Source organism: Erigeron canadensis, chromosome 7, assembly GCF_010389155.1.
Source record: "Erigeron canadensis isolate Cc75 chromosome 7, C_canadensis_v1, whole genome shotgun sequence".
In the NCBI taxonomy this organism is placed as follows: domain Eukaryota; kingdom Viridiplantae; phylum Streptophyta; class Magnoliopsida; order Asterales; family Asteraceae; genus Erigeron; species Erigeron canadensis.
Window position 1 is genome coordinate 410,721 of NC_057767.1, and position 71,818 is coordinate 482,538.

At 34.4% G+C, this 71,818-nt stretch overlaps 7 protein-coding genes, 1 long non-coding RNA gene and 1 pseudogene across 15 annotated transcripts in view; 3 read left to right on the plus strand and 6 right to left on the minus strand.

The window, feature by feature from the left end:
• The first annotated feature begins 1,283 nt into the window (after window positions 1–1,283).
• Window positions 1,284–7,010, plus strand: LOC122607335 (centromere protein C). Its single transcript, XM_043780289.1, has 12 exons — window positions 1,284–1,503; window positions 2,458–2,633; window positions 2,715–2,803; window positions 2,894–2,990; window positions 3,102–3,373; window positions 3,622–4,304; window positions 4,387–4,494; window positions 4,591–4,687; window positions 4,871–4,953; window positions 5,598–5,685; window positions 5,775–5,882; window positions 6,485–7,010. Exons 1-12 carry the CDS (start codon window positions 1,360–1,362, stop codon window positions 6,598–6,600), a joined length of 2,061 nt encoding a protein of 686 aa, XP_043636224.1. The 5' UTR covers window positions 1,284–1,359; the 3' UTR covers window positions 6,601–7,010.
• A 6,028-nt stretch (window positions 7,011–13,038) lies between these two features.
• LOC122608663 lies at window positions 13,039–14,432 on the plus strand. Its single transcript, XM_043781752.1, has 2 exons — window positions 13,039–14,055; window positions 14,175–14,432. Exons 1-2 carry the CDS (start codon window positions 13,690–13,692, stop codon window positions 14,274–14,276), a joined length of 468 nt encoding a protein of 155 aa, XP_043637687.1. The 5' UTR covers window positions 13,039–13,689; the 3' UTR covers window positions 14,277–14,432.
• Window positions 14,433–15,323: 891 nt separating this feature from the next.
• On the plus strand, window positions 15,324–16,156 carry LOC122606602 (annotated as a pseudogene).
• Window positions 16,157–17,503: 1,347 nt separating this feature from the next.
• LOC122608709 lies at window positions 17,504–18,003 on the minus strand. 2 transcript variants are annotated; one of them, XR_006325295.1, is made up of 2 exons: window positions 17,912–18,003; window positions 17,504–17,555 (listed from the first exon to the last, which is right to left on the minus strand). It is a non-coding gene; the product is annotated as an uncharacterized LOC122608709 (long non-coding RNA). The 2 variants fall into 2 exon arrangements; XR_006325296.1 differs by having other exon boundaries at window positions 17,666–18,003.
• A 2,100-nt stretch (window positions 18,004–20,103) lies between these two features.
• Window positions 20,104–24,939, minus strand: LOC122608498 (protein DETOXIFICATION 27-like). The gene is made up of 8 exons (XM_043781602.1): window positions 24,628–24,939; window positions 23,763–24,304; window positions 22,728–22,814; window positions 21,132–21,188; window positions 20,724–20,962; window positions 20,490–20,608; window positions 20,284–20,373; window positions 20,104–20,183 (listed from the first exon to the last, which is right to left on the minus strand). Exons 1-8 carry the CDS (start codon window positions 24,937–24,939, stop codon window positions 20,136–20,138), a joined length of 1,494 nt encoding a protein of 497 aa, XP_043637537.1. The 3' UTR covers window positions 20,104–20,135.
• Window positions 24,940–37,708: 12,769 nt separating this feature from the next.
• On the minus strand, window positions 37,709–39,940 carry LOC122607072. Its single transcript, XM_043779990.1, has one exon. The coding sequence runs from the start codon at window positions 39,938–39,940 to the stop codon at window positions 37,709–37,711; it is 2,232 nt and encodes a 743-aa protein (XP_043635925.1).
• A 5,958-nt stretch (window positions 39,941–45,898) lies between these two features.
• Window positions 45,899–54,418, minus strand: LOC122608665 (protein MLN51 homolog). 3 transcript variants are annotated; one of them, XM_043781757.1, is made up of 11 exons: window positions 53,841–54,418; window positions 52,799–52,901; window positions 52,297–52,493; window positions 51,156–51,763; window positions 50,421–50,529; window positions 48,985–49,128; window positions 48,813–48,865; window positions 47,851–47,896; window positions 47,162–47,370; window positions 46,515–46,610; window positions 45,899–46,158 (listed from the first exon to the last, which is right to left on the minus strand). In XM_043781757.1, the coding sequence occupies exons 1-9, from the start codon at window positions 54,218–54,220 to the stop codon at window positions 47,343–47,345; spliced, it is 1,668 nt and encodes a 555-aa protein (XP_043637692.1). In that variant the 5' UTR covers window positions 54,221–54,418; the 3' UTR covers window positions 45,899–46,158; window positions 46,515–46,610; window positions 47,162–47,342. The 3 variants fall into 3 exon arrangements, with proteins under 3 accessions (XP_043637692.1, XP_043637690.1, XP_043637691.1); XM_043781755.1 differs by having other exon boundaries at window positions 48,813–48,868; XM_043781756.1 differs by lacking the exon at window positions 46,515–46,610 and having other exon boundaries at window positions 48,813–48,868.
• A 5,522-nt stretch (window positions 54,419–59,940) lies between these two features.
• On the minus strand, window positions 59,941–64,371 carry LOC122607769 (nuclear pore complex protein NUP50A-like). Its single transcript, XM_043780806.1, has 2 exons — window positions 64,242–64,371; window positions 59,941–61,527 (listed from the first exon to the last, which is right to left on the minus strand). The coding sequence occupies exon 2, from the start codon at window positions 61,466–61,468 to the stop codon at window positions 60,278–60,280; it is 1,191 nt and encodes a 396-aa protein (XP_043636741.1). The 5' UTR covers window positions 61,469–61,527; window positions 64,242–64,371; the 3' UTR covers window positions 59,941–60,277.
• A 2,046-nt stretch (window positions 64,372–66,417) lies between these two features.
• The window catches only part of LOC122608688 (coatomer subunit beta'-2-like), a 12,349-nt gene continuing 6,948 nt past the window's right edge, over window positions 66,418–71,818 (minus strand). Inside the window, exons 18-26 of one of the 5 annotated variants that reach the window (XR_006325289.1) lie at window positions 71,817–71,818; window positions 71,603–71,674; window positions 71,231–71,427; window positions 70,104–70,197; window positions 69,555–69,661; window positions 68,765–68,894; window positions 68,086–68,277; window positions 66,978–67,041; window positions 66,418–66,685 (exon numbers count right to left, since the gene is read on the minus strand). The exon at window positions 71,817–71,818 is cut by the window's right edge and continues 113 nt beyond it. Coding sequence is in view for 2 of the 5 variants with exons in the window: in XM_043781778.1 (XP_043637713.1) it covers window positions 67,016–67,041; window positions 68,127–68,277; window positions 68,765–68,894; window positions 69,555–69,661; window positions 70,104–70,197; window positions 71,231–71,427; window positions 71,603–71,674; window positions 71,817–71,818 (779 nt within the window). In the remaining 3 variants the exon portion in view is untranslated. The other 4 variants (XR_006325287.1, XM_043781778.1, XR_006325288.1 and 1 more) reach the window with 4 other exon arrangements.

A 71,818-nucleotide genomic window follows, 5' to 3' on the forward strand; every position in this document is an offset into this window, starting at 1 on the left:
AGAGCTAGTAGGTGGGTAAATTCCTACTAGTCAAATTGTTTGTAAGAGTTAGTAGGTGGGTAAATTCCTACTAGCCAAATTGTCCATGGCCATGTTGAAAAAGATTTGTGATGAATGTTATGCTTGTGTTTAATATGAATGTAATGGCTTTATGCGGTGCTTAGTGCACATTGTTACGATGACGTAATTATGATTATATGTGTATGTATTCACTAAGCGTTGCTTATATTTTAGTTGTTTAGCTTTTTACAGGGGTCGGTAGTAGCAAGGGCAAGGACGCTAACGAGTGAAGTTAAAGTTGAAAGTTTTAGCCGTCTAGAAGGTTGGCATTTTGGGTATTTTAGGTAAATAATCCCTTTTGTACGTCTTGGCTCTTGATACAAGTCCTTTTTGGTAAGTTATCCTTTGGTAAATTTTCTGGAAATGATGGTAGTGGTGAAATGTAAGTTTTTGAATGAAGGGGTGAACAATCTGATAATTATCCAAGTTGGGTAATTGACCCACTTGTTGGATAATGAAATTGTAAATTTTGTATAGATGGTAAATCTTCTTTAAATGGTGTTTTTATATGTCTTAAATGACTTGGCTTAGTTTCTGAAAGTTTAGTAATGAATTGATGTTTTGGATGAAACCATTGAGTCAAGTTGCAGGAAAATTTCAAGTGATTATGCAAGCTTTTGGTTAGAGATTTCCCACTGCGCGACAGATGGGGGAGAGTTCAGAACCACTACACCGTAGTGGGGGCTTTTAAACGATCTGGACAGAAAAATCTCCACTGCGCCGCAGTGGATATCCACTATTAAAAAAAAAAATTCTCGGTTTTTGATTAAAAATGTTTGGGTTCTTACATATACCATATTAATAAAATAACTACAATCCTTTCTTTTTCAACTCCCTATCTTTAAAATACCTAAAAATTACCCTTAATTTTTAACACATTCCTAGCTCACATACTAAATCTACCTAATATATCCTTAAAATATTTTACACCTATATTTATCCAAACTATCATCTTCTTTATTAATTAATTTAAATATTTTCACCTAATATCTCTATAATATTCTTAATAAAGTTATTTACAAAAGATATATACCTTAACCATAAAATAACTACAATACCATTTACGTCAATTACTTTTAAATTAATAACTAGATTGTTACCACCACGTCCACTTAGCATCACGCTCTCCTCTTTCCCCAAATTCAAATATAAAAAGTATACACATCCTAACCCGCCTGCTCTACTATTTCCCCAAATTCAAATATAAAATTTTCTCTCTCTGTATTTATATCTATATCTATCTACTTCAATAATTAACAATTAATTAGGGTTTCCAATTTATCACAAAAAAATGCAGAAATGACTGCAACGCAACCTTCAAATCAGTCAGATCCATTTCAGGACGACACTATTTTTAACTTATTTCCCCGCACTTTTCGCAATTCCAAAGACGCCGTTAAATCTAACGATCTCAATTCCATTCACCAGTTTATGACTTCACTCGTAATTTCTTTTTATCTTTAGCTTATTTTTTGCTTTTTTTTTCCCGCAAAATAACTTCTTCCTATATATATATATATTGTATGTATATGTATAGTTATAATTTGTATGTATAGCTTTCCTTTTTGTGCTATTTTCTGAAATTTTAGGCTCAAATGATTCATATGCAAACTGTGTATACACACATGATATATAGATTGAATAATAATAATAATAACAATAATCTGTATCTTTGCTTTTTGTGTTTTTTTACTGAATATTTAGGCTCAAGTTGTGTGTATATATAATTATAATAATTTGTATATCTGTATGTATATTTTTGTATTAGCAGTTTAGCTTTGCCTTTTGAGTTTTGATTGGATATATTAGGTTTAGTTTATGAATTTTAGAGATATATACAATTTTGACATGTGCTTTGCTTTGATTGTTAGGCTCTACCGATATTACGTTTTCAAGGAGTTAAGTACACTTATCACAATGATCTGAAGATTTTAATAGATTGCCTCAGAGATGTTATATACGAATTATATACGTGCATTTTTTCCGTTTATGGTTTAAATGTGCTTTAAGTGAGAAGCAAGGCTTAGGACAGTTGATGATAGTTTAGCTAACATATTTTCATAATGTTTGCAAAAAAAGGTCTTAATTCGGGCATTTATATGTCAAATGAATGCACTTTGATAACCACTTGACTATTAATCTTCCTGGGAAGAAAAGTAACTGCGCACACATTTACTTAACGGGTAAGAGGGTGCAACTTAAAGAAATTGTTAGATGTGCTTATGTGACTAACAACAATGATTTCTGACCGGGCTGAGGGATATAACAATCTGTATGTTGTAAGGTACAATTATGTTAATAATGGTAAACTAGTAAAATTGAAGTTGATTTTGAGTGTCTGAGGTTGTGCGAATTACCAAGTGATTTAACTTTGTCATGGTTTCTTCTCTGTTAAAGTCATTACAAAATCCCGATAAGCATTTGGAGGAAGCAAGGTTAGTTGTCAATAGTGGTCCAGAGCTCCTGAACACCAAGGATAGCGAAGCTGGTACAAAGGAGAATGAAAACCTTCGAAATAATAGACCAGCTCTTGCCAGGAAACGTGCTAAGTTCTCTTTGAAGCCTGATACAAGGTAAATGTTTTCTTTGTTGAGTCTCACAAATAAATTGAGTCTAGACATGGAATTTAGCTTAATGTGCTATACTGTTGACAGCCAGCCTTCTGCAATCCCGGAACCAAGTTTTCAATTGCATCTCTATAAGGATCCAGATGAATTTTTTGCTGAAGTTGACAAACAAGAAAGTATATTATTTTTCATTGATCTTTGTGATTTAAACTTCAACTATGTTAGTTAATGCTATATTACTAATCTATCTTAAATTCAATTTTCAGACGCTCTAAAAGAGTTGAAGAGGCTGGGAGTCATTAAAGACCTAAATGAGGCCAAAGTCTCTACTACTGTTAGGCAACTTCGTCCGGGAATTTCAAAGTATTACTCATATGCCCACTTTAGCTATCTTCTATCAAATTCCGACGTTTAGAATTTTTACCACATTGATCAGTAGTTCCTTATGATGTAACCGTACTTTTCAACCTTCAGGAGAAAACCTACTTACAAGCATCATGTATACTCTAGTCAGTCTCAAGATGAGACATTGCAAGATAATGTTGGTGTCTCCAGTCAGTCTCAAATGGATGCATCATGTGCTCGGGGGACATTGCAAGATAATGTTGGATTCTCCACCCAGTCTCAAATGGATACATCATGTACCCAAGAGTCATTGCAAGATCACATTGAGAGTCCACCTGCTCACTATTCACAACGTGAATCTTTCGCTCCCAATTGCCAATCCAAGGAAAAGGAATCAACTGGTAAGATTTCTTTTTTGAAATCAAGTATTTAAATAGGTACCTTCAAGATCACATATGTACATCATATATTGGAAGATAATGAGAAGTTATAGAAACTAACCCATATTAAATCCATTTTTGATCTGCTATTCTTTCCACGCACAAGCTTGTAAGGAGGTGGCCTTGTTTTGTGTAGTTTATAAGCAGTGGAACTTCCTAGATGTTTTTTTTTATCTTGTTTACTTTGTTTTTTTTTTGTGTGTGAACAGCATCAATACGTATGTCCAAGGACAAAGTCAACAAACTCTTCAAAGATTTATTATCTGGTAATATCGATGGCAACAAGGCATTGCCGTCTTTAATAGGGATCAAACCTCGTGTTCGAGAAAAATTGCATCTTCCTGACATATCTGACAATCCTCGAATCGATCTTTATTCAGACATAAACCAGCTAATAGACAAGAGTATGTTACCTGATACATGTCATTTGTCAGATAGTTTACAAGGGAAATCACTTGGGAAACAGAACAACCCCTTGCTTCCCCTAGCTTCAACCACACCATCTAAGAGCCCATTCTCGGCAATTTCCTCGTTTGGAAAGCATTTATCAAAGTCAGTTGAAGCAATTGATCCATTCTCTTCCCAAGATATGGAAATACTTCCCACCAAAGCTTCTGAAATCATCGGTGGGCGGTCAAATGATTCCAGCAGGCACAAAGACTCAGACATTTCTGGCACTTTAGACTCATTAGTGAAAAACAAAGTTGCAGTAACTCCTGCTCCTGACATCTTGCAGAAGGTTTCACCTGAAACTTTGAATCATTTTCTAGAGCCTGAAAATCTCCCAGAACCGTTGATCAGCATGGATTTGGATGCAAGGGACAAGGATGCCAATGAAGCTGGTTCTTATGTAGATATTAATGGACAAACAACCCAAAGCGTACAAGAAAATGTAAGCTTTCTCACATGATTATATTATATTTTTGTTGTTAACAAGGCTTGCTTTAAATGTCATGGATTATAACAATATGCAGGCCGAAGATATGGTGCAAAAAACCGGATCTCCTAGAGAACCCAATTTTGACATTGAAGATGCTACTGATAATGTTCAATCCCACCGTTTACAAGATATGGACGAGAATGTAAGTTCTATAATTGGGGACATTACAATAATTTTATCGTTGATCGGCAGAATTTTGGCAGTTTGGCACTACTTTTCTTACCTGATTCCATAACAGGTTGAAGGCATGGCGGAGAAGTTGGGTTCATTCACTTCAGCAGAAGTAATCGACATCTCTATAACAGAGGGGTTGAAAAGCGATAGTTTGCAGTCAGGTTTGTATTTGTTCAACTGGATGCTTGTCATGTGTTTTATTACATTAAGCTGTTTAAAGAGGAGTACCATAATGTCTTAAGAAATTTCTGCAATGTTGTCTTTATTACTTGTGATATAACAATTCAAATTTGGATAGTCTCGCTCTGGTGGCTGATGTCTGCATCTTTGATTTCGTTTTTCAGCTCAAACAGATGCTAATGCCACGCAGGATCTTGATGCAAGCAGACCTGCTCAAAATACTGATATTGTTCCTGAGCAAAATCAGGTTCTCAGTTTTTCTTTTTTAAAACTGTTTATATATTTCTATTTTACAAGAAAATCTTACCAGCTATAAAAAATTTAACCAACCTGTTTCACATTATAACGGATTCATGGTGCATAGTTGCAAAATAGTCACCTTTTCTTGTTGATTGAATGGGACATGAACAATGCGCGACACAATGACTAGAAAAAGGAAAATTAAAACTCGTGATGTATGTAGCGTTACGGATCAGGGAGCAACGATACCCATTACTAAACTAGCAAGTGAATTTATTAATGCTGGATTGGCGTTTAAATAGCACAAGGCTTATAGATTTAAGTTGCTAGCATGGCCAAAAGTTCTATATGCGCAGGGCTGGTAGTTCTGATTTTCTTTCCAAGGGGCTACTCTCCCTTGATCTTGACTTGGGTGCCCTTGAACTTCCATACGATTTGGCCATCTGGCTATAATCAGTGTGCACATGTTATCATCTTTCTTATTCTATGCAACTTTAGAACAGATTAAAAAGTAGAAGTATGACACTTTCTTTCTCTTTCTTTCCAACTCAAGATTGTGCATAGTAAAACATTCACCCTTCCATTTAATCCTTTTTTTTTTCTTTTCTTTCATCCCCTTCCTGAACTTGGACTGACCTCAAAAAAATACAGGAACATCGGAAGACATCAGCACACAACAGAAAGAAGACAACAAAGGCACGTCAAACTAATTTTAAAAAGCAGCGCCAAAGCCTAGCAGGTGTTTATCTGTCTGTTTGTTGTATTGTTATTATCTTCATGTTTTTAAAAAACCAAATATCATGGAATGTCTGTTAATTTTCTATGCAGGTGCTGGTTCTTCTTGGGCAGCTGGTGTTCGTCGAAGCAGCAGGATTAAAAGGAAACCGTTGGAAACTTGGAAGGGAGAAAGATTTGTGTACGGTCGAATCCATAACAGTAAGTGCTTCTTTACTTGAAAACTTTTGTTGGGTGCACTAAGAATTGCTCATTTCATTGCCAGAGTAAGAGATGTTTTGAATTTAGACATTAAATTTGTTAGAACTTTTACAAGGTGAAACATATTATATTTAGTAATTGAACAAGTCAATGATTTATCAATAGGAGGCAAAATGGGCAGGGTCGGACGGGCTTCGTTATTGGACAAAATGGGTGCTTCTTGTAGGCCATGGGTGTCCTTGAAATGGGTTGGGCTGGGTTGTTTTTCAAGAAAAAGTTTCATAGAAAAGTTGAAAAGCGGAAAATTTTCTCAGAAAACTTGAAAACCAGGAAAAACTCATTTTTATATGTAACTTTTTTTTTTTTTAACAATATTTCAGAAATGGAATACTGCTTGCTTATATTTTCCAAGCCTGAATCTCAAAGAACTGAATGTATTTTTAAAAAGTTTCAGTGGTTTTTAGCAATATATATACACATTTCATTTTCGTGAAAATAGAAATTAGCGAAGTTTTTCTGTAGTTAAACACATCCGTCGGGGATTGAAAAAATGGCTTAATCTTAATTCTTTAAGTAAAATAAAAATCTGCGTAATTTTGCAGGTCTGCCAACAATCATTGGTATCAAATATCTCTCTCCAGGAAAATCAACCTTTAAGGTTGAATCTTTTGTTTCGGAGAAGTACAGAGACCTTGTTGAGTGGGCTGCTTTGCATTAACATTCTCTTGTAAGCTGCGTTTCTGTTTTGCCCTGTCTCACAGCTAAGCATAAACATTTTCAAAGTCTGCGCACATTCTAATATGGGCGTATGATATATCTTCACCCTTCTCGAGTGAAAACAAAACCCATGGATATAGGGCTGCATGTTTTATGCTTTAGTGTATAATCATTGAATGGTTAATGTAAGCATATGTTGAGTTTGTACGGCACCAAGACTCTAGGGTATATTCTTCAGTTGTAATTGTTTTAATTATGTTGAAGATTCATCAAATCTGCAAACGTATAATTTGCAACCGATCTAGACATTATTAGTGTATGCATATCATTTATGATACGATGACGACCACATGACCAAGACAATGTTAGCCATCTTTGTTAATGAACCACTTTGATGTCACTTCAATATTACTCCTGTGTATTTTGTTTCTCAGTAGATAGAATCTTGGTATAGAGATTTTGAGGATATGCTAAACGAAAAGTTGTTTAATCAATGTGTGGGCATTGCCGGCTAACATTGTATCCCAATATGCCAGTCATGTTTAGCCGTTTAGGTCGTGTGAGTGATCTTAAAAATGTTCAAGATTTCTTTTTAGTAGATAATATGTCTTAAGCAGTACAAAAGTAGCCTTGATACGGTAGTAACTGAAAATTTGACGGAACAAAGATCCTGGCTGTCGGTTATTGGTTCAATATGGGGTTGGTGCCATTTTAGAACCACTTTGGTCCCATTGGGGGGGAAATGAACAGGAATTTAACTTTGTTTAACCATTTTATAACGGTTTTTTTTTTTTTTTTATTTTTTTTTTTTTAAACTTGTACCACATCCTTTTTAACATGGATATATAACTTTAGGGGTAAAGTTGTTAATCTTAGCCATTGAATTAAAATCAAAGGTCAAGATAATTTAAACTTTATCCCTAAAGTTATTTACAACTTTAGGGAATCCTCATCTTTTTAACGTCTATATGACAATTGGTCCAAACATTAGACACTGTATAATATATTTCCAAATTTAAACTTTACAGTTAGCACAGTTGCTACATTTCTCCTTTTTTTTTTTCAACTCTTTCTTGAATAAGCTATCGTAACTTTCAGAAAATTAAGTGTTCGATATATCAACCTAAAAATTAAAAGAATCATTATCACATTATCTGTAGACTTCAGTGATGCACAAATAGAACCAGGTTGTAACAATCGTGGTTCCTGACCTTTTGACCATATGTACAATTTAACTAACTATCGAGTTGGCCAATATAGTTCAAGTGCAATTTGGAGTTCATGTAAGTGTAATGTGTCCAAATAGATCAATTTATCGTTTAAGATATATGTGCTAGTCGATATCGTTGGTGCAAATCGAACCTAAACCTTGAGATGATATTTATATCTAATTGGCTTTACGGTACTAGATGACATTAAATCTAGTTAGCAACATGAAATGGATCCTTATCATCATCCTTACACCAAATTATGGTTTCAAGTTAGAATTGTGTTAGAATCATCATTCTTATCATCATCTTCATTACATATCAAAGATTTGGGTTGTCAAAAGTGCAAGAACATCTTCTTTTGAGTAATTTTTGGGTTTGGCAATTTGTGGAAGTTTTGGTAAGTGAATTCTAACTCAAATTCATCATTTTATTCTTTTAATCATGTTTCCTTGTCCAATCTAAGCATTGTTGGTCAAATTTAGGTTCAAAATGGATTTGGGTCAAAATTAGGGTTTTGAAATGGGTCAAAATGGATTTGAGCAAGGATTTGATGCTATGGATTGAGATTATGATATGGGTTATGTTCAATGATGTTAAAATATGGTGATTTATGCATAAAAATGTGTTTTGGAGCTTCCTTAGTCGATTTTGGAGTCAAAAATCTGCCAGTAGGAGCACGGCCGCACAGACAGACGCTCAGTGCTTGTGGCTGCAGTTTTCCCATAATACAGATGCTCACACGGCCGACCGTGCGAGCGGCCGCAGTATTTCTGTTCCTTCCCCAACTTTTTCGTTTGGTTATCGGTCGACTTTTAATGATCCAAAACTTGTTTGTTGGTCTTATATTAACATACTAAGGTTAACAAAATTGGTTAAACACATTTCTAAACACTTTGATTTTCAAGTGGAATTTTGGTGCTAAGTCATTGAACCGTGTCTAACCAAAACTCTTCATTTGTCATTTAAACGTTCTCGAATGACTTATAAAACATCTTTAGGGGAAATTGTGGTATAGTATAACTAGTATTGACCATGTCTTGTATTGTGACATATATTGTTAGGTTGTGGACTTTGGACGACCATTGGGCATTCGTAGCTTGATATTAACTTGCTATTGCCGATCAAGGTGAGTTCGTAGCTCCCTACTCGTTTGAGATTCGGGCTGAAAAGTGTACAACCTTTGTGTGTTAACTTGTTGTTTGTGCAATTATGTGTTGCCTTGATTGATGACATAGTTCAATTGAGCATACGTTTGATTTCCTTGATGATGACATGACTTGATTGTGCATATGTTGAGTGTCTTAAGTGATGACATTGTTTGATTGATGAAATTGTTAACGTGTAAATATGTGGTTGTTATATGATTATTGTATGTGCGTGTTTGGTTGACTTTTAGGTTAGTTGTGTATATATGGAAGACGATAATACCTTCGAAAGGTTGGAGATGTGGTGGGAAGGCTGCGGGTGACCCTATATATAAGCATCAAAGGCCTTTCAAAAGTAGTATCGTACGAAGTATATACACATAGTGTTTGTTTCTGGGTGGACATTGATGGTCATGGTGCAATTGAGTACAATGAAGTACATTACGCGCAATTGAGTACAATGAGGTACATTACGTGTAATTGAGTGCAATTGAGGGACATTGATATACATGTTGGGCATTATAGAACTTGTTAGATACTTCTTGATATCATTATTACTTGTTCTTGTTTACTATGCGTATTCTATATACCTTGTGTAGTTCATTATGTGAGTACATATGTGAGGGTCATTGATGGACATTGATTGATTATGTATTATTTGAGTATGATTGATTTATTTATGATTAGGGTAGTTGTACATACATGGAAGACGATGATACATTTAATAAGTTGGAGATGTGGTGGGAAGGCTGCGGGTGACCCTGTATACAAACATCTAAGATTCCTTAAATGTAAAGTTGTATGAAATGTATGTGCATTGTGCATGGTTGAGTTGATGGACATGATGGACATGATGACAATAAACGGGTACTTATGTACTTGATGACATTAAACAGGTACTTACGTACTTGATGACATTAAACGGGTACTTATGTACTTGATGACAATATCGATGACAATAGAGGGACAATGTGTGCATGTGCAATAAACGGGTGCTATACGTACTTGATGACAATTGGATGACATGAGAACAATTGAGGGACATTGATGGACATGTCTGGCCTTTTAGAACTTGATGGATATTTGTTGATGTCGACATTCTGTGTTCTTGTGCATTATGTGTGTTCTAGTTATGGTATGATTGTGCAATGGATACATGTGGGTCCAGGTTGCGCTATGAGCCAACCTATATTGAGTACTTGCGCCTTTTAAGGACTTACTGTAAGTGTGTTCCTTGTTCATTCGCTTAGTTCATATTTGTGAATGGCTTTGGCATTAGATCCTCGTCATTTGCCCCTACGAACTCACCAATCTAGTGTTGATCTTGTTTAGTACACTTTTCAGGTAACCTTGCGAATCCAAAACGTCATGGTTGATGGATGCTTGCGCTAGAGTTTGGGCTTAGTCTTACATGGATCAAGGATTCATTTGCCCCTATTTGCATTATGCTTTATGTACTTGTTGTTGATGATGGATTCACTAAATCCCTTTATTTTCATATAGTTCATGTTCTACGATAATCCCATGTATACACTATATCTTTTCGGTAGTATTTCGAGCCTAGCTCGAGGTGTTACACAGGTTATATTTCATCTTCAATGGGTCAAAAAATAAAAGAAAAATACTACAACAAAAATAGGTCGGAGATCACCCGGATGGCCGGATTTGTTTGTAATACATAGAACCCTTATAAATCATTTGTTCAAAAATAAGCTAAAAAAATGAGTTTAGGGTATAGAGGTAAAACAAACACAAGGAAAGCTGAAATAGAACTTGGAAGTTGGAAATATTAATTCAAGACAACACCTGAGATTAGGTATCTCAGAAATAGGAGTGATCATCAAAACAAAGCCGAAGCAAGGAAGTTGAGAATCATGTAGGCCGATAATCAAACTGACCTATAGACTAGAACTAGCTTCTTCATTTTTTTTTGGGTACAAGGGGATCACCCCGGAAAATTAGTTGAGCAAAGACAAGGTCTTATTATAAAAAAGACATAAATTACGTTGTTACAAGTTTGAAAATTAATAAATCTAGAGAAATTGAGAAGGATTAGTTTGGTTCTGAGCGGGATAAAACCAAAACGAATATATCGGCTACTAGTTTTGATTATTTAATAGAACAATTAACCAAAAACAATTGTCGTTTAAATTGGCTAATCAAATAACAATCTTCATTGAGGTGATAAAATTTGCCGTACTAGGTTCCTTGTCAATTTCCCTACTTCTCATCAAATTATTCCATATGCCATTTATGACAATGTTAATGACTACGTGGGGCATGGATTGAATGTTAATGACTGCGTAAGTGGGACAGAGATTGGATGGGTTGGGTGAGGGTTCAAACAGATAACTTTTTTAGGGGCTGGGTAGGTTAAGATTACCAGCAAATACAATTGTATTATTTTATTTTTTAGTTTGAAAAAGAGAAAAAAAAAACAAAATGTGCCGAATATAGCTTATCAATGATACCCGAGTAGATCCATTCCGAGTTTCCGGTCCGGTTTTCGTTGGGCCTTAGGAAAAACCCCACCTCACTTTGTTAGACCAAAATCGGCAGGTTCAAAAGAAACGTTATTATAGTAGCTCTAGACACTGGAATTTCATTCCCTCTAAAGTGTACATTTCAGGTGCATGGAAGCATGTTTCAAAGGCTGTTTTGGGTTTAGCAAGTCAGGGATTGGAGTTTTCTAGGTTGGTAAAGGCTCAGGTTAGGTGTAGGTCTTCGGTCAAGTACTGGTTGGAACTGCTAGAGCGGTGACATTCCATTGGTAGAGGTGTTCCCGGATTTGTTTAATCTAGAGGTTCATAAAGGATGTTTTATAGCTCATCAAGTAATCAGAGGGTCTATGGGGTGGTCCTGGTCTTTGGGCCTTTTGCTATGGAAGTGGTTACCCGTGGGTGGTAATGAAGGTAGACAAATGCAATGGTTTGTGTCCACTATTCGTTTGCCTTGTTTTTCCAATGTGGGAACTGGGAATGGTCTCTTGACGAGTCAAAGGAATTTTAAGTTGCTGGCATTAAACATTAGTTGGCTAATCACATGACCTGATTTTGTGTTTAAATGGAATTATTGGGTGCCCCGAAAGGTTTGTATTCTAGCATTGCAAGCTGCTCTCGACTGAGTACCTGTAAGCACATCCCTAGTGAGAAGGAACATTGCCATCACATCGGTGTTTTGTCCAATCTGTCTGTCTGTACAGAAGTCAGAGATTTTCTCGAGTGTAGTTTTGCCCATTTAATTTGGTAGACCATTTTTCAGTGGTTTAATGTCCAGCCAAGTTCGCGTTTAGCTTCAGGGACCTACTAGATGTTCATATGTTTAGCTTCAGGGACCTACTAGACGTTCATATCGTTTGGCTTTTGACTAAGATCATCACGTGAATACTTTTCTGCAAGAACGGTCTCACAAGATTCTCTATGGCACATAACAAGTGTTAATATATAAAATAGATTAATAAATAGTCTCATGGGTACCAGAAGATAGGATTAAAAGGATTTATACGTTTAATGTATTCAACACACCAAAAACTTTAAAGTAAGGTGAATAATATCAAGCAAAATGCATTCTAGTAGAACCTGACCTGACCTATTTCATTACACAACATCTTACCTATTTTAGACCCGATTTCAAGAGGCCAAGAAACTTACTTTCCCACCTTCAACAAAATTGTCCCAACATCATGCTAGTCAGACATCATATATAATCATAGCATAATGTTCCTCAATTAAGATGTGTAATCATAGGAGACGCTAAAAACTCATACATGTGACGGCAAGCAGCGTGAAAGCATACTTGAGCAAACAAGCAAAAGAACTGGCCATTTTACTCGAAATCTTGCATTTATTTAGAGCCCAAAATCACCTTTCTTGTTTAGGCAGATCAAATGATGATGTGTGAAGTATTGAAAGAGGAATTATACTTTTGCAATTTGATCTACAAGTCCCGACCCGACCAACACAAAAACACTACAAGTTCTAACCCATTCCCAACAAGCTCATTTGCCTAAATTGTTTCAGCATTGCGCTTGTCCTATATACAATATAGCACACTATTCCTGAATTAAGAATTGAAGCACAATTAGGGCTGGGTGTGGGCGTGGTGGGACTGGTACCGTCATGTACCAATCTTGAAATTCACCAAAACATGATATATACGAATCTCGGTCCCATATGAACCGCTAGGGACGGGTACAAGCCCCTAAATTAAAAACAATAGCTACTCATCGGGGGGTCAATTGGGTTTAACTTTAATCATTTTTCAGTTCCGGATTGATATTTGCCCAATCCATAATTAGCCATTTTTCGGTTGAATATATTCTGTCATTCTTATTATCATCATCATCAATAAACAGTTGTATTTGTCTAGTCAAAAACAAATCAAAGGAAAGTTGATTATTATTTTTCTGCCCTAAAAATTATGTATATCTACATTACGATATAAATATTGTAGAATAGTGTTGAAATGTAAGAAAAGAAAAAAATGGGACCGTGCGAGTGACTAAAGGGTGAAATTGAGTTTTGGGTAGTCGGTTGTTACGTCTTATCTATATATAAAAAGGAAAGAAAGGGCAGAAAAATTCATTGAGAAGAAAGGGGTGGTATTGGTATTATTGAGAACAACAAGAAGAAAGCTGCTGCTGATGATAATAATAATAACAATAATAATAATAAGAAGAAGAAGAACAAGAAGAAGAAAGGTGGAGGAGACATCAAAACAGAGGCGCGCGAGGATATGTTTGATTCCGCCCTGTTTATGAGGAAACTTGATGAATTCATTGAGAGGAGTAAGAAGAAGACAGATGATCCTCCTCCTGGTGATGAGCGTCATGTTAAGGCGATGCAATTATTGAAAGAGATGCATAAGAAGGCCAAGATTGACTGGAAATTATTAGCTCAAGAACAAGAAAAACAAGGGGGTGGTGGTATTAATGTTGACAAGAATACTACTACTAATATTAACAACAAAGATGATGCTGCACTAGTAGTAGGTGAGAAGCCGCTGCTGCTGAATCATCTGCTGGCTAGTCGCCGGGCTTCAGCACTATGTCCTAATGTGCCTTTGAGCAAGAAGCAGAAGAACAAGGCTTCCCTCGAGGAGTTTCATAGACAGTTTGGCCCTCACCGTACCACCTTAACAACTGCCCGGAATATGTTTTTGCAGGATGTTGCCTGGTCAAAGGACTTTCTTCGTCGACCATGATGCACTTCCCAAATGAGTTTCGTAGACAGTTTGGCCCTCACCGTACCACCTTAACAACTGCCCGGAATATGTTTTTGCAGGATGTTGCCTGGTCAAAGGACTTTCTTCGTCGACCATGATGCACTTCCCAAATTACTACTTATATGCTTCTACTTATTTACAACCACCTAGCTTGCTCTATTGTTAGTTGCTGCTACTATTCCATTATGTCTGTTTTGATTCTCTCAACTTGAACTACCTACTCTGATGATGTTTGTTAATTCCTACTACTTTTGTGCGTGTTTATCAATGTTATTGTTACTTTATTACTGTGTATTATTATTATTGTTATTCTTTTGTTTGTTTGTATGCATCTCGAGTATATATTTTTGCTAAACAAAAACTCTTCATACATGGATAGATAATTTTGTTGGAAGTTGGCTTAATTATACCCCCTTCTCTTCAAATAACATATGATGTATGCGTGTGAGATTGAGAGATGTATGGACAACAAAAGCAATCTATACATGTTGAAAGACGGAGATAGCTGGAGCTTTTCTTTGTGTTTTTTTTGCAGGTACGACCCAATTTAAGGCAGATAGTGAAGTAGGATCTTATATAGGTCACTGCCTCCTAAACTGTTATCGACACCCTAATTATGTAGTACTGTAGTGAAATTCTATTGTTTTCTGATATGATTTTCCATGTTGGTATCACAACTTCATGTCTCATTCTTTTTTCTTCTTCTTCTTTTTTTTTTCCTTCTTTTCTTCTGATGCTGAATTATTACTGTCCTTGTATACGTTCCGTGAATATTGCTCTGGTGAATTCTCTGCTTTAAGCTACCTAAATGGTGACGTGTCCCATTCTTTGTTGCTGCGGTAATTTAAGTGGGATTGGATGGGGGAAGAGAGTGCCGGTGTAGATTTAATTTGCCTGTTCCGTGAATACCTTTTTGTGCTGTATGCTCATCTGCTACAGGATGTTGATAACGCCCCTAACTCATTAGGGGAAACCTCATCCCAAAATATTTATATACATAACTACCTGTTACTTTTCTTGCCTTTTTGTTAATTACCAACTTCTTCTGTGAATCTTTCTACTTACCATGCTCGAATTTGAATATCCTTTCTTATATCTTGATGATTCTTGATTGTAATATGCAGATCTTTATTTGAGCTCTCAAGATGCCTGCCGCAGCGGCTAGGGTTCGTATTCCAGCCAACAATCGGGTGCACAGTCGTGCTGCTTTGCAAACCCATGGTATTCCTTGCCACATATGACCCTTACGCTCCAATCAAAGAAGATATTATAAGAAAATGCAGAACCTAGGGGAGAAAATGCTTATGGGTTGCTTGCACTTGCTCGTACTGACGGTTCCAATGCTGATGAGGCTTGTGGGTCCTGCAAGAAATGTGGTCGTGTGGGTCATCTGATATTCCGATGTAGAGCATCAAGGAAGATAAAGACACGGATCCAGAAGCTATTCAGGCCGCTATTTAATGCCAGGTCTAGAGAAGCTAAAAGGTAATGGAAAGAGGACCAATGAGAGTTCAGATAGCGAGTGACCAAGAGGAGAGCGAGAGTTCAGACTCTGATTATGATTCAGAGATCCAGCGCCATTGCCCAGAAATATGGGAAGAGGTTGAGTAGTAAGTTAGAGTCATTGAGAAAGAAGAAAGATATGACGATTCTGATGAAGATGAGCCGGATTAGGAAAAGAGAACAAGGGGCAGGTCAAGGAAGATAAGTGTTAAGAGGAGTACAACCGACAGTGACAAAGAAAATAAATGGCCAGCAAAAGGAGGAAAGGAAGAAAAAAAAAAGGAGGAGAAAGGATGGCGAGTCATCGGATGAGAACCGGGAACGCGCGTTCACATTGCGGGAAGAGTATGAAGGAGAAGGAGTCGTCATAGACATCCAGATGATTCAGATAGCTCTGAAGACTCGGTGAGAAGGCACAAGAGGAAGAGTAAGAGCAACAGATAATCTGATTCAGATGCTAGCGATGATTTGCGGGTTTGCTAGGACCAAAGAAGATCTGAGAGGAGGAACACGAAATCGTCATTATGCTCGAAGGGAGTGCTCTTGTTAGACAAGGTATCTCACTTGTTTATCTTTTTTGAAACTTGTGTTCTCATGCTACAGAATTACTTGTTTACATTCCTTCAATGCATACATGCATTTTCGTTTAAGTTAGTTATTTCTTACCATCCATGTATTATATCTTGCTATGTTTTCACATTATTCTGCAGAGTTTGTGGTTATGCTTTAGTGTTTAATCATTAAATGGTTACTGTAAGCATATGCTGAGTTTGTACGGCACCAAGACTCCAGGGTATGTTCTTCGGTTGTAATTGTTTTAATTATGTTGAAGATCATCAAATCTGATTACGTATAACTTGCAACGGATCTAGTCATCTAGACATTATTAGTGTATGCATATCATTTATGATACGATGACGACCACATGACCAAGACAAAGTTAGCCATCTTTGTTAATGAACCACTTTGATGTCTACTTGAATATTGTTTCTGTGTATTTTGTTTCTAGGCAAATAAAATCTTGGTACAAAGATCTAAGGATATGCTAAACGAAAAGTAGAATCAATGTGTGGGCATCACCGACTAACATTGTATCCCAATATGCTAGATTGCCAGTCATGTTTACATCGTGTGAGTGATCAGAAACATGTTCAAGATTGATCTTTATATATCAATATTCTTTTTAGTAGATGTTTTAGGCGGTACAAAACTAGCCTTGATCCCACAATAACTGAAAATTTGAAGACGGAACAAAGATTGACTGCCGCTTATTGGTTTGATCTAGGGCACCATTTTGGTTCCATACAGGGAAATAAACAAGGATTAAACTTTGGTTAACCATTTTAGAACCTTTTTTTGGTTTAAACTTTTAACCAATAACTTGTACCACATCGGCACATCCTTTTTAACATCTAGATTACTTGTACATTTGACGATTTGTCCAAACATATACTTCTAGATTTAAATATGCCAGGGGAGCACATAAAGACCCCTTGGTTCTGGGATACGGATCACAATCACAGGTGGAAAGAAACCCAAGATTGATTGCCCATACATGACATGTCATGGAGACAACAAACACGATATATTCAACCCACAAGAAAAACCAACACTGATTCTATGTTCAAGATAGATCAATAAGAGATAAGAGATACTCAAGACATGCCATTATCCCCAAATGTCGAAAAGATAATAGGGTGGATATGGCTAATAGGTTGGAAGCAACTAAAACTGCAAAATGAGATACTAAAACAGAACAAATAATGTTTTCAACTAAACTTCACACTTTAGTACAGTTGCTACATTCCCCGTTCTTTTTTTAATTTCCAGAAGCTGTCCTTAACTTTCGGAGAATAAGTGTTCGAGATATCAACCTGAAAATTAAAAAGAATCATTATCACATTATTTTTAGGCCTCAGTGATGAACGGGCAGAATCAGGTTGTATTTCATCTTTAATGGATCAAAAACGAAAAGAAAAATAACCTTAACAAAAAATGGGTTGGAAATCACCCGGATTTGTTTGTAGTACATAGAGAACCCTCATAAACCATTTCTTCAAAAATAAGAGTATAAGACTGGTTGGGATAAGTTTAATAAACACTCTAGTAAGATTTGGCACATTAATTGCTCCGTAAAAACACTTAGCTATACAAGCAGAAATGATAAATTAGTGCTTGTCAAACTGCTTCAACCCATAACTGTTTTAGTTGGTTACTTAACCAGCCCAACCTGCTTCTTTTTTTACTTCTCGTCCTGAAATATCTGTAGGTTTGGTACACAGTCAATAAGGTGCATGAGCAGACATTCCAGAATCCAGACACGTACCTGAAAGAGTAGATAGTATGGTTATTGAAACGAATTTGTCATTAATCTATCAACCATATATCATAAGAAATACTGTATAAAGGGATTCAATAATTCGCCAAATAATATAGATTGGGGATTTAATTTTTCATGACTACATATGTATATATGTTCAATATCTACATTTCAACAAGCCTTGTGCATGACATGACGAGAAGTCCAGTTTCAAATTCAACAGATTTTGATTCCAAAATTTGTTGTCCTTGTAAAATTTGTCAAAATTCAATGTGGTTTCGTGATCCTATGCAAGTTAGTGCACATATAATAGGTAATGGGTTTATGAGAGACTATGTTTGTTGGTATATGTATGGAGAAAAAATTGTTGGTGAAAGTTCTAGTGTTTCTTTATTTAATCGGGCTAATAGTGATGAAAACAATGATTTGTACGATAATGACAATGGTGAAAATATAGATAATATTTTTCATGATGTGGAGGGTGATATTGATGAACATGATCATGATGGATTCCAACAACTGTTAGCCGATTCAAAAACAAAATTGTATAGTGGTTGTAAATATTCCAAGCTTTCTGCTGTGACGGAATTGTTAAACTTAAAAGCAAATTATGGATGGAGTGATACAGGTTTTACAAAGCTTTTGGAGTTCATGCATGACTTACTCCCTGAAGACAAGAAGTTGCCTGAAACAACATACCATTGCAAAAAGTTGATTTGTCCGATGGGGTTGAAAAAAAAAAGAATACATGCATGTCCAAATGATTGTATGTTGTATAGAAACGAAAACAAAGATTTGCACAAATGCATAGAATGTGGTGCATCACGGTATAAGCGAAACAAAGAAACCAATCTTAACGACGATGTCACAAAGAATGGCCCCCTGCTATGTATTTTGTATTGCATAGCGGCAGGCATGTTGAGCAACATATATGTATTTTGTATTTGGTTTGGTATTGTAAAGATGAATTGGAAACAGCAGGTTTGTGAAAATGAATAGCTAGCTGAATTGTAAACAGCAGCAGGTTTTGCAGTGGGATCAGGTTTTTTTTTTTTTAAATAAAATTGAAAAGAGACCATTTTATTAAAAATAAACAGGTATATCAAAAATAGAATAGAGACCATTTATGTTGATGGTGGGAAACAAATTATACAAGCGGGAAAGAAGAATAGAGACCATTCTGTTTCAAAGACACTGGTGGTTGTTAACCAGTCTCTATGGCAGAGATCAGTAGCCATAGAGACCAGTTGTTTAAACGGTCTCTGAAATCCATTTAACAGGTCTCTATCTGTGAAATATCTGTTAACAACTTGGTATTCAAACAAAGACTCTTCCTTATCAGGTTCAATCCCGTCTTCATCGAATCTCGGCTCGCCTTCCAGCAAAGACTCCTGATCGACCGGTTCTTTAAACCAGCGTGAGTAATGGCTAAACGGATGCTCCTCTTCGTCATCACTTTCGTCCCAGACGATGGTGCTTGACTCGGTTTCCGCCTGGCACATCTGATTTTTCAACTCCAGATCTCGTAGTCCTGTCGGAGTCGTTTGATCTCTTGTTGTATTTCAAGATCTCGGACTCGTTTCCGGAGTCGTTTGATCTCAAAGATATCCCGTGGGTCACGGTCCACCATCTCGTTGCCTCGGTCGGCGAATCTACGATTTCGGTAGAAATGATCTCCATGGGCACGTGAATAAAAAACACTCTCTTCGTTGCCTTGGTCGGCGAATTTGCGAAAAGAAATGTACGTAGAGCCATTTGAATCAACCTGAGCTCTGATGCCAACTGATGCAGTTTCGCACGCGAACAAATGGCTCGAGAACTTAAGATTTATCAAAGACCGAAACCATATAGGTTTCTTGATAAAACGTCAATATTCTTATAACTCAATACTAATCAGCTGAGTTTTACAATAATCAAGACCCTTATAAATATAAATCTAGACTCACTAAAATAGGTAACAAAATAAACAAATATAAGGAAACAAAATAAAATATCAATAAAAATAAAGATAATTCTAGAATATAAAATCAAACAAATAATCTTTATGATTTATTCTGAATCGGGCTCTATACGCCATCAAATTCATTGGTTCGAAATTTTTGGTTAACCAAATTGAGATAAGGAACTTGTCTCTTCAATGAACAACTGCCCATTTCTTTACATGTGTACTTGCTCTTTGTGCCTAACAAAGATTAGTAACAAAAAAAAAAGTAATTAAAATCATTTCAGCAGAGTTAAAAATCCTAAAATCATTGTAAGTACCAAGTTTTTGATTAGCTAACCTCTTTTTCCCAATCGCGACGGCTTGTAATGATAGCCAGGATGACCGTTTGAAATGCAGTTCCTCCGAAAATCATGCCAGCCCATATACCCTGTAAAGATTAACCGATGGAATAGTGAGATATGTTCTTTAGATTGAATGAATAGATGAAAACTTTACAACAAGAGAAAACTTGGAATAACATGGTATTGAATAAATGATGTGTACCATGACTCCAAGATTGAAAAGCCATCTCATTGCGAATCCAATTGGGAGTCCTATCAAATAGTAGCAACCTAAGTTGATGTATGCAACATAAGATTGCCATCCGGATCCAACCGCGACACCTATCATAGATCAAAGTAACAAATTAGTTAAATCCACGTACTCTTTCTTGTAACTTTATGATCTGTGTGTGTTGATTTATAGTTTAAGGCCATATTTATATAATCCTAGTTTTACCTGAAAGAACGGGTTGAACACTATTCAAGAGGATGGTAAAGGCCAAGAGAAGCGAAAGCTTGCTTACAGCCTTCAAAACAGGTTCACTAGACGTGAAAATTAACGCTAGCTCATTGTGGAATAACATGATCAAGAGGCAGAAGAAGAGGCCTATCACCGTTGATGTGGTAACTGAAACTATCATCGCAAATTTAGCCCCTTTTCCATTCCCAGCTCCTAACTCATTTGCAACTCTAACTCTATATCGCATAAATCATACCAGCATCATATGTTAGTAAGATTCATATTTTCAACAATGATATGCAATTTCTATGCACTCTTGATCCAGAATAAAATGTGTTGCTATTTGATGATTTTCTGTAATATACTTAGAGATAATGAAGAGGGTATGTTAAATAGTGTGCATACCCGGTTCCAGCGAAGAATCCAAGAGGGATCATCATTTCGAAGCCATTGATTGACATGCTACACAAAAAAATTGAAAATAATTATCAAGTGGTTAAAATTACTCACTACTTGTGTCGTTATGACTTTTGTTTTACGGCAAATTTCAGTTGGTTAATTTTTCCCAAATTAGTAATTAAATGTTAATGCCCGAAATAGTTCTCATTTTCAAGATTACTAGAACAAAAACTCATTATCTATTACAATTCATATGAAAAAATAAATAAAATAGCACTATTTTGTTACTTATGTCTTTATATAAGATACTAGATTATACCAGTACGTTGGGATTCACTGAGAAAGTAAATAAAATTATCTGATAATTATATTATTATTCATACTTTATCATAATATAAAAAATAGTCAATTTACAACTGATTCAAATAATAAAATTATAACTTATAAATATATAATATATACTTATCAAATAAGTTAAAGCATGACTAATAAAACGTAAATATTTATAAATCATAAAAGTCTTTTTCTATGATATATATATATATATATATATAGGGTAACACTCCGGTGAGAATACTTTTAAAATAAGAACGGTGTAAACACTTAAAAACATCATTTTGATGCATTAAAAGTCCATAAAACTAACATAATGTATAACTAATTATCATTATTTAAGTGTTTAACAACACATTGATCCTTCAAAATCGAAAAAATCACGTTTTTTGTTTTGTGCATCCATCTTGAATGCATATTATCAAAATGATGCATCCAACAAAAAAACATGATTTTTTTCGATTTTGACGGATCCATGTGTTGTTAAACACTTAAATAATGATTATTTTTTTATTTTTTTTAAGAACGACACTATAATAATTATTATTAAATTAATAAAAATACGCGGTCTAAAGCATATATAAACATCTTTGCGCTCATATATTACCAAAATACGGAATCTTAGTTATATAAAGATAATTTGCAAATATAGATTTAAATATCAAAAATATATGTGTGAAATGGATAAAGTAAATATCTTTAACATTGATAATATAATCGGTTAGTAAAATATTAGATGTAATTATCAATATAATCTAGTTTTATATTATACTCCCTTTGTCCCATTTTAATTGTCCTATTTTGACTGGTCAAGTCTTTTTTTTCTGACTTCGACCGTAAATATCTTTGTTTATGTTATATATTAGTTGATAAAAGTTATATCAATGAAAAGTACGTTTAAAACTCAATCAATTCATATATATTATATCAAGTGTAATTATATAACACAAACAAAAATATTTACGTTTAAAGTTGAATTAAAAGACTCAAAAAGTCAAAATTTGACAATTAATATGAGACGGAGGAAATATTAAAGTATACTATATTCCACGTATGTAATGTGTGACACGCAATTCTAACCATTATGATTATATTTAGTGATATATGGTTAAAAAACTGAAAAAACTGATAGTGTATACATCATTTTTTTATATAAAGTGTGCGGATTTGTACTTCCTTACCAACTAAAGCTAATCTAGTATCTTTGAAAATACCTAAATAAATCGAAAAAGAAATATAAAAAATGAAGAAAAAAACATAGTGGATTACCATATGGACAGAGCATCTACTGCAATTTTTGCGTTCTTCAAGTTTCCTGTCATCACTATCAATATTCTGTAGTACCAGTTCTCCAAAGTGCATTTTCATTCATATCCCAAAAGAAACACAGCCATATAAATTAAAATTAAAAAATATATATATAGAAGAAAAGTAAAGATAGAAAAGACATTAGCTTTTCAAATCTAAAAACTTAACAAAAGGCAAAAAAAAAAAAAAAGGCCAATCCAAAGACAAACAAATGTCACCTTTAGAATACTTACTTTATATAGTGAAAAAGTTTTTTTTTTTTTTTCCAACATTTAGTCGGTATGTGACATCAGGGAAACCTCACCGTATAATGATGAAGCCTTGCACGTACCCTAGACAACGAGATGTTGACCATAGGCCGTTACAAGTATTCAGAGGAAAAAAACCCCAAGACTTGTCATCCGTAAGGATCGAACTCAAGACCTTGGGTAAAACCTGGGATGCCTCTGACCAATTGGACTAGTCATCATTGACTTTTCTTTTTTTTTTTTCTTAATTTTTTTATTAATACAAGCTGAAACAAAAAGAAAAAAAAAAAAGACATTAAAGAATTTGGAATAAACCCCCATAAAAAAACACAGTCATATAAATTGAAATCTTAAAAGTATACACATGATAATAGGAAGAAAAGTAAAGATAGGAAAGACATTACAGTTTCACATCTAAACAACAAAAAGCAATCCAAAGAGTAACATATGTCACCTTTAGAATACTTACTTTATAAAGCGAAAAAGCTTTCTTTTATTAATATAAACTTATAAATTAACTAAACTCATTATTAAATACAAGCTGAAATACAAACCACAAGAATATGCCATATTAAAGGTTTTGGACGTTCCAAATATCAAAATAATTAAGTTAATTACTTACTATATGTTTTGGACATACGTTCAAAATAAGTGAGATATTAGTAGATGTTAATTTCCTTATTAAAACCGAAATTAAGAAATTAAAAACTTTAGATAAGTTAGTAATGCGAAGGAATATGTATATTACCATAACATGACACCAGAAGCAGCCGAGAGTTTGACAAACGCCCAAATTCCAGTAAAGGCTTCCATCGAGAACCTGGTCCAAGAATCGGGGCAACCACCGAAAACAGTGTAAGCAAACAACCCGAACACGATTAACCACCACGAAATATTCAACGTGACAACGATCCCAACTAGTCCTAGTTGAAACCGCGACACCACAAGCCAACTCATAATCGAATGAACAATCAATGCGCCAAGGGTCACCCAAGCAATAACGTATCCTTTTAGTTGACTTTGAAGAAACCTTTGTAACGGGAATTGAAAACATAGGCTAAAATGAAGTGGTATTATGCGCATTGCAACTATACCCGTAAGTTCTGCTATATCCGAGGGTTGTCCAAGTAGTTTTAGTACGGGTGAGGCGAATATGTATAAAGGTAATATAAGTATGCCACCTAGGAAAAGTACAATCCATGAACGTTGTAGATATACGCCTAACATTCGGTAGTTTTTTGCTCCATATGCTTGTCCACACAATGTTTCTAAAGCACTCGCCATCCCCAACTATATATATACATCAATCATATATCAACATATATACGCCTCATGAATCAATGAAAGATCATATAGAAATCTATAACACAAGGGGTGTCAAAAATTACTTATATTAAAAACTGTATTATTATCTTTGAATAGAGATAACACAAGGGGTGTCAAAAAACCTTGTTATAACTTTATAAGCTAGATTTCAAAACCCTTGTATAAGTAACTTATATAATTACTAATATTTTAGGTCATTTGAAATTGATTGTTGAAAAAAAGCTAGTTGGTAAATGTTCATCTATATTCTAAGTATATATATTGCGAGAACTTACAAGGATGCGTACCAAGAGGCCTAAGTCGAAGCCAACGATGACACTGGTGGCAATAGAGATGGCTGCAAGTTCAAGATCACCAAGATGGCCAGCAAAACCTTGAGTGATGACTAACATGGAATACGAAGAGATTCGGCTGAAGATGGCCGGGCCGACTATGTGCCATAGTTTTTTAGATTCTACCCAAAATCTCTTTTGAATCGATTGATCAAGTTCATCGTCCGTGGATGATTTTGTGACCAAGCTTACATTTAAAGATGTATGATTGACTGTGGGTACTACTGTTGTTGGTTCCTCTTCACCTCGATCACCATTGGTGGCCATTTTTTAATTTTTGAAGTATCTCTATTTTGTTTCTTATATAATTGATTGGCGTATGGGTATCTGAATGAATATTAATAAATCAAGATTATTATTAGGGTTTTTCTAAACATTGCCCCAAGGCAGGGTTTAAAATTTTATAGATAGATATTATTCCTCCTTTAATGATCAACATCCCAAAATATGGATAATTTTTACAGCTTTTATATGTAAAATATATTAACAATAAATTTACCATTAATTTACCTATTTAGATGTCATTAATCTCTAAGATAATCAATTGATCAGTTATTGTTGTAATTTCAAATATGACACAACCTATTCTTCTTTGATTCTTTAACTATAATACTGTGTGGGTTCATTTTTACAATAAAATATATACATATTTATCAATGCATTTCCAATGAGCATGTAACGAAAAAAAAAACGCAATACACAACAAAATATTCATTTTTCCTTCATTAAAATGAAATCTAATGAATCGCACGAATTAATTAATGTAATGTTTATATAGTATCATAAAATATAGTTTAATTGGAAACTTGGAGTTGATATTTAGTATCATAAGAGTTTTTTTATATTTTTTTTTCTTTAAATCAAAAGGAAAAAAAAAACATATAACTTCATTTACTGAACTTTATCCGTCATAAAAATAAAATCAAGAGGTTCACCCAATAACGATGTTGTGTTTACTTATAGCATATTATGCCCTTCAAACTCAATGTTTTGTGTTTTTTAACTTACGAATGCGCGCATCCAAGTACATTATATTTTATTTATTTATATATATATATATATAGAGAGAGAGATCGTTTGTTCGGGAAAGTTTGGATTAATTACCAACTTTGTTGCGTCCTCTTCTTCTTGCGTTTTCATGGGGGTAGGTGGGACGTCGTCATCTACCCTTTTCACATCATTGATTTGTTTTGTTGGCTCGTAAGAGGAGTGGATCGATCCTATCCCTGTTTCAGATTGGAATTTAATGACCCTATGGATTACAGAGGAGACCATTTTCATCCTTTGCATCGCAGGTCTTCCCAAAATTATATTGTAGGGGGATGGAGATCGTACTATCGAGAGATCCAACCGTCTCCGTTCGCTCGTGTATCCCGTCTATGATGGTCACGTCTAGGTCGACTTCTCCCAACGGCCATGCATGCTCTCCGGAAAAACCTACCAATGGTCCCCGGGGATCCGTCCTTCGGGCTCGTATGGATTCTGGCATTTTGAGGAAGCAGTGTTCGAATATAAAGTCACACTCACTTCCACCGTCCAGATATACCCTCCAGACGTCAACGTTGAATACAGTGGCTTGGATGACGAGCGGATCGCTCGAAGGTTCGCATTCTCCTAATAATGGGAAATAAAAACCTTCCGGTGTCGTTTTGGCCACAGTCAAATCGCTGATTCTTGCTTGTTGAATGGCCAGAGCAGACCTTCTTCCTCTCGTCATCCTGTCTTTTTTCTTTACCATTTTTTACAGCGTAAGATGCACAGAACGGTATATTTATGGGTTTTTCTAGTTCGATAGAGTGGTCCCACGGATGGCGCCAATGTTTGTGCACCAAATCGCGCTAGGGTTAAAAAAATGGGTTTGAGGGGTTTTGGACTATTCGTTGGCGATTCCCATATGGTAGAGTGTAAGCCTCTTTACGCCAATCAATTATGATTTGATTGTCAGCCGATTAAGATCGTGCTATTATGCTTTAGATGTGCTCTGATCTGTTTGATAGAGTTTATAAATGAGTAAGAGTGAATGAATGATGCCTTCATGAGGTCTCATGAATCTCCTTTTATAGAAAAATCGTTTATGGGAGGATAGAAAAACCTTGTGGATAGGTTTTTCCATGATTTAAAGGGATAGATTTAACTTCCCAAATTAGTTGGAACTGATCGTCCTTATTTTAGGGAAGAAGAGATTCAGACAATCTCTTCTTTATTTGGGTATTATTTCCAGCTGGGCGCCTTCCCCACGCAGGTTCCTTCGTAACGCTGCGGGTTAACACTTGTCCGTTTGGCAGGCCTTTCGTAGCGTAATATGGATACGCCATCAGAATCCCTTACATGCACTCAAACTTTGATGTGCAAATGAATAATACTCCTTATATAGTACAGCCACTAGTAATTTTGATTTATAAGTGATAATAGTTTGTACATTATATACCTTCATACTTAATTATATCTTAATTAGTTATATATATATTTGATTAAACTCATAATTAATTTTAAAGTGACTTTTATCGAGGCTTGAATAAATTTCTACTATTAAACGTCTTTGCTTGAACTATTATATTATATGGATTTTAGATAGGCATTTCTTTAGACATATGGTAAGTCGTTCAAATTTAGATACAAAATGGTAGATTCTCGAACGGACCTTAAGACTAAAATTTTTGACGGGTGTCACACGAGGAAATGAACAGAACTTCAACTTTGGGTTAAACATAAACTTCTCTTACAATGAAGAAAAAATCTGTTTTGGATTGGAAATTTGAAGAACTTTTTCTTTCGGGTAAACTTGTAACCAATTACTCTCTCTATCCAAATTTAAATGTCACAAGTCTTTTAAGTCTTTCTTTTAGATGTCATAAATCTTTTATGTCTTTCTTGTTTAACTTTAACCGTCTAGATTTCTATTTATGTTATATAATACTTTATATAATATATATGAATCGATTAAGTTTTAAATGTATCTTATATTGATATAACTTTCACCAAGTATTAAAAAACACAAACAATAATATTAATGGTCAAAGTTGCGAAAGAAAGACATGACAGTCAAACTTGAACATGTAAATGTACATCTATATTATTCGTACTTTTGACAATCTGTCCAAACATTAGACACGAATAATATACCACAAGAATACATATGAAGAGGTTAATTATTGTAAAACAACTAAAAAAGTAGGATAACATATGAACCGTTGGATTGATCAGATCTTGAAATTAAATTAATGGTTTTTACTTTTATAATTATACGCTAACTAAATAAACGTTCAAAAAAAAATACGCTAACTAAATAACAATTAAGGGTGTAATGGTCTTTTAAGCATTATTGTAATTTTCTCTTTATGTAACTATATATTGAACCTTATATTCAATAGTTAAACAACTTAAAAAAAAACTTATATTACAATGTTTTAAGTAGTAGAAGGATGTAAATGAAAATTTAAAATAAAATATCTATGTTGTGGGCTTACTATCCAAATTACATCTCATATTTTCATACAAAGTTTCCATACTTCCACCATCTTTATACTTTAACAGCTTTCTTTTTCATATTCTTGGACTTATCGAAGGGGCTAAATTATATAAATTATATAAATCACGAATTTTTTTGGTCGGACTACTCGCATTTACGCCTATTTGAGAGGCTTGGCACCCCAGCCCTCGTCTTCGCCATTGTATATGTCAGTAATAGTTTCAAAAGACAAAAATATATCTAGTCGCATCTCTAATGAAAGAAGACGAAATTTTAAGACTACCATGCTTTTTCTTTTCATCTAACAATTTACAGTTTGTGAGATAAAGCATTTTGAATGAATTGGATGTATTTTCGTTTTCTAATAAAGAGAGAGAAAATAGGTGAAAATATGTGGTTAAAAATTGTTTTCGTGTTCCTTTTTGTATCTATATTCCCTTATAAAGAAAAAATCCCCTTTTTATTTTAGGTAATTCTACCTTTGAATTATCAGAATTGCCTTTGACTTTTTATTTTAGCTCTTAATGAATTAATTTACACTCCAAACCATTATTTTAATAATCAACACTTTAAGTTCTTATCTTCTAAAAATTTCCACTATCACAATTAAATCAGCCTATACCACGTGACACCGCCACCACCACAAATAGCACCATCACCAACACCACTAGACCGTATTCCCTACCACTGGCCACATTGCTCGTTAAAAAAAAAAGAAGACTAAAGTCAATGGGTGGGGAAAATACAAAAATCCCTCACGTGAAATGCACAAGAGGGACTTAACATATTTCCACCTGACGTCCGTTATTGTAAAGGATTAAACGTGAATATTATTTGTCTATAAAGGAATACTAGATTTTAGACTCGTATCCAACGCTGGACACGGAGTTTACGATATTATCAATATTATATTTTCATAAATTTAATTTATAAAAACTTATAATTTTGAAGATATACGGTTCTAAGTGATATATTTTGCAAGTTGTAATACAAAAATCACAGATTCGTCACTGTCATTATTAGCTGAGAGATATTGATGAAATTATTTGTCGTAGTTATACCACAAGGCACATACTAAATTTATTTATTATGAAATTTTTGAAATCATGTGATATTATTATTATTATGATAGATAATTAATAATTAAAAGATAAACATATTTGTGATCCTGTACTCGTCATTCAAGTGTATGTATTTGATTATGATGCGGACCCATAACACGAATGTTTAGTTTCAATCACCTGTCCTATGATAATTAGATAACAATTAGGATTGTTTTCATATTCTTTAATAACAATTAGGTTTCTTGATTTGAGTTCCAATTGTAAATTTAGAAAATTAAATATAAATACTTTTTCAAACTTTTTAAAAAAAATTTAAAAAGATTATCTCAAGTCGATGCCTGAAAATATCTATAAATTAAGTATTAAATTTAAAAAGATTATTTCAAGTCGATGGCTGAAAATATATATAAATTAAGTATTCAGGGCTAAAAAGTGTAAATTATTAATGAAAATCAAAAAATATAAATTATTGAGATTTTTTTTACAAATTAATATAAATATTAATATAATAATATATTTGGATAATGATTATTAGGATTTTTAATTTATAGTTAATCAAAATGATGAAGAGTCAATTTGATAAAATTGAGCGATTTGATTAGTTCAATAATATATATTAAGATTAAAATTATTGTTATTTCGATGAAATCTGACTTTTCGAACAAACAAGGACGATTCACTCTTTATAGATAGATTAGATTAGGTTTTCTTCGCCGCCGATCTGATCATATATTAGGGGCAGATATCATTTGCATATTTTGTTAATTATATTCGATCTCTTATTGCATGTCATTATTATCATTATTATTATTTATTAAAAGAATTAAATTAATACGCAAGATAATGTCTGGTGATGATCATATTCATGTATGTGAAGATTTAATGGAGAGGATCTTTGAACGACTACCAGTCAAATCCCTCCTCCGCTCTCCAAATATTGGTATTCTCGCTAGCCGCGGCTTCATCCGCAATCACTCCCTGATCAAAAAGTCCTCATTAGACAATCTTTATATACAGTTGAAGGCCGTTGCTATGACACACTAGTATATACCTTGCACTCGCCTAGAAGCTTTGGGTACATAGAACCTGGAGTTGAGTTTGACGATCGTTATAGCAATACAATTATAGGCCCATGTAATGGAATCCTATGTCTGTTAACTAACGGAATTACTCTTTGGAACTTTTCAATTAGGCATAAACTAACCCTGGCCCGTAATCCTTATTTCAAAATCAGGGAATTATGTGATAATGCAGCATAGTTTTGACCCAGTCATTGATGATTACAATCACCTACATCAAATATGAAGATGGTGTTGCACAAAATAAGGATTTCTTTATTTACTCCTTGAAAACAAACTCTTGGGATTCGATTACTTCTACTAGGACTACTCCTTTTGTTACATCAGCATTGCGCGAGGCATGTTTTTCCAATGGAACACTACATTGGGTGGTACCTGGTTTTTATGCTAACCCAGACACAAGCTATATAATGACATTCAATTTGTCTACTCATGCTTTTGGTACAATTTCATTGCCAATTTCCTTTTTTGGGCAAAAGACACGAATAACGACCATCAATGGTTCTTTGGCTGTGGTTTAGTTGGAAGGTGATTATAATAGGATTTGGGTGCTGCGTGAGTATGATAATTCTGCGCCTAATTGGTCTGTGTATTTTGAAGTGAAAACCTATATTCAAAATCATTCAGCCGACGTTCTGCAACCTATCATTAATGGTAAAATATTGATGCATGATTTCTACACATTTCGAGTTTATAACCCCCAGACAAGCTTGGTCACAGAACCTTTGAAATTCAAATATGTGTGTCATCGGGTTATGGAAAACTACGTCGAAAGCCTTGAATTGTTAGACAAAGGGACTGCTACTTGCTGGAAAACCATCTCCTCCTGGATGAAAGATTGGAATGATGAAAGAATTCTTGTATCAGAATTACTAGAAAATGAGAAATGCTTAGTGATAACTTTTACTAAGTATTTTTCTAGTCATGAAAGCCTTGATGAAATCAAACTATAGCTACAATGATCAGGTAGCTCCTTTTGTTCCTTCTAGATTGATATTTGGGCAACAAACAATATTATCTATCTAAGTTTTTTCCTCCTATGTTATCTATTGTTTAGCTAAGTGGCAATCTTAATATATACTATAACACAGTTGAACTAATGACTTATTAACCAATTAAATCGCTTAATTTTATCAAATTGACTCTCGCTTATGTCATTATTTAAATTAACTATAAATTAAAAATCCTAATAATTATTATCCAAATATATTATTATATTGGTATTTATATTAATTTGTAGAAAAAGTCTCATTAATTTACACTTTCTTGTTTTTCACCAATAATTTACACTTTTTAACCCTAAATATTTAACTTATATTTATTTTTAGCCATCAATTTAAGAAATTTTTTCTTAAATTTTTTAAAAACGTTACAAAAAGTATTTATATTTAATTTTTTAAAATTACAATTGTCACTTAAATCAAAAGTCGTAATTGCTATCAAACAATATGAAAACAATCCTAATTGTTACCTAATTATCATAGGACAGTTATTGAAAATAAACATATTCATGTTATGGGTCGTATCATGATCAAACACATATACTTGAATGTCAAGTACAAGATCACAAGTATGTTTATATTTTAGTTCTTAATAATCTTTCATAATAATATCACATTATAAGTACAATTGGTTTTAAATATATATATATATATATATATATATATATAATAAATAAATTATTGTAGCATGTGCCTTGTGGAATGACTATGACAAACAATCACATGAATATGCATCAACTAATAATGACAATGACGAACATGCATGTGGTTATTGTACTACAACTTGCAAAGTATAACACTTGAAACCGTATATCTTCAAAATTATAAGTTTTTATTAATTAAATATATAAAGATCTAAAATTAATAATATCGTAAACCCCGTGTCCTTGGACATGGGTCTAAAATCTAGTAATATATACTACAAGTGCAATATCAATCTAACTGTGTTTATGCATTTGAAGATGTGTTAAATACTTGCCAATTGCTTTATTGCTTAGATAATCGACTCCTTTTTTGTGTGTTGAACTCCTTGACTTTGTTAATTTATCTAGTTTGTGCGTTTTGACCCAATACGGTCCAACCTGTCAATTTTGTGACCTAATTTTCAATCACGCTAGATTTCTGGCAGGTAAGGATATTTTCTATATCTATCTTCCTATCTATTAAAGGAACCACACTTAATTTTCAATTCATGACATATCAATTAGTTAGCTCATCTTTAACTTCAAAGAAGACTTAACTTAATTGTTATTTGGTCCTTTTAGGCACAAGATAAAGATACCTTGCGAAAAAGTTTTCTTTAAAATCATATATACATTACATACAGAAGGCCAACTGCCATTGGATCCAGAATGTGGCTACATGGGCATAACAGGAGTTGATCTCCGGTATCGTTATGATAAAACTATTGCTTCATGTAATGGAACCATATGTCTGTTGATACAGAATGTGCTACATTTATTTGGTCTTCAAAAAAAAATTTGACATGGTATATGCACGACATTGTTTACTTTCCTTTCTTTACATGGCAATGTTGTCATATAGATTAAATATATGACCCCAATCGACCATTTAAAAAGTAAATGAGTCAAAATTTGCACATATATCTGGTGATGTCTACAATAAATTGTTGACGAAGGAAAAGTCAAGAAAGCACCTTTGCAGCTTCAGTTGACTGTGCGGGTTGCTTTAACCACTTTTAAGTGTTCCTGGAAGTTGTTCTGCAGTATCGCCAGCTATTGCAGTTAGAACCTTATAAACCTCTTTGTCAATCTCATATTCTGTGCCATATGAATCCAGTGTAGAGTCAACAACATCATTCGGTATTTCTTTTATGACACCTGCCTGCAGTAACATACCAAAATTCGACACACTGAGTGAAACATTAAATCTGAAAGTTTCTATCCTTTCCTCAACTATATCAAATATTGCTAGCTTCCAATGTTCTATAGTTGGCTCCACGCAAAATGTTAATAAGCATAGCATTTCAGTACTTGTTCTGAATTTAAATTTTGATTTAGAACATGCTACCATTTGAAGTAAACCAATAGATAGAAAAAGGTGAAAATAAATCAGTAGGAGTCTTTATTAGAGATGTCATTTAGTGCAATAAGGCACCTGAAATTTGTGAAAAATTTTTCGAAACGGACGTATTTCAAGGGTGTTTTGTCAAACGAGTTTTGGAAAAAAAAAATTTATCAAACAAGTCAATCCGGTATTTGAAATACCGGATTCAAATATCCCGGTCAAATCCGGTATTTGAAATACCGGATTCAAAAAGGAATATTGAATCCGGTATTTCAAATACCGGACTCGAGCTATGATGTGACAAGAGAGAGAGAGTGTGACAGTGGTGCACAGGGACATGGCAGGCAGACCTCAGGCAGACAGAGACAGAGCAGACAGAGACAGAGACAGGACATCCAGTCCGGTATTTACAATACCGGTTTCAACCTCGAGTCCGGTTTTTCCAATACCGGTTTCAACCTAACCCTAACACGTGTCAATGCCTGGTGATGCCTGGTGATACTGAGTTGATGTGATGTGACCTTGGTTCAGAGCTGCAGGAAAATGGCCGGTAATTCCAAAACCGGATTGAAGTTGAGACAAAAAAAACCATGCAACGTAGCAGACTATGTATTGTATATATACATGCATATTTTTCTCATAGATGATCACGCAAAAACATATATTTTTCATAAACAAGCAACAAACAATTTATCAAAGCAGTATTTTCATTTAAAAAAATGGCCTCTATCAATGTTAGCTGTGTTCCCAGAAACCCAGAGTTGTTGTGGCTACAAGCTGCAGATGAACACCGGTCATACAACATCTCGCATGACCGTGCCCTCACAGAAGAGCCACGTTGCAGAAGAGGTGATGGAGGGCTTAACAGACTAATGCAAGATGGTGTGGCCGACGAGGTTGTACGTTATATCAGGAGTGCTGGGTTTTACGAACTCTTCCAGTCATATACATGTCAACTTGATCATTCTTTGATCATCGTGTTGGCTGAGCGATGGCGTCCTGAAACCAACACGTTTCACTTTCCTATCGGTGAAGTGACTGTCACCTTGCAAGATGTGCAGGTGATATGGGGTTTACCCATACAGGGACCACCGGTGTGTGGTAAGTGGGTTACAGAGACCCGAAATGTTGAGTATTGGAAGAATTTGTGTCAGGAGTATCTGGGTATTTACCCGGAAGATGACGACTTGCGCAAAGGTCGGATGAAGTTTAATCGGTTGGCGGGTACGATTACTTTTGAACATTGGGACCCGAATGATGACGAGCGTTGCCAACAAATGGCTAGACGAGTTATTCTAGCTCTTATTGGTTCGCAGCTTTTTTCTGATTCTAACAGCTATGATGTTAGTCTTAACTATTTGCCGTTTCTGGGAGTCCTGAGCATAGCGGGTCGAAGGAGTTGGGGTTCAGCGACCCTTTGTTGTTTGTATAGGAATTTGTCTAAGGGGACTTGGCCTACTAGACAAGGCATTGATGGACCCTTGTTGTTGTTGCAATACTGGGCATGGGAAAGATTTCCACGCATTGCCCCACGAGTCACGCCATTCAAACCGGATGACGAAGAAGAAGAAGAAGTGTATGAATACGGAAGCTGTTTAGCAAACAAGTGGTGTGGAGACCACTCAAATCGTGATACACCGGGACACTATATAATTTCGTTTCGTTCTTTTTTCAATGCGCTAACACCTGACCAGGTAATAATTAATATGTTTTAATACGTTTTAAGTTATATTTACTTATTAATCTCTAAGTTATAATATGTTAATATCTTTGAATACTTTTTAATTAATGCAGTTCGAATGGACTCCGTATAACAACTTCATCAACATACTCCTCGCGAGTTGTAAGACTGGGCGAAGCATATGGAGATACATGGGCCCCTTGATTTGTTGGGAGGAAGTGGAGTTCCATCTAGCAGATAGAGTTGCTAGACAGTTCGGCTTGATACAAGCCAATCCTGATAATGATGCTTTGGTGGCCCCAGCACAGCATAAGACCCTCATCAAAATGCGAAAAGCGAGGGTCGATTACTGTGAAGTACATGCCGACTATATCGACCAGTGGAACAACCGGGCGCAGCGGATCCACCAGGGAGACCGAGGGGCCACCTGTGCACCAGGGTATATGCAGTGGTATTTGGAGCGTACCGTCTTAACAGTCGGTAAGCCCGGTCAGCAACAGCCTCCAGGCCAGTACCCTCAATGGGGCGTTACCCAACAGTTTTATGTAAGTGTTTTTTTGTTAAATAAACCTTACTATTATTAAATATTTATTTGTTACTAATATTTAAATGTGCGCAGCAAGACAGTTTGGTACAGGTTGACGAGCGAGCTCGTCAACAACAAGAAGCAAATCCGCAGATAAGTCACTTGTTTGGGGATTTTAGAACAATAACGAGGGAGACATTTTCGTTGACTCAACAGGAAGAACGAATGAATTATTCGTCTCAAAATTGGCAGTTTCCTGAGCCACAGCCATTTGAAATGCCTCCCTCCCAAAGTTATCAAGCTCCTTCAAGTGCTGGTCCTTCTAATTGGGTAGGTGGTCCTTCCAGTTTTAATACCCAAACTGTGTTTAGGCCGACACCCAATTCAGGGTTTCAAAGTTACCAACCCGGTAACCCACAGGCTGGAGCCTCGACTTCAGCAACCCATCAAATGTTCCCGGGTAATTTCTTCATGGGTAGCTTTCAAACCCCGAGTTATTATACCCAAAATGCAGGACCAACTAATCTGTTTGATCTCCCTCCACATCATTTTAATCCTAATTTTTACTACGGAACTGGTCCACCGGTTCGAAACATTTCTCCTTATCCAATGCAAGACTTCTTTCCTTATATTGGTTCTTCTCAACTGCCAGCTACAAATCTGGCAAATGATGAAGGAGAAGAAGAGGAAGACGTGTTCGAACCAAGAAGAAGTAACCGAGAACGTGGCAATCCACCAGGATGTGGAACTGGGGGGCATAGATAAATTATATTTTTCTTGTAATTCTTTGTTAGGTTTGTGTTAATAACTATCTGTATATTTTATAAATAAATATATTTTTTTAATAATATTGTTTAATTGAATTATTCAAAAAAAAAAGCACATTTAACTGAAACCGTAATAAACATAATACATATTTGAAATAAAAGATAAATGGAATACGTAAACTTAAATAAACATAATACATATTTGAAATAAAAGATAAATGGAATACGTAAACTTAAATAAACATAATACATATTTGAAATAAAAGATAAATGGAATACGTAAACTTAAATAAACATAATACATATTTGAAATACTACATAAACTTTTTAACTGAAACCGTCTTCAGCTTCCAATTTGTAAATTGTCGCCAAGTCGATTTTTTTGTTAACCAACTTTAACATTTTCTCAAGTTCAGATGTTATTTCGTCGATACTTGGTAATGCCGTCTCAAGATAATCCTTATGCATTTCTTCACTTATAATCATTCCGCTGCCCTTTTTGCTTATTTCTTTTATTTTCTTCTTATGTTCGAGCTTCCTTTGTTCCATAAGCAGCTTACAGTCATTAATTTTCAAGTAAAGTTCATACCCGTCGCTTATATCTTCTTTACATTGCGCTTTCAATGCATGAAATGTTACCGTAGGAGGTGATGATGGGTCAGATGACGATGAAGAAGCCATAACTTACAAATCGTTATGGGTTTTTAGATGTCGGATATATATGTTACAAATGCTTAAACACCCGAGTTATATATATATATATACTATATTTAGAACCGGGATTTGGAATACCGGTTTCGAAATTGATGCACGCGACCACTGTGGCCAGTCAACAAACTGTAGCCAGTCAACAGACCTGTCACATCACCTGAAGACAACAGGCTTAATCAATGTTGCTTTTTGAATCCGGTTTTTCAAAAACCGGATACTACAAGTTTCTGTCAGGTTGATATGATCGTGAATAGGGGTAATGGGTACTAAGTTCGAAACCGGTATTTCAAAAACCGGTTTCAAAATAAATGAACAAAAAATACAAGGATGATGTAAAAACAAACATAGTTTTTAATGATGGTTAAGATTTTGGCTTATATCCCAATTAAATAGTTTTTTTTCAATTTTTACGTATGTATATATATTTTAATGTTTTTTTAATGTATTGTTATGTTTACTTTGTATTTTAATCAAAACAGATAACCAATTAAAATGTGTTGTTAATGTATTGTTAACGTTATCAATAAAATGTGTTTTTATTTCATGTTGGAACCAATTAAAAACAAATAACCAATTAAAAACAGATTAGGAATTCAGGAAAAAACAAACCTAAATTTTAAATTCATCAATACAAAGAGAAATTTTAATTTCAGGTAAAACAAACCATCAAAACATTTTAATTGAGGTTGAAATTACATGGCATGACATATTCAAATTTCAGGGCATGTCTTCCTGTTATGGCCCAATTGACCGCAAATACCACATCTAGCTTGTTGTCTTGAGGTTGAAGATCTACTCGTAGAACTCTCATCCATCTCATTCCGGTACCGTCTGGTGCGTCTCCTACCCCTTTGGGTGACCAGTTTTTCAGGGTCTCCCTGAATCTGCCAATCTACCGGCGCCCAGTAATTCACCTCTCGAAGGGGAGAAAGTGCAGCATTATACTGATTTATCCATGTCCTAGTTGTGTACCTTTTACTTGGAAGATTAGCAGCTCTCTCTTGTCTATACCCGCAAACAGCAATGGCATGAGAACATGGAAACCTTTGATGCTGCCAAGCTCCACAAGAGCATTTTTTCCTATTCTCCCCCATGACAACATTGTATGTGTACTTGCCTTCTGCATTTCTTTGGTTTGTTCTGACCGTGTAATTACCTGTTTGTTCATCAAACACTTCCACTCTATGGCTTGTTGACGCTCGTTCACGCATCTGATAAACCTGCCACATTTTGCGAGCTAGTGGTGGGTTCCAGCTACTTGCCTTCCGATATTGGCTGACAAAATGGTCTCTTGTCCAAGTAAAAGTGCTCTCAATTAAAGCTCTAATAGGTAGCATTCGAGCCTTACCAAGGATATTGTTTTGGCACTCGGAAATGTTTGTCGTTAAGTTACCCCAACGACGAAGCGCCGAGTCGTGCCTTAGAGTCCACTTGTCCAAACCAATGTTCCTCAAATACGGCCAAACAGCATCATCTTCACCTTTGATTGTGTTTATCGCCCAAGTATACTTGGATGATTGGGAGGTGGAACCGATAACCCAAGCCAGATTCTTGATTCTCCTGTTCTTGAAGTGCGAGTTGACGTTGCTACAAATGTGCCTCAAACAATACCGATGATGCCACCCATCAATTTGGCTCACTGCATTAAGAATGCCTTGGTGACGGTCTGAAATGATACACAAATCTCCTTGCCTCTGCGACCCGACATGCTCTTCAAAGAGATTTAGAAACCATCCCCAACTTTCATTAGACTCTTCATCAACCAAGCCATAAGCGACCGGCAATAGTTGTCCATTGGCGTTCTTTGTCACTACAGTTAGCAACTTACCTTTGTAGCTGCCTTTCAAATGAGTGTCATCGACAAAGATCACCGGAATACAACGTTGGAATGCCCTAATTGCCGGTCCAAATGCCCAAAATACATACTTGAATGTATGTATATGGCTTGAACTGGTTGGAGAATGGAGCCATTCCACAACAGTGTCTGGGTTAGCACGTTGTAATTCAGCAACATACTTGGGCAGTGCATCAAAGTTACTCGGCCAAGTTCCATACAACCTTTCAATTGCCAACCTTCTTGCATTCCACGCCTTGGCGTAGCTCACATCAACATTGAACGTTGTTTTTACTTGGGCCTGGATCTGTCTAACTTTTAAAGTTAAATCCTCCCGCACTTGTGACAAAATTTCAGAAGCAATCATACTTGTTGTCATACAACGATTGTTATTAGATATCACTTCTCCATAACAATTGTGACTCTCCACCCACTTTGTGATCTGAAACAATCCTAATCTGTTTTTGTTAGATCCAGCTACAAGCCACCTACACGGGACCCGGTCCAAAACACCACGATAATTCTTCCCCCTGGTCATGCACTGTGCTTTCCAAAACGCTGGCCTTGTATTCATAACAATAAGTTCCCTGTTTTCTCTTATGTTCCAAAGCCTAACAGCGTGTATAAGCTCCGCCTTGCTCTGAAAAAACATTCCTTTTTCTATCCGCGACCAAAGTTTCACATCTTCTTGAACTTCATTGAATGGCACTAGACGATCTTCATTATCATCTTCAAGATTAACAAGTTCTTCATGCTCCAAAGGACCTTGTGCATGAGCCCCTTCTTCTTCTTCATCTCCAGATACATCCCCATCAACGCTATATGCGTCGATGGTATCACCACTTGTATAAGGTGCCTCGTCGCTTGATCCACCAACCATTGGGTCAATTTCATGATCTTGAACATGTTCATCGTCTTCATCGTCATTGTCTTCATCATCGTCATTGTCTTCATCATCGTCATTGTCATTGCCTGCATCATCTTCGTTATCTTCTGGTTCGTTACTTCCTTGGAAATAACATTGGCTTTGATTCAAGCTTAACAACTGGTTTGTAAAAGTAGGCTCGAACATCACTTCAAATTGCGCTTTACCGAGATGATAAATCATTGCCAAAGTATTATCATCCGTAATTAAGTTCCTAAAAGGAACACCCTTAAATTCATACCACAAATATAATTACAGTTTAAACTGTTATTTTGAAACACCAAAACAACTGTAAATTATATCACAGATTTGTGAATAAGTCATCATGTGGAAAATGGGAAAACTTCTTCTTTTCGATGGATCTGTATTTTGAAGGATTCCATTTATGAATGATACTTGATCATCCCATACTAACTGAACTACAATGGGTTTGAATGATGAAGAAGAAGCCATTTGTTTTGAAAGTGTTTGAAATGTTATCTGAAAATGTTTGTTTTTTTTTTAAAGTGTTTGAAATGTTATCTGAAAATGTTTGTTAATGTTGTCTGAAGAAGCCATCACATACTATATATATACAACAAAAATCTAATTAAGTTAACCTAGCATATTAGGGTTTCACCACGACATGACACGTATTAGGGTTTCATCGAAACCGGTTTTTCAAATACCGGTTTCGAGAAACGTGCATTTGACCATTGTACTACCGTACCACTATTCACTCTGTCTGCTCTGTCTTGCCACTGTTCACTCTGTCTCTCTTGTCACATCACGTTTGAGTCCGGTATTTGAAATACCGGATTCAATATTCCTTTTTGAAACCGGTATTTCAAATACCGGATTTGACCGGGAATTTTGAATCCGGTATTTCAAATACCGGATTTGACCGGGAATTTTGAATCCGGTATTTCAAATACCGGTTTGACTTGTTTGATAAATTTTTTTTTTCCAAAACTTATTTGACAAAACACCCTTGAAATAAGTCCGTTTCGAAAAAATTTTTGAAATTTGTAATCAGCAGACAAGGTTGTAGAAATTTTTTTTGAAATTTGGACCTAGTTGTAGTCAGTTTGAGATGGAAAACGTATGTGGAAAGCCTTGAGTTGTTAGAGAGAGGTACTAGTTATGGGGAAACCATCTGCTCTTGGATTGAAAAGAAGAATCATAAAAGAAAAGATCTCAAGGACCGACTGTGGTCATTGTTTGGTATCAATTCATAACAAAATGATTATGTAAGCAGATAATCACTTGTAACATAACAAAATTCCAGAACAAGGGTGCGTCAAACTAATTTAAAAAAGCAGCGACAAAGCCTAGCAGGTGTTTATCTGTCTGTTTGCTGTATTGTTATTATCTTCATGTTTTTTCATAAAAAACATATATCATGGAATGTCTATTAATTTTCTATGCAGGTGCTGGTTCTTCTTGGGCAGCTAGTGTTCGCCGAAGCAACAGGATTAAAAGGAAACCGTTGGAAACTTGGAAGGGAGAAAGATTTGTGTACGGTCGAATCCATAACAGTTTGTGCTTCTATACTTGAATTTTTTTGTTGGGTGCACTAAGAATTGCTCATTTCATTGCCAGAGTAAGAGATGTTTTGAATTTAGACATTAAATTTGTTAGAATTTTTACAAGGTGAAACATATTATATATGTTCTTACCTTAAATGCTTGATTTGATATTTTATTATATTTAGCGCTTGAACAAGTTGATGATTTATCAATAGGTGGAAAAATGGGCAGGGTTGGACAGGCTTCGTTATTGGACAAAATGGGTGCTTCTAGTAGGCCATAGGCCGCCTTGAAATGGGTTGGGCTGGGTTGTTTTTCAAGAAAAAGTTTCATAGAAAAGTTGAAAAGCGTAAAATTTTCTCAGAGAACTTGAAAACCAGGAAAACTCATTTTTGTATTTAACTATTACTAGAGGGGTGCCTGTGCGTTGCAGCGGTATCTCTGAAAAAAATGGTGGATAAATGTGGCAGCTTTGTTGTGTGAATTCATGGATAAAACATGAGGTTGTATAAGGTAGAAATACACATGCAATGTGGCTAATAATCTTAATCGATTGTAATAGTTAAACCGAAATCATTGTCCTCAACATTAACCAACACTTGTCAATCCAATGTTTCAAAGATTAAAAATAATACTTTCTAACGCTTTCTTGAGAAATTGACCTTCTGTAAAATGAAATTTACAACTAACATACCCACCATTTGTCGATGCGACTGATGTTAACAACAATTTGACAAAGTTTAACTTGGGAGATAAATGCATTAGCATTTAAATATATTGCTACAAATATGGGATGGATATGCAAATGAGTAGTAGTTAAGTAACGTTTGGCAAGATGGAGATCCAAAATCCTTGGCCATGCTCACACATGTATCCCAAGTTAAACTTTTTGCGAGCGTGACTTTGAGAGCATATAAGCATCAGCTACACGGTCATAGTCTTGCTCATTACCCTGTATATTGAAATAATAAAAGTTAAAAACAATATGTCCGTGGTTTGATCATTACCTTGTACATAATTACTTGATTGCGTCGGTGGTAACATGAAATGGATCTAGTCCAGCAGCCACAAAAACCAAGATATAAGTCCTTTCAAAATGTTTCACACTGGGATGTCCTACCTAAAGATTACTACAAAACCATCAAATTCAAGTATTCGTTATGAATTAAAAAGAAACTTAAATGAAAAAAGAAAGAGTTTACTCTTTGAGTTTTTTATGCTATCGAAAGGTGAGATCCTGCTTGAGCAGTTGCAACATTAGATAATACAGACGATTATATTAAACCTTATCTTTTGCAGAAAACTATGTTAATGGATATATAGATCTCATTGATATTAGCAAGTCCTTGTGTTGAATTCTAATGTAGTTACTTACCAATTAGAGAGAAGAACAATGGGCAATCAAAAGAGACAGCAGAGAGCAATACCTTTAATATATATATATAGATATAGATATAGTATTTGTCATTCCTGAAACAAAACCACCATTGATTTAAAGTATTCATCACTTAAATGGTTCATCCTTTCCGTCTACCTATTTTATCCCTCTATTACTCCTACAAATTCCGTTCAACAAAATAAAAAACGATAGCTTAGGCCTAAGATATAGACAAATAATTCATAGTAATATCTACGATGTCTCAACTAAAACTAACTTTAATGAAGATTCAATGGCTATACTGTCGGAGCTTGTGGTACATTAAACTTGAGACCTTTAAATTCTTTTATATATGACTTGAGTCCATCACTAAAAGTAAATAACTTATGTAGCAGTGATTCATCTGACCTTCACAACATATCAACACATGTAGCTATAAGCATATATGATACAAAATACCTTAAGTGATTGACAACTTCTTTTAACAAACTTCAATTCACCCCAACGAAGAAGAAAAAAGAAGCTATTAAGACAATGGTTTCAGCAAGAAATTTAAATGACATCGTTAATCATAAATATAATTATCAAGAATTGCAACTTAAAAAATAATAGTTATACAAGAATTGCAATTTAAAGGAATAATAGCGGTGTCCTATAAAAAAAAATATCAAGAATTTTGAATCAAAATTGCAACTTGAATGGAAAATCTAATAACCTCCATGAGTTATGTAATTCCTGTTTATCAACCAGTTGTTGGAAAACATATTGATGTACCTGCATATAAATTTTCAAGATAACAGAAGAAAAAAAGAGAGCAGTAGTCGAATAGGGTTACCCTTCCATGAGAGGCCTCTTCGTTTACATACCACCACAACCGGAAGCCAAACCGCATCTGCAATCAAACATAACCCAATAGCTAAAGGGCATATAATTTACATTTTAAGCAAAATAAATCCTATTTTTTTTTTATAGTTGACTGATAATAGACATTAAATCAAGAAAAATATAATTAAAAAGAAAGTATGTCATTTTTAAGGCTTTCGTAAAAGTAATACTGAATTATTTGACGCTAATGAGTATGTCACATATAGAAGATATTCGAATATCAAATCTCGGTTTTTTAATAACAACTGAAGTTACGTCCAATGCAACTTTGGTTTACGAACACAAAACGTGAAACTCATTGTATTTTGTGAATGCCAAAACTCAGCAGCCTGAGAACCACGTTCAATATAAAACATGTTAAAATACAACTTTTTTACCTTGGCTACCTATAACTTAAACAATAGCTATGCTAAATAACAATTTTTTTCACCTCAGCTTCCAGAATGCAAATTTGATCATAAATTACTAAACCTTTGTTGATGGTGATGAATTCGGCGACGGTGGTTGGTGGCGAATTGACAATCAATCCATTAAATAAAAAACCAAACTCTATCAAAAAAAAAATCAACCCAAACTCTATCACAAATCTGCAAAAAAAATAATAATAATAACAATAATCAAAACATTAAATAAAAAACCCTTTTGAATCCGGTGATGGTCGACTAAGAAAAAAACAGAATCAACCTTTTGTTGCGGTGGAAAGAATCCGGCATCGGTGATGATGATGATGATGATGATGATGAATCCGGCGTGAATCTGGCGAGAGAGAGGGGGCGCGATAGGGGTTGGGGAAGAAGATCGGCCGACTCTTTTTTTTTGTGTGGGTTTGTGTGTTTAGATCCGGCTTGTGTGTTTTGTGGGTTTATTTGTGATAAGGGTATTTTCGGTAGATAGTTAAGGAGGGGTAAAATATAAAGGAAAAAAGAGGGTATTATGGGAATGAAAAATGTTGCTTAATTTCTTAAACCCAATACCCTTTATAAGGGTTTATAGATAACAAGATTTCAGAAACGGAATGCTGCTTGCTTATATTTCCCAAGGTTAAAGCTCAAAGAACTGAACATATTTTAAATAGTTTCAGTGGTTTCTAGCAATAAAAACGCATTTCATGTTCGTGAATATAGAAATTAACAAAGTTTTTCTGCAGTTAAACACATCCGTTGGGGATTGAAAAAATGGCTTGATCTTAATTCTTTAAGTAAAATCTGTGAAAATTTTGCAGGTCTGCCAACAATTATTGGCATCAAATATCTCTCTCCAGGAAAATCCACTTTTAAGGCTGAATCTTTTGTTTCGGAGAAGTACAGAGACCTTGTTGAGTGGGCCGCTTTGCATTAACAATCTATTTTAAGCTCCATTTCTGTTTTTCCCTGTCTCACAGCTAAGCAGAAACATTCTCAAAGTCTTTGTGTATCACATTCTAAAATGGGAGTATGATATATCTTCACCCTTCTTGAGTGAAAACAGAACCCATAGGTCAGCATGGGTTATGCTTTAGTGTTTAATCATTGAAAGGTTACTGTAAGCATATGTTGAGTTTGTACGGCACCAAGACTCCAGGGTATATTATTCAGTTGTAATTGTTTTAATTATGTTGAAGATTCATCAAATCTCATTACGTATAACTTGCAACGGATCTAGACATTATTAGTGTATGCATATCATTTATGATACGATGACGACCACATGACCAAGACAAAGTTAGCCATCTTTGTTAATGAACCACTTTGATGTCTACTTCAATATTACTCCTGTGTATTTTGTTTCTAGGCAGATAGAATCTTGGTATAGAGATTTTGAGGATATGCTAAACGAAAAGTAGTTTAATCAATGTGTGGGCATTGCCGGCTAACATTGTATCCCAATATGCCAGTCATGTTTACATCGTGTGAGTGATCAGAAACATGTTCAAGATTGATCTTTATATATCAATATTCTTTTTAGTAGATGTTTTAGGCGGTACAAAACTAGCCTTGATCCCACAATAACTGAAAATTTGAAGACGGAACAAAGATTGACTGCCGCTTATTGGTTTGATCTAGGGCACCATTTTGGTTCCATACAGGGAAATAAACAAGGATTAAACTTTGGTTAACCATTTTAGAACCTTTTTTTGGTTTAAACTTTTAACCAATAACTTGTACCACATCGGCACATCCTTTTTAACATCTAGATTACTTGTACATTTGACGATTTGTCCAAACATATACTTCTAGATTTAAATATGCCAGGGGAGCACATAAAGACCCCTTGGTTCTGGGATACGGATCACAATCACAGGTGGAAAGAAACCCAAGATTGATTGCCCATACATGACATGTCATGGAGACAACAAACACGATATATTCAACCCACAAGAAAAACCAACACTGATTCTATGTTCAAGATAGATTAATAAGAGATAAGAGATAATCAAGACATGCCATTATCCCCAAATGTCGAAAAGATAATAGGGTGGATATCACTAATAGGTTGGAAGCAACTAAAACTGCAAAATGAGATACTAAAACAGAACAAATAATGTTTTCAACTAAACTTTACACTTAGTACAGTTGCTACATTCCCCATTCTTTTTTTAATTTCCAGAAGCTGTCCTTAACTTTCGGAGAATAAGTGTTCGAGATATCAACCTGAAAATTAAAAAGAATCATTATCACATTATTTTTAGGCCTCAGTGATGAACAGGCAGAATCAGGTTGTATTTCATCTTTAATGGGTCAAAAACGAAAAGAAAAATAACCTTAACAAAAAATGGGTTGGAAATCACCCGGATTTGTTTGTAGTACATAGAGAACCCTCATAAACCATTTCTTCAAAAATAAGAGTATAAGACTGGTTGGGATAAGTTTAATAAACACTCTAGTAAGATTTGGCACATTAATTGCTCCATAAAAACACTTAGCTATACAAGCAGAAATGATAAATTAGTGCTTGTCAAACTGCTTCAACCCATAACTGTTTTAGTTGGTTACTTAACCAGCCCAACCTGCTTCTTTTTTTACTTCTCGTCCTGAAATATCTGTAGGTTTGGTACACAGTCAATAAGGTGCATGAGCAGACATTCCAGAATCCAGACACGTACCTGAAAGAGTAGATAGTATGGTTATTGAAACGAATTTGTCATTAATCTATCAACCATATATCATAAGAAATACTGTATAAAGGGATTCAATAATTCGCCAAATAATATAGATTGGGGATTTGATTTTCCATGACTACATATGTATATATGTTCAATATCTACATTTCAACAAGCCTTGTGCATGACATGACGAGAAGTCCAGTTTCAAATTCAACAGATTTTGATTCCAAAATTTTTTACCCAAGAAAACTGAACCCGTACTCAGCAGATGACAGATACTTGCAACTATGTATGCCATATAGCCATCAACTGCCTTGCCCAGAGGTGGCAAATTTGATCCATTTACTTATGATGGGTCAACTGGGTAGTGTTAGTCTTAAACGGGACCTCTACCCATCTTGAATACTACTAAAAATGATCTGTTTCAACCTGAATACATTTTGATCCATAACCCAACCCAACATCATGCCACCTGTAGCTTGCACTAACATAATTTTAATAAAGAGCACATGAAATAGGCCATGAAGCTTGTAAGTATTTTAAACAGTTACCTTCGATAAAATGCGAATACTATAGCTGCCCAAAGTGTTCCGGATATCAATTGGAGATCACAAAGAACCAGGGGCTTGCAGTGTCAATGTACCACTCAGAACTTCAAAACACGAGACTCATCCGCCAGTTGGGTGTTGATATTTATCAGCTGATTCAAATATCTTTGACCATTATAATGCTTCACATGTCAAACTTCATTTCAGTATACCTGCAGAGAAAACAAAAATAGCTAAAAAAATTATTTTAGGTATACAGGTAAACAAAGGACAAGCTGATATATAACTTGGAAGTTTCAATTCAAGACAACACCTGAGATTAGGTATCTCAGAAATAGGGATGCTCATCAGAACAAAACCGAAGCAAGGAAGTTAAGGATAACGTATCCAATAATCAAACTGGCCTATATCAGTTTGGTATCTACCTGGTCAGGTTTATAATTAGCTTTATTTGGGTAGAAGGGGATCACCCCGGAAATACAGTTCAGCAATAAATAACACTGATACAAGTTTGAAAATAAATAAATCTAGAGAAATGAGATGGATTAGTTCGGTTCCGAGCGGAATAAAACAAAAAACGAATATATCGGCTAGTAGAATGGTCCGGTCAAGGTTCATTTCTTCAATTTTGTTGACTCACACCAATATTTACACGCGGCTATTCAATACTAAGGACTCAGAAGTGAACTTGCCTGCGAGCTCTATTTTGCCTAGGCCCAAAGTCTTCATTTACAAGCTCTGAAATAACAAAGATAAATATCAGTATTACCACAAGGTTAAGCTAAAAAGCAAACAGATGCAAGCATACAAGTTCAGATTATTTGTTGACAGAACAATTAAACAAAACAATTGTCGTTTAAATTGGCTAGTCGAATCACAATTTTCATTGAGATGATAAAATTTGCCGTACCATGTTACTTCTCATCAGATTATTCCTCATGCCACTTATGACAAAGTTAATGACTACTGAACAGAGGTGTTACATGGATCAGGTGGGTTGGGTGAGGGTTCAAACAGATAACTTTTTTGTGGGGCTGGGTAGGTCAAGATCACCAGCAAATAAAATTGTATCATTTTATTTTCAATCTTGAAAAAGAAAAAAGAAGAAAAGAATGTGCCGAATATGATTACAAACACTATATTGTTAACTAGTTAACTACGATTATTCCAAACATGTATAAATGCTTTAGTAGGTTTCATGCATCTAAATATCTAATTACACCCCAAATGAACATTAACCCGTTCATCATGTTTCTTCATTATTTAATCTTTCAGGTTTCAGTATAACCCTTTTGACATGTTGAAGATAGAACATAACACTTAACTAACGTCTTTTAAAGTTTTATTTTGTTTGCTTTCCAGCTTCTTTCTTTAATTACATTTTTAAGTTTTATTTTGTCTGCTTTCCAGCTTCTTTCTTTTATTACATTTTTAAGTTTTATTTTGTCTGCTTTCCAGCTTCTTTCTTTTTATTACATAAATTACCTTCCTGCAAAGAAATAGAATGAATACATATTTGCTTTGTTGGTTCTCTACTTCTCCATAAAACATGAGTTAACAAGATCGGAACATTCAAATAACTCAGATACCAAATATGTTTAAATGCCAACGAGTTATCAGAAATCAATTCTCAATAGCCAGAAACAGGACTTACGAGATCGCTGAGAAGGATTCAAGTTGTTGGTAAGATCATATAAATTATTGTCTCTGCTGCAACGAAAGCCAAAAAAAAATGATTAAAATTTGAATCAACAAATTGAAGAAAAAAAAAACAGAAAGGATTAATGTAATTCAACGAACATATAAGATCCATGTACAATACTGACCTTGCAGCAGATTGCAAAAAAGACGTGTGCCCAAATGTCTGAGCACGATAAGCATCATCCATAGTGGCATATGGTGAACGATATGCTGCATCAAGGGATCCACTTGCACCTAGGGTTCTAGCAGCACCAGCCAAAAGAGGTAACCTAAAGGGCATAGATATAAGTAACACTCAGCATTTGACTGACCACATGCATTGCAACTGTATAGCACATTAGTTTGTGAGTTTGGATGCTTTTAAAAGAATATAGAAAACTAGATTTCGTGAGATTAAACGCGGCAATTGCCCTCTTTAAAAGAATAACAAAACTACCCTCATGATTACCGAAGCTCGTTGCCCTTCCCCTAAACCATATACAGTTTCTTGTTCCCTAAGTATTGAATTTCGGTGGGATTTCGGTTACGGTCCTCTACAATTTCGGTCCCAGAATTTTCTGTGATGGTTTCCGAAATCCCACCTATTGTGGTGGGAACTTCGGTCCAAATTTCGGTGGGATTTCAGATATCACATTTTTTTAATTATTTATTGGTCCAAACTTAAACACAACATAATAAACACTAATTTTTGCAAATATTATAAATTATAACTAATCTATCAAATATTGACACTTCTAAGCTTGAATTTAGATAAGTATTAAGCATTAACTATTATATATTTCACACTTCTGACAACTATGTATATTATTAAAATTTCCGAAATCCCACCGAGATAACCAATATTTCAAATATCGGTCCTTGACCAAAACCCACAACATTCAGTCCTTAACTACATAGCTTGTTCCTGATTTGGTTTAAAACTATAAAGAATGTGTAATAATACTACAATAATCTTAAATTCTTCTTAAAGAAAGCAATTTAGAAGGTTCATGCTTTTGGCACATTTGGGATGCTTTCAAACCCAATTGACATCCTCGATCTGCCCCCTTATAACTCAAAGTTTTTAGCTTAACACATTTGACCCGTTAGAGGTAACATTCGCATGACCATTTTGATCCTTTTGTGTATATATATGCAGCCGAAGTTAGCACCTCTTTGGCTCTTTCATTAATCCACGCTCAAGAGCAGCCTATTTCCGAGTCAAATCTCTTTCAACAAGACACACACAAAAGAATTCCATTAACTTCCAGCATCTTGCCTTACAGCATGGCACGCTTTCCATCTTCTTATTAACTAAAATATTAGTAAAATGATGATTATGCCATATTTAAATTGTTGTCTCTGTTATTCAAGTGAGTTCATATTTGACTTTACTATTGCAACTTGTAATTCATTAAACCTACTTTCATATTAGCAAAATCCATGATCTTATATAAAAGATGAACAAAGACGCTACGGAAAAAAACATATAAAAGAGACACCAAAAACCTTGAGCGCCAATAAACTCTTTTAACAAATGGCTAAGCATAAAAAACAGTTATTTGAAGAGTATAGTGAATACCATGTCATCTCTGAGTTTCCCATCCCATCAGGTTGACCAACATAGCCAGGGAAGGCCATGCAACCAGCAGGAGCTCCACCACCAGGATGTTGACCTGCAAATTGCATAACTGCACACCAATACACACGGAAAAGATTGAGATTTTGAGGCATTCATTAAGATGTCTTATTCAAATCTTGTTAAAAGGTGCATGAATCTGATGTATAGAAATGGGTCCAAGCCGACAAACCAAGTACTATTCCGGGTCAGACCCAGACGTTACCCACTTCACATAATTGTTAAAAGAAAGACTAATTGGGTAACCAATTCACCATATAGTAGAAAGTATTGAAAAATTACAACAAAAAATGGAGTATTTCATTTCCATGAGAATTTCTCAATAAGGAAATTGTTCCTGAAGGGGCCTTCATGTTATGATCATTCCATTTCTTGGGTTTTCAAGTTTATAGAAAGCTGGTTCTTAATTCGGGTTTGGTATATCTTTAAATGTCAGGTTTCAGTTCGAACGTAACCTTAATGTTCTTTAAAATTGAAACAACTATGCTTGTGTTCATACTTTTGTAATTATAAAACCCCACGTTTGTATTTGGTCCGTTTTCAGACCGCGCCAGTTCTAAACCAAAACCAAACCAGACATAATCTTATATTCATTCGGGTCCATAACTTTTAACTTTCTGATAACCGGGCTCCTTCCAAAGTACACCCCTAGAGAGTTGGATTAAAAAAATAGTTTACCTGGTAAAAATCTTGACGTTTCAGTGGAATTTTTATCACCATCATTACCACCAATGTTCCCACCATAAGAAAACAAACCTATTCCATTCCCCTGAACACCACTTTTCTCTTTTCCAACATATGACATCTTGGCATTGTTTGATTGCAAAGAAGATGAAAGTGGTTTAGATCCGAGAAAGTGTGTGGGACCTGAAACTTGTGGTTGGGATGATAGTTTCGGTGAAGGAACCCTATTTGCTTGGTGATGAGGTGGCACTGGTTGATAGACCCATTGACCTGACAGAGTTTGACCAGCTTTACCTCTTCCCTTACTAAACTGCTTCACAGGATTTGAATCGCTTATATAAAGTTTTTCCATGCCTAAAGGATCAGAAACACTTTTTCTTTGAATATTGCTGGATTGAGAAACATGTCCAGCTTGAGCATTTCTTTTTTGTGTCGACTTAGTTCCTTGATTGGGAGAACCAGAAGGAAAAAATGGCGGAGAAGCATAATTCAAGCTTGATGCAAATAAATTTTTTCTAGATAAAATTTGCGAAGATCCTGAATTAGATGTGACCGTGGATGCTCTTCCTACATGTACATCTTTCTCCAGAGACTTCAAGGGTCTAAAAAATTTGGAAGTAGTATCAAAAAACTGAAGAACGCATACAATAAGAAATTATTTGAAACACAAAGCCATCTATTTATGACTCGATTTAAACAAATATAAGTACAATAACCAGAATGGGCAAGAGATTAGTACTTTATGGCATTTACCCATTGTTTCAAACGAGTACCGAAAACTTATATGAATAAATAATACAGATTAGAAAACAATAAGAACTCACTAAAGCAAAAAGAAAAAAAAAAAAAGAAATCCAATATGAACATTTATTTTTTCAAGTAATTTATAATACTTGTATAATAAAAGCTTTAATAGTTTCTAAATAATATGATTTACTCAGGATTTAACCAACTTCCGTAGCAGATTTACATTTCATCTAAACAAAATATGGAATAAAAATCATTTAATCGGAAGTAATCACATCCATTCTATTGGACAAATCAAACAACTTATTTGTCATTCTAATGGAATGGACCATTCCATTCATTCTCTAATTCCAGGATACGATACACTACAAAAAAAGTTTTCACGCACCTTCCGTCATATGCAGGAGCCTCAATGCTATTCTTGGTAACAGGTTGATACATTCTAGGACCTGCCCTCACAAATTTGCGTTCGTTATTCTGATAGCTATTGACTTGTGGTTTACGCCTATTTCCATATGAATGTTTAATATATTGCCCTTGGATTCCACCCCGACCTCGATTACGCCCCCCAGACATCATCCTACCCTGATAATAGCATAATGGTTAGAAAAATAACGTAATAAACACAGAAAACTAGAGATGGAAGAGGTAAATGCTCCAGGTTGATCATTTTCAAGTATTTTTTTTTTGAATATAAAATCTAAATTTTAGAAGTTTCTCATAGTTCTGGCGTGGTTATCTTCTTTCAAATGGTTGTTTATATGTTAGGGCGGTTCATTTCAAGTTAATTCATTCTCATATATCCCACTAATGATTTCCAACTTTTAGGTTTAATATTACTCGTATTAATTTATTAGTTATCGCCATAGTATTATATAAGAAAAAATCACCATGTTATAAGGTCTTTCTTGCATATTCATTTCCTCAAATTTGTCGTGTCCCCATTTTTTGTCATCTCTTGACTCCCATGACTTCTTTCCACCAAGAGTTCGCCTAAACAGAAAATTAACCAAAGCGTTAGCAATTTAGCATGCAGAGAGCGGGGTTTCTCAACAACACCTTTGCTGCCATGAATGATTGAAAATAGAGAAAATACAAGATGGGTCAGGCAGGTAGCATAACAGGTCATTAGGGATAACTTTTCTTCATGTCAGCAGAGCTTCCTAACTAGCCAAACGTAACAGTGAGTTGGGTTCTGTGACACTTCACTCTTATTCTGACGCTAAAAGCCTAAGCCATCAATTGTAACACTCTATAACAGTATAATCAGTTATTCAACTAGTAGCAGTAAAGCCTGCCTAGAACTTGAGAATAAGAATACCTAGAAGGACTTGATAAGCACATACCATGAATTGTTATAGAGTCAATACACTTGCACTTTTTTGGTATTTAAACTTTATAGCCACAACTTAACCACAAACAGAGGTAAGGTTTAGGTTTAGCATTTTGGCCAAACCACATTTGACGTTAAGTTCAAGGTTTTCCAATTTAGGACTAACCTAAGCAAAAACAACTCTACACACCAAAAGACCCATTGTAAACAGGGCTATACCTAATCATGTCCTTACACTATTAAGGCTCTACAACACTATCCTGTACAAGTTACAACTATTCACGTCCATTCTAGATTTACCAAAGATCCATATGGTAGCCTAGTCATCAAGCGCCATGATTTCATCATCACAAGTTCGAACCTCCGTAGGTGTCTAGGGGTGCCCAACGAAAAGGTTTGGACTTCAGAAATAGTCACCGAAATGCAACACTCTTAATTCAACCACTAACTAAGATATATCTAGATTTAACTTTAAGTCAGTCAATATTATACTAATCTAACACTCTCAAAACAACTTTGAAACCATTCATTCATATCAAACTAAATTACAAAACACAATTCACCACAAAAATATGTATGTGTGTGTATGTATTATATACCTGTCTTTACCGCCACCACTACTATCACGAAACCGATCATCGTGCATATAAAACGCACCACCAGTCGGCACCAGTAACGCCTCGTCCTCCTTATTTTCCTCTCCCTCATTTCTAACAACATTTTCACCAACTTTTTCATCCATAATTACACTTATAACATCATCATCACCTAAAATCTCTTCAACAATTTCATCTTCATATTCAGCTGCGGCACCTTGTTCGTCCGAATCACCGGAATCCGAAACCCTAGAATCGATTGGCCTCGAATTCTCGTCGTCTTCTTCGTCGTCACTCGCAACGATTCTTCGCCGCATCGGTTGCTCCGGTTCGCTTTCGTAATCATCGTCTTCAACATCTTCTTGTTTAGGAAGCTTCTCCATACCAGTTATTAGTAATTAATAAACCCTAGCAATTGTAAAACCGTAACTAACTAACTTATATATATTATATTATATGTATATTATTTAAGAATGAGTGAGAGTAAATTTGGAGTAAGGTTTTGTAAGAATTTTTTATTGAGAATTGAAGTTTGTGGAGATTTTGCAGGAAGTGTGTGTATAGATATACGGTTAGTGTATGTATAGGTGGGAAAATTAGAGAGCCAAATATATCTTTAAATAAAAAATGAGAAATTAATATATGTCCCGGTGTTTATGGATAAGTTCATTTTATCCTCTACCCCAATTAGTCTATAACTAGGTTTTTTTTCCCGGGAGGACATTACGTAACACGTAAATATATGGAAAATTATATAAAGTGAGATTTTTGTGGTAAAAGTTAAAAGGTGAAAAGTGATATGATAAAAAGTAAAGAAAAATAAAACGTTGGTGGCTGAAGTTGAAAAAAAAAAGTATAAAAATTAAATAGAACAAAACTTTGTGTGAAAAGTAGAAGAAATAAAAGTGATGTGGCAAAAAGTAGAATGACGAAAAATTCGTAAATTTATGTGATAAAAAGTAAAGAGAATGAAACTTTCGTGACAAAAGTTAGAAAAACAAATGTATAAAAAGTAAATGGGGAAATAACACAAATATTTCGTGCAAGAAATAGAAGAAATAAAAGTTATGTGACAAAAAGTAAAAGTTTAAAAGTTTTTGTGATAAAAAGTAAAAAAAATGAAGTTTCGTGGCAGAAATTAGAAAAAAAAAAAGTTTAAAAACTAAACAAAACAAAGTTTCGTGCTAAAAATAAAAAAAAATTAAATTTATGTGACAAAAAGTTAAAAATTAAAAGTATCCATCATAAAAAGTAAAAAAAATGAAACTTTCGTAGCAATAGTTAGAAAAACATATATGTAAAAACTAAATAAAAACAAACTTTTGTGCTAAAAGTAAAAGAAATTAAAGTTATGTGACAAAAGTTAAAACGTTAAAGTTATGTGGCAAATATTAAGAAACCTAAAGTTAAAAGGTTAAAGTTAGCTATAGGAACCATTGTTGTAACAAATTTAACGACAGGGACTATAATTGTAGGAAAAAATTAGCAGCCGTTAGATGATGAGGACCATTGCTGCAACAAATTTAACGATAGGGTCTAAAAGTGTTAAAAATGTATGGCACACGCAAACCAATTCATGCTTTTTAGTATATATAATAATTTTCAATAAATAACTTGTCATTTCTATCCCCAAATAGTATTTTTATCTTTAGATATAAATAAAATTGGCTACCTCAATCTTTTAGTTTTTATTCACTAAACATGATTTTTAGCGTTATAGTGAGGATCTAATTCAAAATAATTATGTTTACGCCGAATGATACTTATTTTTGTATTTTGGAGGGTTTCTTTTAACGTATGTACAACGGATTGTATATTTTTTGGGTATTGTAGGGTTACACTCAAGGGATATCCATGTATATTTATGAAACGTGAAAGTTGATTTTGTAACTTTAATTTTAATTTTTGTATATGCAGTACTTAGTATAGGTATTAGATTTTAGACTCGTGTTCGACACTGGACACGGGGTTTACGATATTATCAATATTAGATCTTCATACATTTAATTCATAAAAACTTATAATTTGGAAGATATATGGTTCTAAGTGATATACTTTGCAAGTTGTAGTACAATAACTACATGTTCGTCACAGTCATTATTAGCTGATACACATTGATGAGATGTTTGTAATAGTCATTCCACAAGGCACATACTACAATAATTTCTCTATTATATAAATTTTTGAAACCAATTGTACTCATAATGTGATATTATTATGAAAGATTATTATTAATTAAAATATAAACATACTTGTAATCCCGTATTTGACATTCAAGTATACGTGTTTGATCATGATACGGCCCATAACATGAATATGTTTATTTTCAACCACTGTCCAATGATAATTAGATAACAATTATGATTGTTTTCATATTGTTTGATAACAATTATGACTTTTGATTTGAGTAGCAATTGTAACTTTAAAAAATTAAATAAAATACTTTTTGTAACGTTTTTAAAAAATTTAAGAAAAAATTCTCAGATTGATGGCTAAAAATAAATATAATTTAAGTATTTAGGGTTAAAAAATGTAAATTATTGATGGAAAACAAAAAAAGTGTAAATTAATGAGACTTATACTACAAATTAATATAAATTCCAATATAATATATTTGGATAATGATTATTAGGATTTCTAATTTATAGTTAATCTAAATGATGACATAAGCGAGAATCAATTTGATACAATTGAGCGATTTGATTGGTTAATAAGTCATTAGTTCAACTGTCTTATAATATATATTAAGATTAAGATTAAGATTAAGATTAAAATTAAAATTATACAATTACTACTAAAATCTTACTATATATGATAGAACACATTATTGGATATATATTAGCTATTATTTTATTGGATAAATATTAGCTCTTATTTTATCGGATATATATAAGCTATTATTATTTATTTATTATATTAAAATTATTGGGTAAAAAGTGTAAATTTGTGATAGAAAACAAAAAAGTGTAAATTAAAGTCAAAATTGAAAAAAAAGTCAACATTGAGAAATCGAGAGCTGTGATTGGTCGATAAGTTATTAGAACAACTGTGCTTTAGTATAATAAAAGATAATTGTGAGGTACCTATTATTTTCTCTTCTTTTAATTGGTTTGTTTTCAACGATGATCTCATTTTAAGTTTTTTCTTTAAAAAAAATGATATATGCAGCCCTTAAAAGATATTATCGACTCTTTCAAAGCAATAAAATATTTAGCATGAACTCTATATAGTGTCATTGATAGGTTATATGTACACATTACCATTTTGTAGTTTCATTATTTATAATTTAGCATTTACAGATAGCATTTATTATCATACTTTACGTAATTACTATCTTACTAGCTAACCAACCGGGGTTTTTAAAAAACATTTTATTAATGACTTGTATTAGAAAAGTAACCAAGAAAGAGAAAAACAGAATGTAAAGACTAATGTGTTTTGTAAACTGAAGACTACGTTTCATTAACAAAATATACTAAAAGTACATAACTATACAAATACACATGATAAATTTAGATGTATTACAAAGAAAAACCTAAAACTACATTATGTAGAATAGATAGACAGCAAAATAAAAGACAGACCGAGACCAAATGGTAAAGCAAAAAACATATATACAACACTACGTACCATGTATAAAACTACAACACAATACACATAATGCATGACACCTTCAAGATGATGTTAGCAGAAGGGCCATGCACATGATATTTCCAAGCCTATATATGTGACCAGAGAAGAACGAAAACAATGATTATCATCATGATCAGCTTTTAAGAATTACTTATGACCAAACCTTGCATATAAAACAACCACCTTTAAACTTCAATTCAGTTCCTTGTGTAGGCTAGCTTGATAGAATCTTGCAGTTCCAGACCTCATAATAGACATCATATAATAATATATGTCAGTTATAGAATGTTGCCAACAAAATGATTCATCCTCGCATCCCATGACACACTTACTTTCATGTTTCTAGCCGAGAACCAACCATAAAAGCGAATTCAGACTTCTTTAAACAAAGACGATCGATATGACTTTTATAAACCTCACAATGGAAGAGATAAACCATCATTTGCTTAGACAACAGCTTCTTGAGCTTCAGTTGTGGTCTTTGCCTCGATAGATAATATAGTTTGTTCACGAAATCATGGCTGGAACTTTGTTTACAGTATTTCTAAAGCTTAGAATTTGGGTTGTTAGCGAGTCAGCCCGACCAATTTGGATCAGAACCTTAGAATTATCCATTTTTAGCCAAACTTGTTTCACCATTCAGAGGATGTCAAGGAAAAGCAAACCTTAGATTATGACTTATTTGTCTTCTTTGTATTAAGACAATCGATGTAAGTCTGAACCAAAGATAAGTTGTCGATCAGCTTATATCGATTAAAACAAGTTTAGGTGGAACTCAGAGCATGGCGAGAACATCGATCTACTACCTTGAATAAGAATTTCACCCAATTAACCTATAACTTTGCAAGAATCCTGCTAAACACTTCAACATTAGATTATTGGAACGACCATAGAAAGATATGGTTCATAGCAAATACCAACCTTTGGGCGGTTATGTCAAACATTTTTGCTACAGATCAAATATCGCAAACTAAGTTAATAGATTAGCACAGATTAGTAATACAAGTTTCCAATTAGAACTGGAAAATCACCGAAAGCCCAAACAATTTACTTCCTGTTGTTGTTCGGCCACCAAAAAGGGGTTTATTATTATTGTTTTGTTGCTAACGAATGAAAAATCAAATAAACAAAACAGCTTTTAGGATGTTTTTTTTAACCATATAATCAGCATGAAATCTTTCGTATTAAGCAAAATCCTTGAAAAAACAGATGAAAGATTGATTGGGAAAAAAAAAAAAAGAATATTACTTAGAAAATATGGGTAGAAAAAAAAAATCAAAAATGGGTGTTTGAGTCATTGAAAAATAAATGGGTGTTTAAGTGCAGCATTCTACATTTCTACGCAATTAGAAAAAATAAATTATGACATCACAAATCAAAGTTAGGAAAAGGTCCTCATTCACCACTGCGGAAATTTTCTAAATATATCTTAAAAAACAAGGCTATTAATTTAGGGGTTTACTTAAAGGCTGTGTTTAAGGTGCATAAATTGTTTGAACATAAACCATGAAAATCAGGGGCGGACTTTTAATATAAAAGGTATAAGTCTTTTATGCACGTTAAATACAACCCTTAAAGCTGTATTTAGCATTTCCCATTAATTTAATATTAAAAATCTAATTGTGAAGAGTAATGTGTGTAGTAAAATATTGATGTTAGTCTTCTAGATTTTTATTTCAAGAAAAATATTGTTACATTTCAATTTTTGATAACTGATTTAAGAAAGTTGTTTAAATGTTTCTAAACAAATTAAACAAACTTTATTTTAAATTTGATTTTTTTTTTTTAATCAGCAAGTAAATTTGATTTCTTGTACGAGTATATATATTTAGTTATCTTACCATTTCACACATTGGATCTTGTTAAAGACATTCTTATTGGTTATCATTAAGGTATATAAGATAGTTGTACTTTTATTATAATAAGATAGTTGTACTTTTATTAAAAAAATATAAAAAGTAGATTTTTAATATAAAAGATACGGAGTAGTTTTTTTATACAAATGATTGTTTTTGACTTTTAGAAAAATCTTTTTTTGTTCTAGATAAATCCTCATTATGTTTTTAGACTTTTAACAAAAGAAATAAAAGCCAAAAGAACTAAAGCAAAAACAATGTCTTCTCAAGATTTTTAAATGAGCAAACGGAAAGGAGGAGAGAAGTGTAAAAGAGATTTGAAAGATTTGTACGAAGCACTACAGTTACCAAAATGAGACAAATATTCTGAGGACTAACCAAATCAGAAAACCAATGACCAAAAATTTTTTGGGTAAGAAATGCTCGAATCACAAGCCCAATGTTTTGGTTTCGGTCAGCTTTCATACGGTTGCAACACCCACTCTTGGGAGGAAGAGCAAGGGTAGCATTGATTGGGACGCACTATGATACGCGATCTAACTAGCACATGTACACTCACCCGCACAAACGGTTTGGTATCAACATTCAAACCAAGTCAAATCCAACAAAGCACCTTTAAGAAAATACAAGACTGATATTAAACCATTGGTAATGCCATTTTGCAACAATGTACCAGAAACTTTTGACCTTGACTACCCACATCTGAAACCTCAGTTGATCAAGACTCGACTCGCAAGTACAAAACTCCTTTATAACATTAAAGACTCCAAATTTCAGCCAAAATTCTAGACTACTAAATGTCTATGGCTTTTGCATTTGAGACTCCACTGCAATGGGAGTTACAAGACTCAATATTAATACGACTTTTACCCTTTTCCTGCTTCAACAGCAAAAGATAAAAAGCCGCTACAAGTTGATGACATTGGATGTAAGATAACTCCATTCATCCGTTTACTCATCCGATGCTTTTGGAGAGTTTTCAGGTGTCTTGAGAGTGGATGCAGTGGTGTTGCCTTTATGTGCCATGACAACTGAACGGAACTCTTCTACATATGATGGATCTCTAAACTTCAATGCAAATGTTGAAAGACCCTTCTGCCCTTCACCTGTACTGTTCATACATGCAAATGTGATCCCTTTTTTCTCCATATTTGTCAGCTTCATGTCAGGAAAGATGCTGGCATTTAAGATCAATCTATAATTCCCTCTGGCCCTCATCACAAGTCTAGCTTTTTTTGTTCCAGTAGTCAAAACATTGACTTTAAGTTCTCCTTTTCCTCGCTCTTTCCATCCACCATCAAGGAACTCAAAAAGTATAGAATCGGCTGTAAAAACCGCCTTCTCATTTTCTTCGCCGGTTTCAACCTGGACTTCTTGCATAGTTGGTATCTTGCTCCCCTCAGTTTTATCAGAAGTTGCAAATAAAGACGAGTTTCCATTGGTACCAAAACTGAAAGAAGGGAACGTGGGTTGGTCAGTTTTAGGAATTGTACCGAATGAAAAGGTTGAACTTGAGAACCCTGTCCCGACAAGTCCTGTAAAAGCATTTTGGCTACTGGATAGCTGTTGAAAAGAGTTGACAGATCCGGTTGCAGGGGTATTTTCATCATTCTCTTTCTCGGTTGCAGGGGTATTTTCACCATTTCCCTCTGCCTTGTCCTTGTTTTCATCATTCTCTATATCCGGTGCAGAGGTATTTACATCATCTCCCACTAACTTGTCCTTGTTTTCATTGCCTTCTTTTTCGGCTTCAGAATTGTTTGGTTCAGGTTGTTTACTAGCATCTTCATTTGCAGGTTCTTTATTCACGCTTTTTGGTGATTCTAACTCCTCAGCAGCTGGCTTTTCAGTATCTATCAGGTTATCAGCAAGTGGTGAAGTGGGAGTGGACTCTGTAGGAGGTACCAAACGAATTGCTGCAAAAGGATTAGAAGTTGGTGCAGATGGGTTTGAAGATGGTTGACTGCGTTTCACTCTCACAATTCTTCGGTTAGCCAGCACTTCTTCACTTGCCCTCTTGAACGTACCAGTTTCTTGTCCCGGAACCTCTTCTTCATCATCAAGACCAGGGTTATCTCGAGATAATTCCCTACCGGCAGCTCTCTTTTTAGTAGGTGGAAGCGTGTTCTCTGCATCCCCCATCAGAAAGTTTTAAATAATATTTGATAATGCTACTCTGGGATTGAAGCTAGCAAGTGATTCTGCAAGAAAACAAAACAAAATTGTTATATATTAGAATTATAGATAAACCTTTAACTCTAAAATTGTCATTTTTTATCCATTATATATCTTATAGAATAATAAATAATATGGATATGCCAAAGCTCTGTGACAAAGGGACAAGAATTATTTGAATAACAAAATGTTGGTCTCAGACAACATTCCTAAAAGCAATAAAGGGTTTGTAAAATGTTTTTCAGTGGTTTTTCTCCCTCAAAATACTATCTTTAGAGTCTGCTATAATACACAAACCAGAGTAAATTAACTTAGATAAACACAGGTAACTTAAAAGACCATGATAATTGTCAGGCTATACAAGATGTAGACGTTATAAACTTTTGCCAGATAATAATTTTTTAATTAGTCAAATTTGAGACAAGACTACACCTACATTCAGTTACTAAATTCGACTATAACTTGTAATAAGCTAGTTACAAAGTACAAAATAGTTGGTTTGATAAACAAAAAATCCAAAGTAAATTTTGTTATCCCTTCCTGATAAAAGAAAATTTCATTTTAAATCTATAACATTCAAACTTTATTTATAAAACTACGGACCTGATAGCACAATGCATTGTAGTTAACATAACATTTAAAATTGGCTCCCGTTCATCAGAGACCAAAAGATCCAGTTATTCCTCGCTCCATAAAATATCATGGAAATTGGTACTTACATGTGAACAGTAGAGGGAACAATTTCAAACCATTATCTGAAAATGCGTCAATATAGGGTAAAAGTTGCCCAAAGTTTATTCAAAAGACTAAAAGTGTTCAAAACATGTAGACAGATAACAACTGTCAACTGGCATGATATTTCAAGGATGCTGTATTCAAAGCTCGTAACTTCCAAAATAGCTTTGTAAATATAATTAGCTTATCACTTGCACTCAATTGGTAAGAACAAAAACTTCACAAAAAAGGTTCTACTACATTCTCCAGTTTGTGCCAATTAGCACATAACCAAAAAAAGTATCTAATCTTGTCTTATTTTTCTTCAAAGCAATAACATCATGTCTGAATACCTATTACCTAACACCAAAAAACATGTGAACCATTCCGTCCTAATCTAAAAATAACATTGTGAAAGGATGTTGACGCAACCCAAGTTCACATGTTACTATTATAACTACATTATACAAACAGCTATGAATTGAACAGCTAAATATTATTGCTTTGTTGTGTTTAGTTGAACGAAACAAACAAGGTCATCCAATTGGTCATTACCATTTCATTATCATAAACTGATTGATCTATAGAAATAAAACATTGCAGTTAGCATCTTAATTCAGTAATTAAAAATCGGTAACATAACCGGGAAAAAAAAGAATATCAGATAAAACATATTCAAATCAACTACCTGTGTTTACAAATATGGTGCCAGTAAAGTTATACTTCATTAGCATGCCTAAACTACAAGTAAAAAAATACATATGACATAAGATCTAAAACTACATATAATGGTATTAAAGACGATTTAAGGGTCTTCTACCAATATCTCATATGCGAAGCTTTTCATAACCTCGTTCTCTGACAATGAACATAGTACATAACCCAACCCAAATACTCCAGCGATCCATAGTAAATATATAATCATCCCAGCATATTTAAGTTTGTCTGCAAATCCAAATCCTATGAAATAATAGTTTTGAAGAGAAAAGGGGGTTAAAATAAACAGCTTGAAAGTTGCTTCTTCATACATCTCATTCTAATAATCTTATGTCCTGACTCCCTAACGACATAAAAGAACAAAAATTTTAAACAACTCGAACAACCCCTATTAAAATCATCAAGTTTTGTTACACTAGATGCAAAATTTTACACTGTGTGTGTTTTGCAAGAGCTTGGCTTAAAGTTCTCAGGCTTTTCTACTTCATAATAAAGCTCCTATTGAAAAATAGTCCTGCTTGGATTTACTTACAAAATCTAACTCTCCTATCAACTTATAAAAGCCCTAATATAGAAGCTACTAAAAGTTACATCCAAAGAGTAGATCCGAAACACAACGCTTCAGCTATTATAGCCACGCATACCCTATCTCCTACATTATGTTTCCATGTCACTCATTTTCAGAACAATATGCACAGTTTTTCTCATCATTGTCGCTGTGAATACTTGTGCATTTTTCAGAAATCTACTTATATGATAACTTCAAATTACCCGAATGTAGTCCTTCTAAAAAGATACTATTACCACACAGCATACGCAATCCAAAAAGCCAAACAAAAGAGGCACTAAATAGTTCGTGATATAAACAACAAACTGGCGAAAATTACGCTAACCTAATCATTTCAACAAAGTCACTATAAGTCAAATCCTTGATAAATCTACTCATAGTAAAATATCTTAAACTAACCTAATCTAATCATTTCAAATCCTTCTTAAATAACCACATACAAGCTATTTAGAAACCGATAAGCTAACAAAAAAAACAAACGAGCAGAAAACATACAATATATCATATATGTATATGTGTGTGTGTATATATATATATATTAAAAAAAGCATATATAATCTAATAGATCAGATGTATAACATATACAACAATATATTATATATGTATATATCAAGTTATAATGATTATATACAATTAAATCACGGAAAACGGTACGGAAACATATCATATATAAATACATATATATATATATATATATTAAAATTAAAATGAAGAATAAGAAAGGAGAAATCAAGAAGGTACCGAGATAGAAAGCGAATAGGTTTTATGTTGATGGCCGTATATCTATTTGTAATAATACGGTCAGTTCGGAGAATATATATGTGTGTGAGAGAGAAATATATATGAGATGAGAATTTTGAACCCTAGAATTTTGACGACTCAAAAAGGTCTATTTTAATCATCGCTTGCTTACTTTTTGTTTACTAGTAATTTTAAAGGAAATGACAGGGTCCGAGTCCAATATCTCAAAGGGTTTTTTTTTAATCAATTTTTTAACTTTTAACATTCGATTTTAAACAATGTATAAATGTTTGATGTAACATATATTAATGCCTATAATTTTCTCTCTCCTCCATAAATCATTTTATTCTTCTAATTTTTTTTAAAATCTTTTATCTCAAAAACAGTACATCAATAAATTATAAAATTTATATGGATGTTATTAAAATTTCATGGTCTTTCATTAGAGATGTTATTCGATATACTTTCGACGAATTCTTAAATCCAAGGACAGAACCCGTACGGCTAAGTCATTTGGCTATGACACTCTATGACATATTAACATATCACTTCCTATGACCTATCACCCTCACATCTCACCGCCGTAACGCTCAGGTACTTGCTCTCGTTAACTATAAAAAAGAACATCTGATTTTTTGTATGAAGTGAAAATGAACATTTGACCTATGTCTCCAAAGGCAAAATATTAACCACTTAATCCAATCATGATACTTTAGTTTTAATTTAAAGGGATAATGTAAATGTAAATATATAAAAAAAAAAACAAAATATAGATATAATGGAAACTAAACGCTATGAGGCGTTCCATTTGCGATCTCATACCAATCGCCTTCTTTATCAGCTGAACATCGTCCCATAATGGCGAGCTTAACCCATGGGCATACAAAACCAGTCGTTCAACGTTACACACCCTTTATACATATATTATTCATAATCACACATAGCCCGAATTAAGGTTTGAAAGGCTTTTTACACACTTGCTTGACGTCACATGGCGAAAATCCTCGCCCCCAAGTTGCCTCACTCTTTTTAGTCTTATAAGTCTTATAAACAACTTGTACGTTGAATTTATGCCATCACATTTTAGCCCAATCGATCCTTAATATCGATATATAAACTTTGGGCGGAGGGGTAAAATGGAGTGGTCCTAAACTCACTAATTGCCATCGACGAACCACTAATCATCAAAACCTTGATACAAGGACCGTGTACAGAGTACAATATGGGTATACTATGAAAAAGCTCCCAAGAAACAGACTAATAGCTAACAAAACTAACTTAAACACCAACAAGGAGCAACAAAAGTTGTGGATATATCTTGAAACTGTTAGTAATCAATGATTGAAAAAAACCTAGATCCACTGAAGTGGGTTAAGGATACGTACAATCACATGGAAAAAACAAAAATAAATACAAATGATTATAAGTAGAAAGGAAGAAAATGTTTGACGAAAAAGACGAATGAGAGGCTTGATATAGACGTTCACATAAATATACCGATTTAATTTGGTACAACTAGATGAATCTGATACGTTCTTTATGTTAAAAAATATGTAAGTGGACTTGATTCTACAAAATTTACAATAGATAACTAATAGATTTGAGGCACATCAGAAGCCTACATCCCATGTTGACAATTTGGCATGCAATCAGGGTGATATATACATTATAATATTATATAGAACATAATTTGATCAATGAAATGTCCATGTTGAAGTGTCACAAATTCATGAGTGTTATCAATCAGCCCAGCAATATTTATCTTAAAACATTTGACACAAATTCAAGACTGGAGTAAATTTGGAATAAGTTTGCACTTATCACCAAATCATTTCACACCCAACTAAAAGTTTCAATGTTGTTTTCTGAATATTTTATCCTATCACGGTAAAGAAACCATGAGGTCATGTAAAACTCAAAAAGACAGGATAGATGTAAATACTTCCTATTACCAAACAAGGATGTTTGGCAGTAAAACACATACAAACCATCAGGTATTATCGTGTAGAATGTGTTCAGGCAAAAAAAAAAAACAGTTCCTTGAATCCTAGATCACAAAATCTGGCTACGTATCATTCTAAGGATAATATCAATACGCTAACGGAGAATAAATCTATAGAACCATCAAAAACTGGAAAATACAAGCCATAACAAGAATCCTAACAGAGAGCAAAACTGCAAAAACACATTTAAATTGGATGAAAACAGCTATATATTGTTATCACCTTACACCACTACAGGTTACAGTAATTTTTTATACATTCCCAATAACACGTAAAATGATTTGAAAGATGAAAATCATCACCTCAGAAAGAATATTGATAGAGAGCGACTAGGGAGTAACTATTTCGAGTACTAAACTGAAGGTGAAGTCTATATATCATATAATGTGTTCGAAAATACAAAAATCCTCGTGCTTACAAAATTACACCACAATCAGGTACCTGGAAAAGAAGGGTAAATCAATTAAAACAAAGATGATATTATGACTGAATTGATTCATTCAACCATTTCTACAGAGCAGTGGTCTTGACGTACTTGAAGTACTTAGTTTCGGTATTGTTTAACTTTTATTTCAAATATAGGTTACAATTTAGAATATAGTTCATGTCGTGGAATCGTGGTGGCACTTATCATCAAACCTGTGGATTAGAGAGGATCCAAAGACATCGATATCATGCTATGAGTGTGATTTGCAAGTGTATGCAACAATGTGTATGTTTGTGAGAAAAATACCTGCGGGAGTTGTGCAAACCAAGAAACGCTGTCTGGAGTCAACTTGGGTGACGTGGTGTAAGCACTGCAAATTAATAATACACGGGAAGCAAAATTAGGCAAAATAGTACAACTAATAAGTAAAGTAAATAAAGAGAAACTGGCAGAAGCTTAAAATGTACATCAATTAAGCAGCCATGGAAATCAACTATAATACCCCCTCAAATTTATTCACATACAAGTCAACAAAATGTACATCAATTAAGCAGCCATGTTAAACACAAAAGGCGGGGCAATAAATTAGGTTTCCCAAAAAAGTATAGAAAGAGAGAAGTAATGATTGAGAACATTTAGAGGGCTCAAAACCTCAAAGAATGTGCATGTATTTTTATTTCTAGAGAAAACCAAACATATGCAGAAAGATGGCCAGTAAGTGCATAAATACACACATACAATATATATTTAGTGTGTGGGTGGACCTAGTTGTAACCTGGTTTTAATTCTGTCTCCTTACAAGATGGTATACTGTCTATGCCATTGTTGATATTGATGCCATAAAGGCAATTGACTGTCCTGCATAGTGTCGTTTCCCAGGGCTAACTAGAAACAGATCAGCTTGGGTTACATACTTACATTGTATCTCTGCATGGTCTAACAGGTTATGTTATAAGCTAAAGAACTCATTTAAAAGGGGCAGGATCCAACGGGTGTTTAAATTTATCTAAAACGATTTAAAAACCTCCTAAATCGCTAACTTTGTGAAATGATTTTGTAACCATATTTAGGAAGTTAACGAATTCCTGAGCGTCCAAACTAGAAAAATCGATGCAAAATATAGGTACGGGTCAGGCTTACTTGACCAGACCCATTCTGACCCAAAACCTTTATGACCTATTACCATAGCCATCCGCTCAAACCATCTTGCTACTTCGAACACAGAACCAACTCTAGACACCTTATACCCAACACTGACCCTGAACAAGTGAACTATAACCAATATATGCAGATATAAGTTATTTAATACAAGGGACCTAAGTTGGATAAGCTAACTTGTGCGTCAAAGATGGCATTTAAGAGAAATTCAATTAATCACCAGCAATAAAATTTAGGAATTTCACACTGCCCCAACCAATTGCTTTTAGGCTGACGGATTTCCTGCATTATTCGTACCCCACTCTTCTTCAGCCTCGTTACCGTTAACGAGAACAGCTCCGTCTGAAGAGTCATTATCCACTGCAACAGCATCCTCTTCTTGGCTTTCCTCTTGACTAACTTCTTGACCGTCAGCAAATCCCTCTTCATTTCCAATTTCTTCTACACCCTGTAGTTACCACAAGGTCAATTGGGATTGTGTTCTATCTCAGCTGGGTAAAATTAGAAAGTTTAGCTTAAACGAAAATGGGGAATGGGTAAAATGAGTTTGAAAGACATCCAAAGTCTAGGTGTGATACAACCTCCTATATTAGGGTTTTCAATGATATAAGTTAATCTTGTTAAGTCCGTATTTTTTGTAATTAAAACTATTACCTAACCACTTATAGAGAGCTTACAAAAGTGAAAGCAATTTTGTGGAGCTAGAAGCCCTCGTTCCCATACACAACGATGATTCCAAGCAAGATGAACAGTTTATAGTCGACTCAATATCGGCATTATCCCCCCATTTAATAATGCGATTCAGCAAACTTTATCCCATGCAAACAAAAATGGACACTTTCTTCCTGAACCATTTCTGAGCATTACCCGACCCAACCAGATCTGTCCATCTTCACACTTCTTACAAACATTAAAAAAAAAGTGCATTAGCTTACCTCATGATCCAACTCTCCATTTTCATGTTGTTCCTCATCGTCCAATTGCATATGTTTGAAGACCTCCACAAGGTTAATGTGTGATCTATCAACATAGTTCACATACTCTGTTGCCGGAGGATAACTACCCCTACATTATATTTAGTTGATAGATTCGTTAATATCATATCTAGTATCAAAGGTCCATACAACACTTAATCGGTCCTTCAACTAAGCTAAGACATGAAAGTCATGGATCATTGATATATAGTACCTATATGTGGCAATGCTTACACATTTAAATAACAAATAAGTCAAGCTGGGTCATGTTTATCTGTAACAGGTCAAATAGATAAACAAAAAATGGAGCTTAAAAACAGGCCAAAAGTCACCCATATGTCTTTTGATTGCATAAAACCTCCTAATCATCTATTAATAAAAACAAAATAAAAAATAAAAAAAGACTACCACTTGAATAACAAAAAAAATATATAAAAAAATTATTCGTATTTTAAAACACTGATCGTATATTAAATTCTTTTTGATACAAATTGTGTTCTAGATCAACCGAACTCGATTCGATCTGTACCAAGACTATCCGTTTTGGCCTGTTATAAAACTCGCCCTTCCCAGTATGCCACCTTTAACAAACCACTGAAATGGTTCACAAGCATGTTAATGAGGCCAGTAACAAGTGGCACAAACAATTTTGGATGATTTTAAACTTTATACTCATATTTAACCCAGATAACATGATACTCAACTCAAATAAAAACAGAAATAAGATGTGGGACATAGATAAGCAACAAACCTTGTCTCTGCAGCTCTTGCTTCAACTTCAAGTGCAATTTGCCAGTCTTCAAACATATTTGGGTACTCTTCAGGATCCGCTAGAGATTCCGCGGCTTTTTGGTTAACCTACATTTCAAGCTAGTTAACACACTTGCAAAATTATCATGTTCTGACAAAACATTGGTTGATATACAAGCTATAGCAAAACTTTGAGACCTGGCAGAATTGTTTGGGCTTTTGGCGACCTTGGCTAACAATAAAATAAAAAACAGCTAAGCATGCTCAAAAGCACAAAACATTAAATAAAATTTCATCACCGTACTATAACGATGATTATTTAAGTCAAACACGAGCTTCATTTCCGTTTTAAAAATGTAGATGACCTCAAAAACCTCACCACCCCAGAGAGCTGAACTACAGTAAATTGAGCCCAAAAAAAAAATAGTAAAAGATATTTCTAAGTCATTTGTAATAATATCCAACCTTGAGTACTTACACAAGTAAACCATAAGCAATTGAACAGCAAAAGAGAGAACTTAAAAGAAAAAAAGACTGAGAAGTGGATAACCTTGTTAAGGTCTTTTCTCCAAAGAGCAACTATTTCTGAAACCTTGCTAGGAAGATAAGACCGAGCCATCAGAGCAGCCTCAGGTATACGATTGCTGAGAGAGAGAAGTGTGCATAAGAGAGAGAGAAAGAGAATGAGGGATCATGGGAGTATGCGCATTTCCAGAAATTCTGAAATTGTATATTATGCCCATCATCTTATGGTCACATTCATGTTGGTTAACGCAAGATATTATATATCACAATCTATGTTATCAATTTCGGTGGTATACCAGATTTCGGATGGTTGACACAATTTCGGTTTCATATACCGGTTTCGTTTTCGTTTCTGGGAAAACCGGTGGTATTGACCGAAATTTGACCTTTTCTATTTCGGTATTCTCGGTGGTTTTACCTTTTTTTTTTTGGGCCTAATTTAATAACATTCAGGTTCTTTTTTTCTTTTTTATGGCCCATTCTGTTTTCTGCTTTCAGGATTCTGCTTTTTCGTTTCATGTAGACATTCTATTTTCTGTTTTCTGCTTTCAGAATTCTGTTTTCAGTTTTCTGTTTTCTGCTTTCAGAAATCTGTATTCTGTTTTCTGCTTTCTGCTTTCAGAATTCTGTATTCTGTTTTCTGCTTTCTGAAGTCTGTATTTCAGTAATTTGAATTCTGTTTTCAGCAATCTGAATATGTTTTCTGTTTTTCAGCAATCTGTTTTGTGTTTACAGCAATCTGTTTTCTGTTTCAGTGCTTCAGCACTTCCAGGTTTCATCTTTTTCTTATTATTTATGTATATACATCTATATATATATAATTATATATAATATAATATTAATAATATTAATTACCGGAATACCACCGAAATACCATCCGAAATACCGAAATTTCGTATACCGGTCCTTGAACGAAACACCGAAATACCAGTTCTTAACTACTTAGATCACAATTACAATAGATAGATATTCAAATATGATAACTTTTTAAAGGACAAGCCTATTGTTAACAAAAAGCTCAAAAGAATTCAGTTGGGTCAACCCCATCAAACCAATTTTCACATCTTACCTAAACAACCCATTATTCCACCTATATATGACATGTAAAAGAACCAACCTGTCAACCAAGACATATAAAGACTGAGGACTAACCTGTCAACTAACAACTGCAGACAGTCTTCCAATTTACCCAACATAAAAAGACAAGCAAAAGCGACGTTGTTCTTTCCACTCTCTCTTGCAAAAGATGCAAGTTTTTCTATCTCCTCGGCATATCCCAAAGAAGAATACAGCAACAGCAGACCACTCAAATCTTTTGCATGCTTCAAACAATCTTCAGCCAGGTTCAACTGTGACGTGTTAATACTATTATTAATAATCACGTACAAGCTATAATCATACGAACACTGAACCAATAAATCGAGAGAACTTTTATTCTGAACATATAGTTTATTAATCAAGCATTATTTGTCTTGAAATGAAAGCTTAAACTTAGTGTAACAAAATTTTCAAATCAAGACATACCAGTCCAGCAGACAAAGCCAATTCACCCAACTGCTTCCATTTCGACTCGCTTTGTGCAACTACAGCAATATCCTGTATACATGGAACCAATGGTGTCATAGATTATAAAGAGATAAGCATATCCCCTGGTAGCGAATGACACATGATTCATAGAGAAGGGTACTTACTGCTTAGATTCTATCTTTTAGCTGTAGTATAAGTAGAGTATAATTACCT

Coding starts and splice junctions, on each gene's coding strand:
- LOC122608663 (XM_043781752.1), top strand. CDS start 13,690: ATGTTTGATTCCGCCCTGTTTATGAGGAAACTTGATGAATTCATTGAG. Junction 14,056..14,174: donor ACAAGGCTTCCCTCGAGGAG/TTTCATAGACAG, acceptor TTCCCAAATGAG/TTTCGTAGACAGTTTGGCCC.
- LOC122608665 (XM_043781756.1), bottom strand. CDS start 54,220: ATGGAGAAGCTTCCTAAACAAGAAGATGTTGAAGACGATGATTACGAA. Junction 52,494..52,798: donor AAGAAAGACCTTATAACATG/GTGATTTTTTCT, acceptor TGCTATTATCAG/GGTAGGATGATGTCTGGGGG. Junction 47,371..47,850: donor AGGCAAAATAGAGCTCGCAG/GCAAGTTCACTT, acceptor TTTTCTCTGCAG/GTATACTGAAATGAAGTTTG.
- LOC122607335 (XM_043780289.1), top strand. CDS start 1,360: ATGACTGCAACGCAACCTTCAAATCAGTCAGATCCATTTCAGGACGAC. Junction 1,504..2,457: donor ACCAGTTTATGACTTCACTC/GTAATTTCTTTT, acceptor TCTCTGTTAAAG/TCATTACAAAATCCCGATAA. Junction 2,804..2,893: donor TGAAGTTGACAAACAAGAAA/GTATATTATTTT, acceptor TTCAATTTTCAG/ACGCTCTAAAAGAGTTGAAG.
- LOC122607769 (XM_043780806.1), bottom strand. CDS start 61,468: ATGGGGGATGCAGAGAACACGCTTCCACCTACTAAAAAGAGAGCTGCC.
- LOC122607072 (XM_043779990.1), bottom strand. CDS start 39,940: ATGATTTATCATCTCGGTAAAGCGCAATTTGAAGTGATGTTCGAGCCT.
- LOC122608498 (XM_043781602.1), bottom strand. CDS start 24,939: ATGGCCACCAATGGTGATCGAGGTGAAGAGGAACCAACAACAGTAGTA. Junction 20,609..20,723: donor TGTTCAACCCGTTCTTTCAG/GTAAAACTAGGA, acceptor GATCTATGATAG/GTGTCGCGGTTGGATCCGGA. Junction 20,374..20,489: donor TTTTCAATCTTGGAGTCATG/GTACACATCATT, acceptor TAATCTTTACAG/GGTATATGGGCTGGCATGAT.